The sequence below is a fragment of the Rattus norvegicus genome, chromosome 3 (genome assembly GCF_036323735.1).
Source record: "Rattus norvegicus strain BN/NHsdMcwi chromosome 3, GRCr8, whole genome shotgun sequence".
Classification (NCBI taxonomy): domain Eukaryota; kingdom Metazoa; phylum Chordata; class Mammalia; order Rodentia; family Muridae; genus Rattus; species Rattus norvegicus.
In genome coordinates, this window is record NC_086021.1 from 105,961,070 (window position 1) to 106,033,158 (window position 72,089).

The 72,089-nt window shown below is 36.0% G+C and overlaps 1 long non-coding RNA gene and 1 pseudogene across 1 annotated transcript; one reads left to right on the forward strand and one right to left on the reverse strand.

Annotated features, from left to right (window-relative positions):
* Positions 1-1,656: 1,656 nt before the first annotated feature.
* LOC120101605 (uncharacterized) lies at positions 1,657-35,904 on the reverse strand. The gene is made up of 5 exons (XR_005502298.2): positions 35,399-35,904; positions 27,980-28,061; positions 25,313-25,386; positions 6,618-6,779; positions 1,657-4,148 (listed from the first exon to the last, which is right to left on the reverse strand). It is a non-coding gene; the product is annotated as an uncharacterized LOC120101605 (long non-coding RNA).
* On the forward strand, positions 8,407-8,480 carry LOC120102127 (U4 spliceosomal RNA; annotated as a pseudogene).
* Positions 35,905-72,089: the final 36,185 nt, after the last annotated feature.

Genomic DNA, 72,089 nt, shown 5'->3' on the forward strand with positions numbered 1-72,089 from the left:
TTGTGAGTATAGCAGAATATCATTAGCAATAATTTCATTGACTATTTTTTGCCAGTCATGTTTGGATCTATCCTAGTTCTCTCAGCTATTTGTTCTCTGGTTCCTGGCCATCAAGGCTATGCTGGGAATGATCTTTCTCTCACGTTGTGGGACTCATGTTAAACCAGATATTGGTTGTCCAATCCTACTATTACCCATGTACATACTTCAGGCAGGACAGATTATAGGTTGAAAGTTTTGTTTTTGGGTTGGTGTCCAGTTTTCTATTTTTTTTGTTTATTTCTATATTTTTTTATTAACTTGAGTATTTCTTATATACATTTCAAGTGTTATTCCCTTTCCCGGTATCCGGGCAAACATCCCCTCCCCCCTCCCCTTCCGTATGGGTGTTCCCCTCCCCATCCTCCCCCCATTGCCACCCTCCCCCCACCAGTCTAGTTCACTGGGGGTTCAGTCTTAGCAGGACCCAGGGCTTCCCCTTCCACTGGTGCTCTTACTAGGATATGCATTGCTACCTATGAGGTCAGAGTCCAGGGTCAGTCCATGTATAGTCTTTGGGTAGGGGCTTAGTCCCTGGAAGCTCTGGTTGCTTGGCATTGTTGTACATATGGAGTCTCGAGCCCCTTCAAGTTCTTCCAGTTCTTTCTCTGATTCCTTCAACGGGGGTCCTATTCTCAGTTCAGTTTTCTATTTTATTGCCTGCAAAGTACCTTTGTATACCAAAGAGAGTAGAGTATAGGGATGAAGAAAATAAATAAATAAATAAATAAATAAATAAATAAATAAATAAATAAATAAATAGTCAGTAAGGAGAAACTAAAATGTAGACTAGAAAATTTAAAACAAAAGAAAGGCTGGAAATGTGTTTCCATAGGCAGAGTGTTTCTCTAGCATGAATAAAGTTCTAGATTCAATTTCCAGGACTACATACAGCAAGCCTGGTAGTACATTTGTTATAATTACAATTTTGAAGGAAGGTGAATTGGGTGTCAGAAAACAGAAAAAGAATTATTATGGCTTAAAATCTTAGTGTTTGAAAAATTAAATGTTGTAATTTTCTCAAATACGAACAATAGAGTACAAAATGCCAAGTTCCATAATGAAGAACTGATCCCTCTACAGAGATGACAGATTTTAGACTTATGTGACAATACTTCAGACAAAAATATGCACAAATTCAAGTGCTCTGATATAATGAATACTTCTTAGAGTAATGAATACCTGATCTTAGTTAAGAAAAAGAAATGATGCAGCTGGAGAGATGGCTCAGCAGTCAGAGCACTCTTTGCTCTTGCAGATGATACAGGTTTATCTTCCGCTGCTTACATATTGGTTCACAGTCATTCAAAAACGTCAGGCTAAGGCTATCTGATGCTCTCCTCTGGCTTACACAGGCACCAGGCATGAACTTGGTGGGTAGATGCATGTGCGCGCGTGCACACACACACACACACACACACACACACAGCAGGGAGAGGAAGAGAATACAGGCCAAATATTCAAGCACATAAGATAAAAAAGTAAAATAAACTTGAGAACATTAAAATTATGTGAAAGAGAACTATCTAGAAGTAAAAGAGAAACTAAAGTTTAGTTAAAGCATCCGTATAAAAGTGAACCATAATTTCTTATAATTGCTTATGGTAGATTCTAGAATAATATTTAAGAAGAAATGAATTGTATGTAAAGTTTTCTTTGGTATAAGAGATAATTTCTCATTTTAATGAAATTACTCCAATGCTAATGGCAAAATAAGATTCAGTCATTATAATAAAATTAAAAATTATATCCCCAGGGACCAATGATGCAATTACCCTAATACAATGTTATTAAGGGGAATATGACAATGTCTAACAATCAACTACAACAAAATTGTGTTTATTTCAGAATACACGAGGAATTCAACATTTGAAAATCATACGGTACACTTGCCATCCCATCAAACTAAACAATAGAAAGCTTATCACCTTAACAGAAATGGGAATATCTTAATAATATCAAAATAAATAAATCACAGCACCTCTTCTAGTACTAAGAATAGACCACAACTAAGTAGCAATGAATTCAAATCCCAAATAATAAAGTAAGAAAAAAATGTAGAAACTTATGAACGTGAAATAAGAAAAACACTTAACAAACATTAGGGGTGGTTTGCATGACAGAGTTTCTCTGTTTAGTCCTGACACTCACTCTGTAGACCAGGCTGTCCTTGAACACACCAAGATCTGACACTGCTTCTTAGGTGATGCAGTTAAATGTGTGTGCCACTACTGCCTAAAAATGCAGCAAATCACTCTTTTCTCCCCCCATGTCTGAACTGGGTCCCCTTTTCCTTTCCTCCCTCCTTCCCAGATCAATCTCTCCCTATACTTTCCAGAGATTATTTTCTTCCCCCTTCTGAGAAACTACTTTTTAATGTGATATGAGGAAAAGAAATAGATGAGGAGGAAGAAGAGGAGGAAAAGAAAGAGGATGGGGAGGAGGATGAAAGGGAGGAGAATGGGGAGGAGAATTCTATTTTTCTTATGTGTATTTTGTCTTATGTTCTTGTGTTTTCTTTTATTTCTGGTTAGCATTGTTGATATCATTCCTTCACAAGAAGACATTTCCTCTTTTTCCCTCTGAGACATGTATGTCACAGGTTAAAGATGAATGTTTGTTAAGTGTTTTTTCCCTTCTTAGGCCCCTATTTGGCACTAATTGTAACCTAAGACATTTACTGATGCCCTTGATTTCAATACAAGTAGACTTTCCCTTCTGCTCTTTCTGGGAATTTTCCATCTAAAGGCCTGAACTGACTGACTGTGCAACCTAATATAGCCCTCTCCTTTCCTTCCCCCTTGAACTCTGCTATCTTACTTAATTATTAAGTAGAACTTCCATCCATTTCCTTCTTGAGCCATAATTCAGACATGTCAGGAACTACTCCAAGCTCTTCAGCAGTTCTTCAAACAGCTTCAAAATTCTCCCTCCTTACCTCTAGAAACCTAATACTATATTTTACAACCTGGACTCAGCCCCTTGGTTATTGTACAAGTAGGCTCAGTTGTCCTCTCTTCTGGCAGATCCAGTACCACCTTCTGGGGACCTGTGTTGAGCACATGTCTGCCTAATGAAAACTGCAACTCCTATCTTCTGGCACTCTAACCTCCAATTCTTAAGAACTGCAGGGACAGAAGTAGACATGCAGGTCAGTAGAATAGAACTGAGGAATAGATGTAAGTCCAAACAACCATCATTACTTGATTTTTGTTATTTAATTTTAAGCATATAAATTTCTCAATCCATAAAACTCTACTTGTTTTAATGTTTTCAGCCTTGAACAACAATATGAGCCAACACCACTCACTACATCTTTTCACACTTGCCTGCAGTTTTCTATGCAGGAATGAAGAATGATGGGCCTTACCCTATATCAGCATGGCCATTGTTTCTGTCCATGTTCGGCTCACATTTGAAGCACTCATTTTAATGAGACCTTATAGGAAAAAATCTGACGTTACTAGTATATTCAAACTCATAGACAATTCCTCGATCCTCCAATTCTAATACTCCTTCTGTTACTTCTTTAAAGGGTTGTCTGATCTGTTAGGTAGTAGAACGCTGTAGATATATCTATTGAAATTTGAATCTACAGGAAAGAGGCAACCAACCATACTATGTGGCTAGAATAAACAATATCAACAGCCAACATAACTCTGAGTATAAAGTCATGGGTTTCATACCTTCACGGTAACCAAGACCTCTCTAACTGTACTTAAAACTCTATTAATAAGAGAGATACCATGCTTAGTACTAGAAATCTGGCTAATTCTCAGTGTTTGGAAAGTTACACATATTGGAGTAGAATTTACTGCTATTACTACATTATTAAAAACAGAATAATTGCGGATAATAATCAAGATATTTGTTCTTCTTTCTATTAACAAGTTATGTCTTCCGGAAACTTCTCCTTGCAGAATAGAGACAACTATGGAAGTCCACAACCATACAAAATACAAAATGGTTTCCTTGGATGGTTTTAATACCACCATTTTTAGGTAGATGAAGCTGCACCTACTGAGAGAGCAATTCACAGTATTAACAAGCAGGCACCTTCAGGAGCTCTTGCCTCTAGTTTTCTTCATTGAATTCCTGGTCTGTTATCCCTGAAAGACAATTAATTCATTTAGAATCAGAAAACATAAGCTGAAGTGAGACCTTCAGTTCCATTTTACATTTGGTCAGGATGTCCATCACAGGAAGAGATATGATATAAATTCTTATGTATAAAGCTTCAGGTATCTCCAGGGTGTCTCAAATCCTATTACTTGAAAGAAGAAATGACTGCATTTCATTGTTTACAACTCAGATTCTATTAATAGTTCTGATTAAATTAGTTTTATTTTCATATGTTAAACACCCAGTAGAAATGTCTCAGAATGTTTTACTTTGTGTTTCCTATGATAAAATACATTTATTTTTTATAAATAACTCTAAAGTAGCATGACTTTTTTCAGTTTCAAAATCAGAATTGTTGCACTGTTTTTCAGCAATTCTCTCTATTTCTGTTTGCTATTCTCATTCTCGTTTTAATTAAAAATTGATTATTATCTCACACATTATATCCTAATTATAGTTTCCGCTCTCTCTACTCCTTCTAGATCCTGCATTCCTCCTTTCCCTTCAGATTCATTTACTTTCCGTCACTCATTTGAACAGATCAGGCTTCTGTAGATAACAAACTATTATGATAAATTAAATATGATTAGAGAAAGCAAAATCCTTCAGGAAGTTGGGCAAGGCAATGGAATGGAAGAAAAAGAGTCCTAGAAGGCACAAAAATCAGAGACCCACTTGTTCTCACACTCATGTATCCCATAAAAAATACAAAAATAAAAGCTTTAATATATACATAGAAGCCATGGATTAGACACATGTAGACCCTTGCTTGCTGCTCTGTGAGTTCATATTGCCTTGCTTAATATTCTTTGGATACATTAAATAATTGTTTTATTATCTTTATTTAAAGCATTTTGATGTAAATATGGTTATCTTTATATAGTTATTTTGATTGTGATATCAGTAGCTTATTGAGCTATTAATCTCTAATGAATTTTGTGAATTCTTTGGCCATTAGATTTTCCAATTACTTTTCTTCATACTTCTGTTCTTTCTGAAACCCCATCCGATTCTCAGAGGATTTGATTCAATATCATTAGCAATAATATATATGAAAATGAAGACTATGTAGAGGATATGGCTCAGAATGTGAAAGTGCCTTCTGAGCAAGCATAAAGACCTGTTTTTTGGATTCGTAGCATCCACATAAGAAAGTGAGCATGCCAGTGTACATACTTAATCTCAGCACTAGTGGGAGGACAGGGATCGACCTAGGGTCTCCAAGGAAAACCAGCTCATTCAAAACTAAAAAGTTCTGGGTTGAGAAATTGCATCTTACAAAATTATATGGGAAAGACATCTTAGGATGATATCCTAAAGTTTACTTTGGGCATTGACCCATGTCCACAAGAGGAATTGTAAGACACATTCACACATGTGCACATACAAAATTTAAAAAAAAAAACCAATAGTGAAAAATTAACTTCTGATAAAATGACTATCACCTACACACAAATGTAATCAATATTGTCAGGAAAAGGCAAAGGCCTCAACACTGGTAGATAGTCAAGTTATCATTATAAAGAAGAATGCAGAGCTGTTTTACAAACTATTCCAGATGATCCAGTTATGTCATGTTTAGACATTTATTAAAGGGAAATGTAATTAGCATATCGGAGTGATTCTAGACTTAATATTTAAGATATGTCAGTGTTGGTATCCATCAATGGACTTCATGAAAAAAAATCCATGCTATATATATATGGCTAGAATTATTACACAAAACTTAATGATAAGTATAGTTATTGTATATAACTATACAAATATATAAATATAACTTGTATGTCCTCATCTCTAACATCATTTTGAAACATAGGTGATAATCATATATCTTATACGGACAGTGTGATGTTAAGACAAAAGATGAAAGAATATCAATAAACACCTACTTAAAAATGTCTTCAAAAGTCTGATTTTGTCCTCAACCTTACTTTTCCTTTTTCCATGATGCTTTGGCAATGTCCACATGTTATGACTGAAGTTTCACCTCTGAACTGTGATTTTTAACTGGCAGTATATCCAGTGGACCCTTGTTGGGAGGCTGCATGATTTGCAGACTAAGCAAATTAATTTGGTTTATATTTAGTTCTTTATTATATCATCTGCCCTCCCAATTTCTCCATAGTCTCCTCTAATCTCTTTAAGCAATTTCTCATTGTTATTTTATAGTCCTTGTTTGCTAAATTCAATTAGAGGTCATTTTAGATTCAGTTTAAACGCTGTTTTGATTAGGGTGGTATTTTCTACATTTCATCACATCAAAGGATTTTTTTCCCTTTTTGTATTTCATACTGGACACTTGAAAAAATTTAAAGTCAAGCTTGAACAGGCAATGATTTCCCTTCAAAAGAAGTCCTTGCTCTTTCCACTACGAGGTATTTTCCATGCATTTTTTACTACTTCTTTGTCATCTGTTGAGGGTCACACTAAACTTATGCTATTAATAGTTTTCTTACCTCTTATAATAATGCAATTATTAAGTGATTACTCTGAAAAATCCCGTTCTATATATTTTTCCTGCCTTCCAGTATACTTGGTGTGACTGGTGTATCAATTTTCTTGGGGAATATATGATCTCCTTTTGTTTCCTACACCACATGTTGTTGCATGATTTTCCCCTGAAAAAGAGTGAAAATGATGCCAAAATTGAAATTTGTTTTTATTTACTAATATGGAAGTAGTTCATCTATAGAACATGGAAGAAGTACTTTGTAATTTCATTCAACTATCTCATAATATGCAACCTCCAAATAAATCACCTTGATTATGAAAATTATTATTTTTACTCTTAGACTAAATGAAATCTCAATTAAAATACTTTCTCCAAAAACTATTTACTTCGTATCACTACCTAATTAACTGGTCAATGAATAGTTTAATACACACACACACACACACACACACACACACACACACACTATTATGTATCTATACACCTATGGGTATAAATGTATAAGTACATGTACATATATATGTAGACATACATATACATATATAAATTTATTTTTCTTATAAAATAATATATATGTATATGTGTGTGTTTGTTTGTGTGTGTGTGTGTTTGTGCATGTGTTTATGTGTGTGTTTTTATACAGAATCTTGTATGTATTTTAACTTGTCTACAATTCTCACAAGAGTCCTACCAGGTCTTGTATAATCCTCCTTTCACAGTCTCTTGAATAAATGACAATACAAACCTTAGGAAAAATATTTCTATTTAAATAACTAAAGTGTAAATTTAAATACACCATGTGCCATTGCTCATGGAAATCACAAAGAATGGAATTAATAAATACAAACTTTGATATTAATTGTTGTTCTTTCCTGAAGTATATGTAATTAGTGAGTGAAATGACAATAGATAAAAGAAATTTTTATACTTCAGAATACAGCAGTGAGTCTAGAAATTGAAATCTCTCTCAATCTTCTTATATGCCTGGAAGGAATATTTCCTAGTAGTTTTGTGTTTATCAATATTTGAATGTTTCACTAATAACTCTGTATCTCCAAGTAGCCCCAGGATTTTACTGACTTGAGGTCTGCTTCTTCTTTTCTTCTTTCTTTCTTTCTTTCCTTCTTTCTTTCTTTCTTTCTTTCTTTCTTTCTTTCTTTCTTTCCTTTCATTCTTCCTTTCTTTCTTTCCTTTCTTTCTTCCTTTCTTTCTTTCTTTTTCTTTTTTCTTTCTTTCTTCTTTCTTTCTTTTTGCTTACAGCCAACTGAAAATAGAATTCTAAGTACCTATTACATTCAGTTTACATACAATTTTATGTCAGTATTGCTTCTTTTATAATGCTGCTTTATTATTTGTTTGTTTCTTGGTTTGTTTGTTTTATATCTGAAATGAAGTTTCCCTTCCTTTTCTCCTTCAGTCCTTCACCCTTGCCCACTCTTCCTCTTCAGAAATGGGAGGTCTCCCATGAATAGCAACAAGTCCTGGCCTATTAAATTGCAGTAGGACTAGGAGCATCCTCTCCTATTGAGGCTAGGTGTGGCAGCCCAAAGAATAATGCTAATTGTTCACATATATTTAGTGAGGGACAAAGAGATAGACAGTTGGAGAGAGGGAGAAAGAGAGATTGAAGTTGTATATATGCCACAACATACTTTTTGGATTTAGAGAACAACGTGGAGGAGTCAGTTTTCTATTTTTACCATGGGAATTCTAGGAGTTGAACTGAAGCTGCCTGAGTTGGAAGCCAAAACAAAACACATTAAACTATCTCCCTGGTCTTGATGCTTCTAGTTCGCTTTGCTCAGTGGCAGTATGGTAGCCAATGAGGTTTATCTGAGGCACTATTACTGCTAATTGAACATTTGATGCTTTTTTTTAAATTATCCAACTGGTAAGCCTCTTAGAAAGCAAAGTCATGTCTACATCCCCAGTTTTTCCAAAGTTAAGTCAGAGTTTCAGACCCTGACCTTTATCTGTGTGCATCAAATCAAATCAAAAGGGTCTCTATCACATTCCTCTCCCAAGAGATGAAAGAATCTTGAGTAAGAGGAGGCACAAAGAGTTCAAGAGACAGAAGGGATGGAAGACACTGAGAAAACAAAGTACTTTCAATAGAGATTAAAGATCTTGTGAACTCACAGAGATGGACACATTATGCACAGGGCCAGCACAGGTCTGCACCTGGTCCTCAGAACTAATATATGGCTTCCAATTTAGTGTTTTTATGGTCCTGTGAAAGTGCAATTAAGTAAGTCTCTGTTTCATGCGCCTTCTCTTGGCCTATTTATCTTCAGTTTGTTTATATTATCTGTCTCTAATGTGATAGATTTGTTCCTTATTATTAATATACCTTAGAATCTTATTCTTTTCTATTGAGAAATAGAAAGGGAGTAGATCTGAATGGGAGGAAGGTGAGGAGGAACTGGAAGGTATACAGGGGGAACCATAATCACAACATGTTATATGAGAAAAGAATCTATCTTCAATAAAGTATATAAATCAGTTTCTGCTTCCGGAAATTATTTTTGACTTTCTGTCTTATCTCAGTCCTTAGTTACTGCTCCATTGCTATAAAAATGCACCATGACCAAGGAAACATACAGAAATATTTAATTGTGGACTTGCTTAGAGTTTCAAATGAGGAGTTCACACACATAATGGTGGGGAAGATGACAGAAGTCAGGAAGAGGCAACACTGAAAAAGTAATTGATAGAGTTAATCTAATCCACAGGCTTGGGACATAGAGAGAAGGGGAATGGAAACATCCTAGACCACCCCCCACAAAGCTCATGACACACAAGAAGACCCTTCTTCTAAATCCTTCCCCCTAAATAGTTGTATCAATTACGGTGAATCAACTCTGTTGGGTTATGATGGTTACTCTCATATAAACACACATTACTATCTCAAAATAATCTCTATTCATAGAAAGATGCGATCTGCTCATAAATATTCTGTTGAAAGATATTCTTTAAAATTTGTAAATATGTTTAATTTGTCATATTTGCTGCTAAAAGTGAAATTATAGCAAAACATTTTGTTTGAAATTTTCTATGAAGTTTTTGCTGAAAAGGTATCCAGAGATGTTTTTATTTCTCTATTGTATATAACCAAGTACCTGAGAACTATTTCTTCTTATTTATTGAGTGAGCAAGTCAAGAAATTAGCAGATTAGTTTCAATACTCTATAATTTTAATTCATATTTTGAGACCTTTGCCACTTCCTAAATTCTAAATCTCTAAAAGTCTTTGATATTAGCCAAAATTTAAAGAATACCTAGAACACAATCTGCAGAACTTCAAAAGGTTAACAAGATGAAGAGCCCAAGTGAGAATGCTTCAGTCCTGCTTGGGAGGGAGAAGAAAGCAATCACAGGAGGTGAGAGGGAATGAGGGAACCAGTGGGAAAGGGGACAGGGAGGGGGAAAGGGGAACATGATCAGGTATTAGTTGGAGGGAAAAGGACTGAAGCCTTGAGGGCCAAAAGAAAGAATGGAAACAGGCAACTTTTGAATGTAGGAGGGGAGGGGACCCTCCAGAATGTACCAGAGATCTGGGAGGTGAGAGACTCTTAGGACTTAAATGGAGGGACCTTAGATGAAATACCACAGAGTGGCGAGAGGGACCTTGTAGTTTCCACCTCCAGCATCAAATGAGGGATGGAGTTGCCATCTCACAGTCAAAAACTCTGCCCCATAATTGTTCCTGTCTGAAAGAACTTAGGGGAAAAATTAGAGAAGAGCCTGAGGAAAAGGAGATCAGCAACAGGATCAAAGTGGGATCGGCTCAAGGGGCAGCTCTAATGCATGACACTACTACTGAAGCTACGGTTTACTCACAAAAAGGAGCCTATCATCACTTCCCTCTGAAAGACCCAACAAGCAGCTGAAGGAGACAAATGCAGATATTTACATCCAACCAATTGAGAAAAGCAGCTGACCCCTGTGGCTGATTAGGTACAAGCCAAAAAAAGCTGAGGAGGCGGGCAACCCTGTAAGAGGACCCAGAGTCTCAACTAACTTGGGCCTATGGTTTTTTCAGACAGTGGACTACTAACCAGGCAGCATAGAGCAGCTGATATGAGGTTCCCAATACATATACAGCACAGGACTACATGGTCTGGATTCAGTCAGAGAAGATGCACCTAACCAGTAACAGACTAGAGACCTCAGAAAATGGAAAAGTCTGGTGGGGTGGGGCCTGGGAGGGTGGGGACAGCCTCATGGAGACAGAGCATGGGGAGAAAGTATGGGATGTTAAGCAGTCAGGGGGTGAACAAGGAAGGGGATAAAATCTAGAATGTACAAAATGACTAAATAAACTTTTAAAAAATGTCAATCTAATAAGTTCCCACAAAAGAACTATAGAAATTACTCATATATTGAAAACTCTGATGCTGCTAACATAAATAACACATGCAGAGATCCCCCTAGTACGACTGTTAGAAGAAAGACACATGAGTAAAGTCAAAGTCGAATTGTTATTATTTTCAGTACCTCCATCAATGCATATAAACCTTTTGTTTGAACTTGCATAAGTTGGATGCTTGGAAGAATATAGAAGGGAATCTTTTATGAAGCTAAATTGTAACAAAATATAGAGTAAAATAAAGCCAATGAAATATTCTAATTAAGAATATGAAAAATGGAGCACATGTTTCTTTCACAGAGATGATAATATTCACACATTTACTTATTGAACAACTTCTGCACTCCAGCCATGCATCTAGGATATAAGAAATATAAAATAATAAACTAATAAGACTTTCTGACCTTTACAACTATCAATTTCTAATATTTTCTTAAAGGATGTATAAAAACAGTTACTTTCTGAGTTCACGGCATTTTTAAATATAGATGAATGTGGTTGGAAGAGAGAAAAAATGGCCATTTGATTCTACTATCCCTATATAAGATTAATAAAATATACATGGAATATTTAATAACATAGAAGTGATCTCAGTTAACTGATGTGATGATTGAATGGTTGAATTATTTTTTTAGCTGCCAATTTTATTTGATTCCATTGAATAAGAGACATGCCTCTTTGTGAATCTATGAGGCCATTTCCTAGGAGGGTTTATTGTAAGAATGATCTTCTCCCAGGGAGGGCAAAATTTCCTGGAAGAGACAGAGAAATGTGTCCAAAGAAAGATGTGCCATTTTACTTATACAACTTCACATTTTGCTGGTAAGTGCATCTACTCTACTGTTGCTGCTAGTGCCACCTACTATTCTCAGAAAAGCGTAGGTCATTTTTTGCTTGGTTGTTTTGTTTTTGTTTGAGGGGGTTCTTTTGCTTTTCTATTTTGGCATTCCACTGTAGACAGAAGACTTGTAATTCTTGACAAATGCTTGAAACCTTCAGCATTAAAATGTGACTATTGAGGCATTCATATTTGTATACTAAGAAATTACTGGATTCTCCGGTTCTGCATCATCAGAAATATGTAGTTCATATAAGGTAATTTCAGGCAAGCTGATCTAATAAATCTATTTTTTTCTTTTTTGTGTCTTGACCCTCTCTCTTTCTGTGTGTCTCCATCTCTCTGTGCATCTCTGTCTGTCTCTCTGTCTCTGTCTCTCCATCTTTCTGTCTTTCTCTCTCTCTCTCTCTCTCTCTCTCTCTCTCTCTCTCTCTCTCTGTGTGTGTGTGTGTGTGTGTGTGTGTGTGTGTGTGTGTGTGTGTGTGTGTGTCTCTTTCTTTGAAACAGATTTGCTCTCTATAGCTTTGGCTGTAGACCTGTAGTTTAGATTGGACTCAAAGTCTAAGATCCATTTTTCTTCACTCCCAAGTACTGGGAACAAAGGCATGTGCCACCACTTATTGGCACATAAATCTTCTTTTGATAAATATTCCTTCCATGAATTCTGTTCCTACAGAAGATACTCACTAATAAGGATTGACAATCTCAAATTAAGTTAGGGAGTACTATTGCTTGTTTATGTAGCAGTTTACCTCTTGGTATATTTCCTTACATATTATCATGTTTGGTCTTCACTTATATTCAAATGAATTGAAAGGAAGTAGAATCAAATCTTCTTATGAAAAACAGTCCTATCAGGAAAGCAAGGAGGAAATATAGAGATTGATATCTTTTTGTTTCATAGCTTTCTTTCTACTGTGAATGATGTGTCACAGGGGCATGTAACATGGATTTGAAAAAGCTACTAACATTACATCAAAGATGTTGGAATAGAAAAGCCACTGATTGTGAAAGTGTGGGAGAAGCTTTGAGTAAAGAATTCTGTATTTATGTTCAGGACGTTTATATGAAATGAGGAAATGTGTGTGTTAGTTACTGCTAGGAAGACATCTGGTAACCAAAGTCATAATATTAAAATGACAAAAGACTATATAGAAGACAGTTTTTTTTGTTGTTTTTTTGTTTTTTTTTTTTATTAACTTGAGTATTTCCTATATACATTTCGAGTGTTATTCCCTTTCCCGGTTTCCGGGCAAACATCCCCCTCCCCCCTCCCCTTTTCTATGGATGTTCCCCTCCCCATCCGCCCCCCCCGGTTGCCCTCCCCCCAACAATCTAGTTCACTGGGGGTTCAGTCTTAGCAGGACCCAGGACTTCCCCTTCCACTGGTGCTCTTACTAGGATATTCATTGCTACCTATGAGGTCAGAGTCCAGGGTCAGTCCATGTATAGTCTTTAGGTAGTGGCTTAGTCCCTGGAAGCTCTGGTTGCTTGGCATGTTGTACATATGGGGTCTCGAGCTCCTTCAAGCTCTTCCAGTTCTTTCTCTGATTCCTTCAACAGGGGTCCTATTCTCAATTCAGTGGTTTGCTGCTGGCATACGCCTCTGTGTTTGCTGTATTCTGGCTGTGTCTCTCAGGAGAGATCTACATCCGGCTCCTGTCGGCCTGCACTTCTTTGCTTCATCCATCTTGTCTAATTGGATGGCTGTATATGCATGGGCCACATGTGGGGCAGGCTCTCAATGGGTGTTCCTTCTGTGTCTGTTTTAATCTTTGCCTCTCTATTCCCTGCCAAGGGTATTCTTGTTCCCCTTTAAAGAAGGAGTGAAGCATTCACATTTTGATTTATACAAAATGATTTGTGTCAGTGATGTGCTTAAGTATCTAGAAGGCAAAATTATAAATATATTTTGAAAAAATGATTTGAGTATGTGAAAAGTGTTCTATGAAAGCAAATGGCAAAGCACCCTAATTATGAAGTACCATTCACCCTGATATATTAGAAAATATCACTGTAAATGAAGTGAAATTTTAACGAATCAAAACTTCAATTTTTAGGTGCAACAAAAGAGGTACTGCTGAAAATAAGCCTCAGCGTTGAGAATGAACATGCCGACCATTACAGGCCTCTTTTTCCTATCGCGAATATTACAAACACAGCAGAATAGAATGCCAAATGATGATTTCTTTCAAAAGCTCCAAAGGCTTAAGGCATGGGATCCTGGTATCAGTAAAGTGTAGGTTCTTCCTAAATATTCTGAGGAGAAAACACTTTCATACATGTTCTTCCAATATGCTTTATGTTGCCAAAAAGATAGCCCATCCATAGCCTGAGAGATATTTCACACTTATCATATCTCCCGTACATGTCTAAGTGTGTTTGTCATTATTGTTAGTTTACACAACACCACACAGATTGGACCAGAAAAAGAAAGTCTCCCTGCAACATAATGATCAAAATACTAAGCATTCAGAAAAAGGTGCAAGTGAAAAAGGTCAAATAACATATAAAGGCAAATATATTAGGATTATGCATGACTTCTCAGCAGAGACATTAAAAGATAAAAGGATCTCACCAGACTTGTTGCAGACCCTAAGTAACTACAGATACCAGCATAACAAAACTTTCAATCACCATCATTGGTGAAAACAAGATATTCCCTGACAAAGTCAAATGTACACAGTATTTATCCATAAAATTCAATACCAAATAAGGTACTAGAAGAAAAACTTTACCTAAGGAAGTAAACTACAACCATGAATATATGAGAAATCAGTAATCTCACACCAGAAAAAGAAATAGAAGGAAAGTAAATCACAAACACACACACAAACACACACACACGCGCACACACACGCACACACACACACACACACACACACACACACACACACGTACCTTAACACCATCATCACCAACAATAACTGAGATTAGCAGTCATTGGTTATTAATGTCTTTAAATATTAATGGATTCAGTTTCCCAATTAAAAACACACAGACTAACAGAATAGATCATCTGTTTGCTGTATGCAACAAAAAAAAGGACATATCCTTTTGCTGCATGAAAAAAATACACCTCAATAACAAAGGTAGATATTGGCCAATAGTAAAGAGATAGAAAAACATTTTTCAGCAAATGTCCCCAAGAAATAAGCTGGTGTAGCAATCCTAATAACCAATGAAATAGACTTCCAATCAAAATTAATCAAAAATATGGAGGATGGCACTTCAACTCAACAAATGAGTCTTAATTCTGAATACCAATGTTCCAAAATCAAAAGTTCCCACATTTATAAAGGAAACAGTCCTAAAACTTAAATCATTCAACAAACCCCAAGCAATAATAGTATGAGGCTTCAATATTTCATTCTCGCCAAATGGATAGGCCATCCAGACAAAAACGAAACCTTGACATAGTGAAGCTAAGAGACATTATGGCTTTAACAGAACTAATAGATGACCACAGAATATTTCACCTAAACTTAAAAGATTATACCTTCTTCCTAGAACCTCATGAAACTTTCTCTAAAATTGATTACAGACTCAGTCACAAGGCAAGTCTCAACAGATACAAGAAAATTGAAATAACCCCCAGTATTTTAACCACCATGGATTAAAGCTAGATTTCAACAGTTGAAACGATAGCCTACAAACTCATGGAAACTGAACAATTAGCTACTGATTGACCAATTGTTCAAGACAAAAATTTAAAAAAAACCTAAAGGTTTCCTAGAATTAAATAAAAATAAATATACAAAAAAAGTTATGGAACACAATGAAAACAGTGCTAAGAGGAAAGTTCATAGCATTAATTAACTTCATAAAGAAATTAGAGAGATTTATACAACACACTTAGCAGCACATCTGAAAGCTGTAGAACCACAAAAAAAGCAAACATACTAAAGACAGTAGGAAATAGGAAACAATCTAACTCAGGTCTGAATGCAATAAAATTGAAACAAAAAAACAATACAAAGTAGCAATGAAAAAATTGAGTGGGTTCTTTGAGAAAATCATCAGAGTAAACAGAATTTTATCTAAACTAAAAAAAGATGAGGAGAATAACCAAATTAATGAAGTCAGAAACCAAAAGGGAGCTATAACAACAAACAGCAAGGAAATTCAGATCATACTTCAGAAAGAAAGAAAGAAAAAGAAAGGAAGAAAGAAAGAAAGAAAGAAAGAAAGAAAGAAAGAAAGAAAGAAAGGAAGGAAGGAAGGAAGGAAGGAAGGAAGGAAGAAGAAAATCTAAAATAAATGGGGAATTTTCTTGATTGATACCACTTACCAAAGTTAAATATAGATCAGATAAACAATTTCAATTTACCTATAACCCTTAAGAAAGTAGAAACTGTCAAAAATCTCCCAACAAGAGTTGGCCCTGCTCCTCACCAACTGTAGCTCATGAGGGAGCATTCATTACACCTTGATTGGTAGCACTATACAAATGACTCCAGAGAGAGGGGAACATGTGAGTCATCCTAAGGTTGTGAGCCCCCAAGACATGACCCAGCCACTTACTTGTCTGCCATGAAGTAGCACTGGTAGAGTGGAGGTTCCCCCTATTGCTACCTGAAGAAGTTGAGGGAGTTAGCCCTGTGGTCATGAGAGCAGGAAAGCTGACCTACTCTTTGCTAGCAGCAGCACTGAGGAGAGTGACTGGGTTCTACACCTCAACCGGGCAGCACAATAGTGCTGGCCCTGCTGGAGGAGTATAGGGTGAGTCAGCCCTGAGAGTATGAGAGTGGGAGAACTGCTCCTGTCTATTGCTAGCTGAATCATGGTGCAAGCTACCAAGACAGTGCTGGAGAGCCCAGATCCAGTGCTGTAAATTGGTCCACCACAACATATACCTTATCTATGAACTGATGTAGCAAACTAAATGGCCTATCCTGCAAATGTAAAGGTGAAAGATCTCCATGTCACAGAACAACAATATTATATCTTAGAGGAGTTCCTGTGAGGACCCAATATTGATGCTGTGGCAGAAGCCAGATTTCCTGGATCCAGACCAATGACTAATTGCAAGGAACATTTGCAAGCAAATAAAGACATGTGTACAAAAAGGTATACTGTGGGACATACTGGGACATACTACAGCTTCGACAAGGAATAATTTTTATGGTTTTGCTTTATTTTGTTGATTATTTTACTTTTAGTTTTTTATTTTCTTTTTGGGTTAAAGTTGCAAAGACAGGAGTAAGATCAAAAGGGACATGGGGATGAGTGAGTTTGGGATGCATGATGTGAAACTCATAAGGAATCAATAATAAGTAAATAAAATTTTTCAATCCAGAAACATACAGAGCCACACTGTTTTTACATAGAATTCTACCAGATTTTCATAAAAGAGTTAATATCAATATTACAAAATAGAAACAGAAGGAACATTGCCAAATATGTTTTATTAGTGATACAGAAACCACAAAAGTATTCAACAAAAAAAGACAATTATAGACTAATTTCTGGCATGAACATTGATACAAAATTCTTAATATAATCCTTTTAAACGACATGGAAAAAATAATGCATCAGGATCTAGGAGGCTTCATCCCAGAGATTCATGGGATGGTTCACCATACAAAACTCTGTCAATGTAATCTATCATATAAACAAACTGAGAGGAAAAACAAAACACATGGTCTTCCCATTAGAAGCATGAAAAGGTGCTCAGAAAGTCTTGTGGAATCCCCAACTCTTTCACAAGGTACGGAGAGGAAATAGAGACTACATAAGAAGACCAACAGTGTCAACCAACTTGGACCCTTGAGGGTTTCCAGAAACTGAACCATCAACAAAACAGCATACATCGGCTGGACCTAGCCTCCACCCCACCCTACACAGATAGAGCAGTTGCACATCTTGGCCTTCATGCATGTCCCCCAACAACCAGGATGAGGCTTACCATGTCTTTGCCTGTATATGGAACCTGTTCTCTTCATTTGGCTGTATTGTCTGGCCACAGTGGGAGAGAATGCGCCAAGACATGCACTAACTTGAGGTGCCAGACCTTGAGTTGGTACTCAGGGAGGAGAACCTCCATTTTCTCAGAGGTGAAGTGGAGGATAAAGGAAGGGGTTATGCAAGTGTGGCCTGAGATAGAAGCAAACATGACTGGTAAAATAAAATAAAAAAAGGTCAATAAAAATATTTCTAATGTAAATGCTATTGTGCTATTTTGCTATACTTATAGACAAGAGCACAGCATGGGCACAGTGGAAAAGTTCCTGAATAGAACAGCAAAGGCTTATGCTCTAAGATCAACAATCAACAAATGGGATCTCATAAAATTGCAAAGTTTCTCTAAGGTAAAGGACACTATCAATAGGACAAAATGTCAACCAACAGATAGGGAAAATATTTTTACCAATCCTTCCTCTGACAGAGGGCTAATATCCAAAATATACAAAGAACTCAAGAAGTTAGATTGCAGAAAACTAAATAACCCTATTAAAAATGGGCTACAAAGCTAAACAAAGAATTTTCAGCTGAGGAATATCAAATGGCCAGGAAGGACCTAAAGAGATTTTCAACATCCTTAGTTATCAGGGAAATGCAAATCAAAACAACCCTGAGATTCCACCTCACACCAGTCAGAATGGATAAAATCAAAAATTCAGATGGCAGCAGATGCTGGTGAGGATGTGAAAAAAGAGGAACACTACTACATTGTTGCTGAAATTGCAAGCTGTAAAACCACTCTGGAAATCAGTCTGGTGGCTCCTCAGAAAATTGGACCTGAGGACCCATTTATACCATTCCTGGGCATATACCCAAAAGGTGCTCCAACCTGTAACAAGGACACATGCTCCACTATGTTCATAGCAGTCTTCTTTATAACAGCCAGAAGCTGGAAAGAACCCAGATGTCCTTCAACAGATGAATGGATTCAAAAATGTGGTACATCTATACAATGGAGTACTACTCAGCTATCAAAAACAATGACTTCATGAAAATCATAGGCAAATGGAATGAACAAGAAAATATCATCCTGAGTGAGGTAACCGAATCACAGAAAGACACACTTGGTATGCACTTATTGATAAGTGGATATTAGCCCAAAAGCTCAAATTACCCAAGATGCAATCCACAGACCACAGAAAGCTCAAGAAGAAGGATGACCAAACTGTGGATGCTTCGGTACTCCTTAGAAGGGGGAACAAATTACTCATGGGAGGAAATACAGAGACAAAGTATGGAGCAAAGACTGAAGGAAAGGCTATCCAGAGACGGCCCCACCTGGAGATCCATCCCATATACAAACACCAAACCCAAAAGCAATTGTGGATGACAAGTCATACTTTCTGACAGGATCCTGATATAGCTGTCTCCTGAGAGACTTTACAAGAGTCTTACAAATATAGAGGAGCATGCTGGAAGTCAAGTCTTGGACTGAGCACTGGGTCTCCATTGGAGGAGTGTGAGAAAAGACTGAAAGAACTGAAGGGTTTTGCAACCCCAGAGGAAGAACAAGAATATCAACCAACCAGACCCCCTAGGGCTCCTAGGAATTAAATGACCAACCAAAGAATACACATGGTGAGACCCATGTTTCCAGCAGTATATGTAGCAGAGAATGGTCTTGTTGGACATCAATGGGAGGAGAGGATCTTGGTCCTGTGATGGCTCAATGCCCCAGTGTAGGGGAATGCCAGGTTAGAGCGGCATGAGTGGGTGGGTGGAGGAGCACCCTCATAGAAGTAAGGGTGTAGGGGTTGGGATTTCCAGAGGAGAAACTGGGATAACATTTGAAGTATAAATAAATAAAATACCAATAAAAATAACATTGGTTAGTAATTCTATATTCTTTAAGGTTTTACTAGTTTATGTAACAAAGTAGTAAATTTATCTAGAAGGGAATTAGAAGGATTCCCTCTTTGCATCCCGTGAGAATATCATTGTGAGGCTATGATTTTTAAGTCCTACGAACATCCTTCATCTTCTTCTGAGGACTATTTTGGATAAGGTTTGACTATACTATGTCTTTCTTTTCCTTTTTGTTTTCAGATTGCTCTGTTTGCAGTTTCACCTGTGAATTTTTCATTTAAATTAAACTGTTAACAGTAGTTTACACTTTTATTATCTATATCCATCTGAGTCTTCCCTCACCACATGTTAATTTCTTTGGTTTGTGATCAGAACACATGTCTTCATGAATTAGTGCCTTCATTTAAAAAGCTTATCTGGTAGGTATTTAGAAAAATGAAATCTTCCAATCTTCTTAGTCTCCCATACAGATACATAGAGCAACTCTTAATCCAACGAAACAGATCAGCCAAACAAACAACTAACCAAACACAACCTAAATTAAACAAACAACACCATAATACAAATTTTAAAGTGCTCCATGGCTAGTTCTTATACCACTGACCAGTTTTCCTAAGGCTCCTAAGAAAGCGATAGCATCATTTTTTACTTTGTTGCATCTCTTGGCATAAGTGTAATTTAGGTCTTTCCTTGGTAAGGAAGTAGTTCATGTGAGGCATCGTCAACTCCATGGATAGAAATAGCTAAACTCCTGAAACACAATTACCATGGTAAGTTGGGTTCTAGGCTGTCTTTCAAGAGGCACACAGTGCCATGCTGCTTCTGCCTTTTTTATACTCTCCTCTCCAAAAATATCCTGGAGAGGGAACTGCTGCAAACAAATTGGAAGCAATGTTCTTCATAATACAGATTTCCTTGCACACCCTCGTACATGGTGAAAGAAAATACATAGGCAAACTCTTCTGTTTTGCTTATAGAAACCCAGTCCTTGAAGTGAGCAGTAAGTATCATATAGGAAATTGCTTCACAACTGTGAGGCAGATGAAGCAGAGTAAATAAAATTCAAAAGTGAAGATTTTCACGAAGTAGCAAGGTTTGATTAATAAAATCAACACCTAAGCTTGTGAAAATTAGCTCTACCTCTTCAGTCATCAAGTGTGCTAGTTGACGGATACTCTCGGGATTCCTTAAACAAAATCATTAAAGTCAAAACCCTCAGGAGATGGAAAGAAACTAAAGCTGTTATGTAGCCCAGTTGTCTTACAAAGCTGAACACAGAGTATGTTTGTGGTGTTATGAATATCACATTGTTGTGCAAAATTACCAGACAAATGTGATTCTAACAGTAAAGGCTCTTAGGCTAGATGCCACTAATGGTCATAGCAATGAAATATATCACAAATGCTAAATGATCACCTTAGTTGAGGAGACACAGGTAAAAAACTAGAAAATTTTAAAATGTTACTGAGAGTATATAAGACACACATATGCATAAAATGGAACCTATGTAAAAATCAGATAAATAAGCTTAATTAGAGTCTGGTGTCTATGTATCAAATAACTTCTAATAATGATAATTAATAATAATTAACAATAATTATTAATAACTAATAATTGATAGTGATAATTAATAATAAAACTTACATGACACTCCTTAAATTTACAAAGCATTTCGCTTTCAATCACTGCTTAGTTGCCAACTTGTGTGTGTGTGTGTGTGTATGTGTGTGTGTGTGTATGTGTGTTCATGTGTGTCTTACAGAGATAGAAAGCCTATAGTGTGTCATGCCATGATGATTGTGGATAAATAGTTTAAAGTTCAATTTTTATATAATGCAGTTAGCTTTTTAAGACATGGGTTCTAAGTATTAGATTCACATTTTCAGACCTACAAGGGTAAGGGCTTAAAATTTTGAGTCTTTCAATAAAAAAAAATTAATTAATTACTTAATTAATTTAAAAAGAAAGAAACAAAAAAGCTGCCGCCAAAGTCAAGGACTGAATATTTTCCAAGGCTATACCACATTCCTTGTCATTTATTACTTAAATACTCTAGAAAATTACATGCTTAGTGTGAAAAATTAATTTCAGGTTCTTTTGCATTTTATTTTACTATTTTTTTACCTTGTCTGTAATTTTACTTCTGTGACTATTTCTTTTCTCACAGATTACATCTCAACTGCAATTACCCTCCCTCCCCTTTGCCCAGTATATCCTCCACCCACCTTCCACTTTTCTATGATCCACACCCCCACTTAACCTCTCCTTGAAGAGATCAGGTCTTCAGGGGACATATGGTATGCCACATATCCAAATAAACCGTAACAAGCTACAATAAGACCAGGGTCATTTTCTCACACAAAGGCTGAAGAGGCAACTTAATGCAGGAAAGGGGACAGAAAGGCAGGCAAAAGAGAGACAGCCCTGCTCTCACTATTAGGACTTAAAAAAGAACACTGAGCCTTACAAACATAGCATATATGCAGAAGACATTAATTCAGATCTGTAGCGTCCCCCTGAGCTTCCTGAGCCCTTGTGTCCTGGTTAGCTGATTTTATGGGCAGTTTTTGTGGTTCCTCCACCCCTTCATCCTCCTCCTCTATAATACTCCCTGAACTCCACCTAATATGTGGTGGTGGGACTTTGCATTTACTCTTACTAGTTCCTGGAAGAAGACTTTCTGGATTATGGTCTCTCTGATGATGAATGTGTTAGGCTCCAGTCCTAGCACATCATTCAGAAAGGACAAACTATAAGTTGTGGGTGAGTATGTGTTTCAATTTCTTTCATTGAAACCTTCCATGAATAAAGAGAATGGATGGTTTTTCACTCCCTGTACCCCATTACTAATATTCTCCATCGCCTACCTCATTCCTCCTTTTCCAATTCCCATACCTCCTACTCCACCCTTGATGTCGATCCTATTTCCACTTTCCAAGAAGATTCTTTCATTCCCCTTTAAGCTTTGCTTTTTTTCTTAATCTCCCTGGGTCTAAGAATTATAGCATGATTCCTTTTTCACCAGTGTCCACTTAGAAGTGAGTACACGCTATGATGCTACTATTTTTTGGTCTTTTTGGGTCTGTATTACCTCACTGGAGACAATTTTTGCTATTTCCATTCAATTGTCAGCAAATTTCATGACATATGATTTCTTTTAAAAATTTTATTCTATTTTATTTTTACAAATCATTTTATTTGTTTACATTTCAAATGGTATCTCTCTGCCTGGTTACCCCTCCACAACAATCCCCCAGTCCCATTCCACACCCCCCCGTGCTTTGTGTCTATGAGGGCATTTTCCACCCATTCACTCATTCCTGCCTGACTGCTCTAGAATCCCCCCTATGCTGGGGCATCAAGCGTCCACAGGACTAAGGATCTCCCCTCCCACTAACACCAGATGAGGCTATCCTCTGCTACATATGTATCTGGAGCCATGGATCCTTCTATGTATACTGTTTAGTTGGTGGTTTAGACTCTTGGAGCTCTGGCTGTTCCAATTACTTGATATTGTTCTTCCTAAAAGGTTGCAATCCCCTTCAGATCTTTCAGTCCTTTCTCTAGCTCTTCCGTTGGGGACCCCTGGCAAGGAGATGGTTGGCTTTGAGATATACATCTGTATTGTTCAGGTGCTGGTATAATCTCTCAGGAAATCTTAGAATACCCATAATAAAACCCACAAGCCATATGGAGCTCAAGAAGAAGAAAGTCCAAAGTGTTTATGCTTCGATTCTACGTAGAAGGGGGAAAAATAATCACAGAAGGTAGATGGAAGTAGAGACATGGGTGAGCAGAGGGGAAGTGGAAAAAAGGAGTGCAGGAAAAGTACTGGAAAGGACAGGAAAGAAGTACAGAGAGTTCAAGAAATTTAACAGAAATATGTAGCAGTGGGTGATGGGGAACTGGAGGTAGCCACTGGAAAGTCCCAAAAGCCAGGGAAGTGAGAGGTTTCCAGGACCAACGGAGATGACTTTAGTTGCAATACCCAACAAAGGGGAGAGATGACCTGTAGAGTTTATCTCTAGTAAATATGCATGACCTGCAGTTGAGGGATGGGACCACCTACCTGTCTCAACATTTTTTAACACAGAAATGTTCCTGTCCAAAGGAAAAACTGGGACAAAAATAATGGAGCAGAGACTGAAGGTTAGGCCTTCTAGAGACAGCCCCACTTAGGGATCCATCCGATTTGAGGACATCAAACATCTACACTATTACTGATGCCAAGAAGCACTTGAAGACATATTTTTTAAAAGCTAAGTAATAATTCCATCATATAAATATACATAATAAAAATAGTCATCTTTCCAAAAGCAACCTAAAGATTTAACACAATCTCCATCAAAATTTCAATATAATATTTTACACACAATGAAAGAACAACACCTAACTTCATATGTAAAAACAAAAGAAAAGCTCATGATTGCATGACTTTCTTTCGTAGCAAATAAACAGAAGTTTATGAGGTAATCTCACTTATTTCAACAGATTTCACTTTAGAAGTGGTTATTTTCCCATGATGTACAATTTTATTTGACTTAAAACTACCTAAAACCATAATATGCGGTCAGATCTGTGAATTCTTTCCAGAAAGGTTTAATTGTGGAGAGAACCTAACCCATATGCATGACGGTAAGCAAGCACTATACAATTTTATGATGATCTAGATTGAACACACAGGAAAGGCAAAACATAAAAAATATCCACATTCAGCAATTTCTGACTAAGGACAAGATGTTACCCACTTCCCTTTGTGCTGCCAACATGTTTTACCACCTAGGTAAACTGTATCCCATCTTAAAACGAGCTAAATTGATTCTTCCTTTAATTTGGCTGGGTCAGGTGTCATAGTAGTTAGGCAAGTAATCAATATAAATCCATTGCTTGTGAACTCATATATTTCAGATTCAGATAAGCCTGGCAAATTATGCGTTGAAATATTAACTAAAAATAAAATCAAATTTTATATTATAAATAAACCTTAATAAACATGATAAAATCAAATACTGAAAACTTAGAGTCAGAATCTTTTCTTAGACAAAAGAATCTGGCTATATTTACTACTTAGTAGTTTCATTCATCAGTATATTGTCAGAATATTATATTATATTGTATAGACTCAAACAATCTTTGTTTTATTTTAAAAAATGTTGGGAGCAATGCCCTTAAAACCCTCCATTATTTGCTGTATTCTGGCTGTATCTCAACCCCCAGTGAGCATGATTGTTGGGGGGAGGGCGGTAACGGGGGGGGGGGGAGGATGGGAAGGGGAACACCCATAGAGAAGGGGAAGGGGAGGGGCTAGGGGGATGTTGGCCCGGAAACCGGGAAGGGGAATAACAATTGAAATGTAAATAAGAAATACTCAAGTTAATAAAGAGAAAAACCCTCCATTATTGTTATCAATATTATAGTTAGAGTTAAGTATGACTGGATTCATGGAAAATCCCCAGCCAGCTGCAGAAGACTAATACAAATCTGGTGGTCAGGATGCCTACTGATACGTCAAGTTTGTGACCTTTATGAAAAATACATCTGGTGGTCAGGATGCCTAATTATATGACAAACTCGTGACCTTTCTTACATCCTGTTGACATCAGCCAATTGCCTGATCACAGGAGCAGTGGTCTTGGCTGTGTTAATGTTTCCCACTTCCCCCCTCCCTCGATTACCCCTGCTATGGTATAAAATCAGCCTTGGGAAAAAATAAATTTGTCACCTTGATCAGACTCTTGTCTTGTCCTCCATTTTCTTCCAGGTACCCTCTGGGCCCTCGTTGACTGTCCTGCAGGACTGGACAAGAAAGGGCATAAAATAAAGTTCTGCACTATAAGCAATCCAGACAAACCTTCTAAAAACAAGTAAAACAAACAAAAATCAAAACAAACAACAAAAACAACAAATGCAATTAGAAAATTTCTTTTATGTTAACAGATTAACTATCTTGATTTAATATAAAATGAAATGTTTTTGCTATATATGAAGTAATAATGATTTTTCAATAAGTGAACAATTACACACATATAAGCATGCGCCGCACGCACACACAGACACATACACAATATCAAATTTATGGACACAGAGCATCAAAAGTGCTTAGTGAAAATGTAAACAGCATCAACTTTCTGGAGAATCTTAGTCTTGATTTTATTATGTACCTATTAGGTAAGTGAAATACATTGTATCTGTCATAGAAAAGATGATCATCATCAGTTTATTTTATATTCCTTTATTAATAATCCAGAATTCTTATACATGTATGTATTTTACTCATTTCCATACCCATTGCATTGCTCATTCCCGTCCAACTCTCTCTGACAAGTTCCCACTCACATTTTCAAATTCTTCATTATTTCCTTTTTTGTGACCACCATTATAATATAATTGGGGATATTTGTATGGGAATGGGGTAGGTTTTTAAAATTAGAATATGAATAACTTAGACAGGCCTATTTACTTCAGAACAATCTCACCCTTTCTGAACTCTGACTGGCTGGTTCAACTCAGCTCGGAAAGTTATAACCTTCCCCCATAATACATTAACTGTAAATATCTCTTCAGGAATGTGTTGAGCATCATGAATCTCTTGCCAATTTGTGAAGTTGAAATTTCCTACCTTGTAGAAGAATTTAAGTCCAGCAATAAAAATGTCTGCTCTGGTAAGAAATCACATCTAAAGAACTTCTGTGTCTGTTCTATGTAGCTGGAAGGACATACATTTAATCTTTCTGGCTAGAGTATAGATATGCCCTTGGTACATACCTTTAATCCTTAACAGTGAATGTAAAGTTACAGAAGAAAGCAGCCATGTTCGAGAGTGCCATCTACTTGGTAGGGAGAGTGGCATACAAAATAAATTGGAGAAAGATTTGCAGAATGAATCAGAGATACGATATGCCCACTTCTCAGGAGAACATGATAAAAGAGAGAGACTGATAAGTTGGTGCAGGTCTTATTTTTCCTACAAGTAACTTTAAATACATAATTCAAACAATGATAAGAATTCGTTCAGAGATCAGAGAAATTTGCTGCACAGAGATACCAGATTAGTATTCAAAAACATGATTTCACTTGGTAAATGAGGTTATTCTTCTCAAAAATATGAAATAGTTCCCCAATCTATGAATCATAAAATACCAAATTTCCCTGTGCATGATTACAAAGTAGATTATTATACTGGCCATTGTTTTCTGTACCTTCTGAAATAAAAATGCTTATTGGTTGAAAAAAAAGAAAGATTAGCAGAGGGAGAAAGGAAAGTGGTTTTTTTTTTTTTTTTTTGACACAGCAGTTTTACAAAACAGGTTGCAGAGAGAACCATCTAGATGAAGCTGAAGACAGAATGAGGAGGAGCCAGGAGATTAGACCAGATTGCCAAAGTTAATATGAGGCCAACTGCATTAAGTCAGTGAGATGCCAAGAGAAACTGGTTTGAATCAGTCAGCTTGAAGAGGAGTTTGGTTCAAAAGAGCTGAGTTGAACCAGCCAGTCAGAGTTCAGAAAGGGTGAGATTGTTCTGAAGTAAGCCACTGAGATGGCAATTACATCCTGGGTTACTACTGTTATGCTTGATCAGGTGATTCTACACCACATAACTCAGGACATTTAACAAAAAAGTTGCTGCTCCAAGTGATTGGTGGCAGGGCTACACTAGCAACTTGGCATTAATTTCTTATAGAAGAAAGAAGTATAAAATGTTCCAAATTACAACTAGATGACTGGTTACTTTTGAGTTTTCTTATACAAGTAGAAATGTAGTTGTTTTCATTCCTCAATGTTTTCACATACATGAACTGTGTTTTAACTCTTCTAAGTAAAAGCGAACACATTATAAAAAAGAATTACCAAGCTTTCTATACTTAGATTACACAAGTTTAACTCCAGGGTTTATGGAATAGAAAGGTAGGACCAAGGTCGTTGAGTAATTTTCTCCTTATTTCACTGTAGTCCTCTGAATATGCTTGGCCCACAAGTTCAGAAAAGTCAGTCTCTACTGGCTGCAGTTAGGTCAAGATATAGAACTTTCACTTCAGTTTCTAGCACCATATTTTCCTGCTTCCTGCGTGATGATAGTGGACTGAATATCTGATACTATAAATCAGCCCCAAATAAATTTGACCTTTATAAAAGTTGTCGTGGTCATAGTATGTTTTGACATTAATGAAACCCTTAAATATTCACATAGAAATTCTACAAAATACTACTCTAGTTTTGAATGGAAGAACTGTAACACATTTTTAAAGTATTGATATTTTATTAATCTTATCCTCTCTCTAACTGTGCAAAGGAACAAAGCTTTATTTTTGTTATTATTGATATCCAAACTGTTAGTTAAATGGGTTATCTTGATATCTATAATTTTCTCATAATTTTGAAATATTATTACCTATTTCTATGATAAAATTGGTGTCCAAAACATCTTTATACATGGAGTAAATAGCACTGGAGGTTTGGTTTGGTTTTCTTTGCTGTGAGAAAAAGAAGATAAGACAAATAATAATTACCCACAGATTTTATTATAGACTCTGATCCCTGAGCTAAACATGATTTAAACTATGTCCTCCATTCCTTTTATTCCACAGAGACATCACTGTATGTAGACAAAGGAAACTTTATGACCTAGGTTTTCAAGAAATGTACCTGATTGATGAATTGTATTTTCTATATCTTTATATGGCAGCTTTCTTTTGAGTACATCTAAGAAAATTTAGATGATTTGAGTTTTAAGACATATTTTTAAATAGTGAATGACCAAATACAGTGTCGAATTTTGTGATTTATTCATATTGTATCTTATTTATTTATAATTGTATAAAATAAATACAATGAAAAACTACTTTATGCATAGTAAAATGGAATACATCCATTAGATTTTAATTATTTATGTATTATGTTTATTGACATTAAAATACATTGTGAAAAATTCAACAGAAACAGGAGAATAAGAAGAAAAAAGACATTGTATGACAGTTTTCCTAACTAAATTAATTTTTGAGACGATAGTAATCATTGTTGTGGAACTCTCTGAAGAAAAAAAGCTTTAGTTGAAAAATGCTAATTTCATTGTGATTTCATATGCCGTGTATCATAATATTTTGTGAGACAAAAGAAAAATTTCCAGAAACCTGAAGAAATTGAGTTTATTAACAAAACATAAAATTATTTAAATGCTACTCCAGTGAGGACAGGACAGGGAGACCAGATGAATACAGAATTTTCTTTCTGAGAGCATGTTCTGCTAATTGCCTATGGGAGGTTAACAAATCAAAGTGAGATCAAATGGCCTTCAGTGTTCACCAATAAAAGTATAAATGTACCGCCTCATGATATGGCCCACTGGTGTATTTTCTGTATTAAAACTTATGCGTTAGGTTATTTGTCAATGGGATGTTAAATTTAGCACAAAGCTGTGAACAAGCAATAACATTCCTAAATCACTGCTCAATGAATTTATGGAACATTGTTCATATTGAAATAATTGTTAGCAGAATACTTCTGGCTAGTGAAGTGTGCCTATTCTGAGCTTCAAAAATCCTCCTTTGCTCTGAAGAGATGTTAAGTTCAAATTTGAATGAAGGACTAATGTGGTTTTCCAATAAACTCAAAGAGGTCTTTGAGGAACAAGAAGCAATCTAAAGAGCCTTGTAGTATGGTATAGAAAACCTATATTTCTTTGATTGGTAATAGCCTTTTTTCTTGTGGGGGAAGCCAAAAACAGAAAAACACTAACATTTTATAGCACAGTTTGGGGATTTTATCATTTCAGTGAACCCAAATTTCTGGGTGATAAAATTTTTAGTCTACCTATTTATATAAAGAATAAAAGTGACAATGGTAACATAGCAAAGACTCTTAAAGAAGAAAATTGAGGACAACATAGAAAACCAAATAAATGAAGCACTTGAAAACAGTGCTAGGGAGACAAATATAAATGATATCTGTCCTCTAACAAATAAAAATAGTTGCATTTTTCCCAACATATAACCTACTTTTATACCAAATTTTATTAAATTATATTAAATTGTATCTGTACTTGAGACCTTATGGAGCAAAATGCAACCTACAATATACAAAGAAACAAGGTCTAATCTACGTGTGCTTCCTCATAAGCCTTAGCATTTCAGAGAACTAGAGGCAAGCTGTCACTGTGGCCTAAATAAAGATGCTATCTGTAACTAAGAAGGTCTTTGTGGTTTTATGTGAACATTGAGTTTATGGCTCACAGATAATACTAGCATATTCAGATCACTATCTCGGGATTTTTAACCTTCATCGATCATCCATTTTTCAAATTTTAATTTGTTTAAAGATTTTCCTTAACAGTATCCTTTTTTTTATTTTACTTAATCTTTTTCTATGGTCCATATTTTATCCCAGTACCCTTTGTTAAACATACTTTTATTATATACATTATCTATAATTTAAATATTTATACAAACTTGTAAGATAAACAAGGATTTGCTGATTTTATTTAACAAAATATACTTTAATAAGCAGTTGATATAATTGATTGATACTTTGAATATTATAAAACCATAAATATTAACCTTAATTTATTGTTAATATAAAGAAATATAACAATATTAATATATAAAGGCTCTATTAATATTACAGTATAAGGACAATTTTGCAATAGTATTTGCAACATTGGTTATTCTAATTTGTAAGTTACATTAGAGTTGTTTCTAATGAATATATTATTATATCAAAATCTACAATACTCTTAGTAACAGCAACAGTGTTGGAGTTTGGTATCTTCAAACAGGATGGATACCCAGGTGGGGAGGTCCTCAAATGGCCTTTCTTTCAGTCTCTGATCTGTTTTCGTCCCTCTCCTTTCTTTGGAAAGGAACATTTCTGGGATAAAACTTTAAGATCTCTCGACTAGGGGCTGTGCCTATCTACTGGAGATGGTCTCTACAGGTTCTATCCTCCATTCACTGCACATTTCCTCTAAGTCATGCACATTGGATCCTGGGAGCATTTCACTTCCCTGGTGCCTTAGACTCTCCAGTGGTTATCACCAGTTCCTCATCTCCCTCTGCTACATACTTTTATTCGAATTCTTGACCCTCTGTACCTCTCTTCTCTTCCCTCCAGTTCCTGATCCTGAGTGAACTTTTGCACTAATATCCACTTATCAGTGACTATATACCATGTATGTTCATTTGTGTCTGGGTTAATTCACTCACGATAATATTTTCTAGTTCCATCCATTTGCCTGCAAATTACAGGAGGTCATTGTGTTTAAAAGCTGAGTAGTACTCCATTGTGTAAATGGACCACATTTCCTGTATTCATTCTTCTGTTGAAGGACATGCGGATAGTTTCCAGCTTCTGGCTATTATAAATAAGGTTGCAATAAATGTAGTGGAGCATGTGTCCTTGTTATATGTTGTAGCATCTTTTTGGTATATGACCAGTAGTGACATAGCTGGGTCTTCATAGAAACTATTTCCAATTTTCTGAGGAGTAGCCAGATTGATTTCCAAAGTGGTTTTACCAGCTTGCAATCCCACATACTCACTAGTACCTGCTGTTACCTGTAGTTTTGATCTTAGCTATTCTGACTGGTATGAGGTAGCATCTCAGGGTGGTTTTGATTTGCATTTTCTTGATTACTAATGATCTTGAACATTTCTCTTTTTTATTGAATAATTTTTATTTCTATCTCAAATGTTATTCCCTTTCTCATTTTCCCATTCATAAGCCCGATTTCTCCCAACCCCTGCCTTCTTCTATAAGGGTGTCCCCATTCCCCAACCACTCACCTTCCCGCCTCCCTGCCCTGACATTCCCTTACACTGGGGGGGTCCAGCCTTTGCAGAAACAAAGACTTCTTCACCCATTGATGCCCAACAAAGCCATCTTCTGCTACATATGCAGCTGGAGCCATGGGTCTGTCCATGTGTACCCTTTAGGTAGTTGTTTAGTCCCTGGGAGGTATGATTGGTTAGCATTGTTGTTCTTATGTGGTTGCAAGCCCCTTTATCTCCTTCAATCCTTTCTCTAAATCCTCCAACAGCGAAAACATTCTCAGTTTATTGGTTTACTGCTAGCATTCACCTCTGTATTTGCCATGCTCTGGCAGAACCTCTCAGAAGCTACATCAGGCTCCTGTCAGTACACACTTCTTGGCTTCATCAATATTTCTAGTTTTGGTATACATACATACATAAATATATATGTTATATATTACATATCTTGAGTAATTTGAGCTGTAAGCTAATATCCACTTATCAATGAGTGCATGCCATGTGTGATTTTTTTTTGTGATTGGGTTATCTCACTCAGGACGATATTTTCTAGTTCCATCCATTTGCCCATGAATTTCATGAAGTCATTTTTTTTGATACCTGAGTAATTCCATTGTGTTTGTACTAAATTTTCGGTAACCATCCCTCTGTTGAAGGGTGTCTTGGTTCTTTCCAGCTTCTGGCTATCATAAATAAGGCTGCTGTGAACATAATGGAGCATATGTCTTTGTTGTATCTTGGAGCAACTTTTGGGTATATGCTCAGGAGTGGTAAAACTGGGTCCTCAGGTAGTACAATGTCCAGTTTTTTGATGAACCTCTAGATTGATTTCCAGAGTGATTGTACCAGCTTGCAATCACACCAAAAATGGAGGAGTGTTCCTCTTTCTCCACATCCTCGACAGCATTTGCTGTCACCTGAGTGTTTTATCTTAGCCATTCTGACTGGTGTGAGGTGGAATCTGAGGATTTTATTTGGTTTGCATTTCCCTGATGACTAAGGATGGTCAACATTTCTTTAGGAAATTCTCAGTCATTTGATATTCCTCAGCTGGGATTTCTTTGTTTAGCTCTGTAACCCATTTTTAATAAGATTATTTTTTCTCTTTCAAGTCTAACTTCTTGAGTTTTTTGTATAGTTTGGATATTACCCCTCTATCAGATGTAGGATTGATAAAGATTTCCCTCTATCTGTTGGTTGCCATTTTGTCCTAATAATACTGTCCTTTGCCTTATAGAAGCTTTGGAGTATTAGGAGATCCTATTTTTCGATTCTTGATCTTAGAGCATAAGGCATTGGTGTTTTGTTCAGGAAATGTCCCCCAGTGTTCATGTGATCGAGGCTCTTCCCCAATTTTTGTCAACTAGTTTGAGTGTATCTGGTTTGAAGTGGAGGTCCTTGATCTTTGGACTTAAGCTTTGCGAATGGTTTGATTTCCTGCCCCACATGTGGCCCCTATATATAAAGCCACCAAAACTAGATAAGATTGATGAAGCTAAAAACTGCATGTGGAAAGGTACTGGATACAGATATCTCCTGAGGGACAAATCCAGAGCATGTCCAATACAGAGGTTAGTGGTATCAGCAAACCACCGAACTGAGAACAGGACCACCTTGAAGGGAAGTAGAGGAAGTATTGAAAAAGTTGAAGGAGCTTGCAACCCCATAAAAACAATAATGCCAACCAACCAGAGCTTCCAGGGACTGAACCACTACCAAAAGAATATACATGGACTGACCCAGGGCTCCAACTGCATTTGTAGCAGAGAATAGCCTTATTGGGGCACCAGTGGAAGGGGAAGCCCTTGGTCCTGACAAAGTTGGACCATCAGCTCAGGGGAATATGGGGAGGGGGGCAGTAAGTGGGATTTATAGGGGTATTACCCGTATGGGGGAGGGGGAGGGGAGCGAATGGGAGCTTATGGACAGGAAGCTGGGAAGGGGAATAACATTTGAATGGTAAGTAAAGAAATATATCTAATAAAATAATTTTAAAAAGAATGTCTCAATTTGCACTCTTCTACATGCTGACCTCCAGTTGAACCAGCATCTTTTCTTCAAAATGATTTTTTGCATTGGATGGTTTTAGCTCCTTTGTCAAAGATCAAGTTACCATAGGCATATGTGTTCATTTCTGGGTTTTCAATTCTGTTCCACTGATGTACTTGCCTGTCTCTGTAGCAATACCATTTCTTTAAGTGCTTCTTAGTTTCAAGATTCCTCAGCTGATAATTCTCTTTTTAGATCTGTACTCCATTTTTTAAATAGGGTTATTTGTTTTTCTGGAGTCTTGGTTATTAAGTTCTTTATATATTTTGGATATTATTCCTCTATCAAATGTAGGGGTGGTAAAGATCTTTTCCCAATCTGTGTTCTGCTGTTTTGTCATATACAGTGTCCTTTGCCTTACAGAAGCTTTTCCATTTTATGAGGTCCCATTTATCTTTAATCAATCTTAGAGGTAGAGCTATTGATGTGTTTAGGAAATTTTCCCCTGTGCCAATGTTTTTGAGGCTCTGACAACCTGATTTGCCTGTTCCCAGGAGCTTATGCCAGCACATGACCAGTGCAGATGCAAATGAAGATACTTATTTCCAACTATCAGAAAGAGTTCAGGGACCCTGGTAGAGAAGCTGGCAGAAGAACTCATAAAAGGGGAGGGGAAATGCAACCCCATAGGAAAAACAGAATTAACTAACTGGACCACCACGTGTTCCCAGGTACTAGACCACAAATCAAGGAGAATAAATGGAGATCCCCAGAGCTCCAGATACATATGTAGCAAAGGATAGCCTTGTCTGTCATCAATGGGAGGGGAGGCCATTGTTCTGTGGAGGTTTTAAGGGGATGCTGGAGCAGAGGGGTAGGAGTGAATGAGGGAGCACCCTTATAGAGGTAAAAGGGAGTGGGAGAGGTCAGATGAGGGATGGGAGTGTTGTGGAAGGATAACTGGGATGGGATATCATTTGATATGTAAATGATTGAATTGATTAATTAAATAATAAAATGAAATACTGTAATGGAAAAATTCTTCTACATTTCAATGTATACATTAGGAAACTGAGGTGTATGAGGATTTTATAATTCCTGTAATATTTTTTCTGAGTATAAGAAACCAGTGTATTTTTTTCCTGTAGTAATCTACAGAACATGGTAGGTTATTTAGTACCTTAAGTTTGAAGCACATAGAAGACTTCTACTCAATCTGTGAATGAGAATGCTAATTTTTTCAGGGTCCCTGTTGTAACATGAGAATAGAAATGATCATATTAAACTCAGAGTACATATTTAGAGCATGATAAAAGGAACCTATTTTCTTTAATTTGTAAGTAATTTTGCTTATGGAAAAAAACTTGGAAAAAATAGTAACTGTTTTCTGAAATTGTAATATTTTCTCTTAATAAAGAATCAGGCCAACCAGAGCCTGTCTGTGGATGTTAGGGACACTTTGAGGCATTCCCACTTTGGCTTACTCTTTCATTCATTCATGCAATGTTTCTTCAGCTATTTAGAGAGCATTTTGTGTGTCAGAATGCTATTGGCAGTGTGATGTGGACAGTAAAGGCCCTGTCCTCAGATGACATTGTTTAGGCTGTATATAGTCTGGCCTAGAGTTTTGATCCAATCTGAGCATTTATTCCATCTGTCTTATGCAATTTCCTCCCCTCTCATTTCACATGAACTGGATAAATCCTATCTTTGCAAGGCTGCCATGTGGGTAATATATTAAGGATGTAAGAGAGTGCAAATATGGAAACAAAAGTCAAAATCTGATCATTTGTAAAAAGGGACAACTAATCAGCATCACCTTGCTAACCTATCCAAAACTTAATTCTAAATATTTTCATGGAAATATTTAAGCATACTCAATCATATCTCCTAGTTTTTCCTAACTTTTTAAAATTTATTTTTATTTTTTATTCTTTAATCTTTTATTACATTCCAGATTTCATCCTCCTCCTGGTCTCTACCCTGACTGTTCCCTCATCCCATACCTCCTAAACCCCTGTCTTCAAGAGGATGGTCCCACCTCTCCATCCCCATCCTACCAGGTCTTCCCCCTCCATGGGGTCTCAAGTCTCCAGAGGGTTAAGTTCATTTTCTCTTACAGAGGCTGAACCAGGCAGTCTTCTGCTGTATATGTGTCTAGGCCTCATATCAGCTGGTGTAAGCTGCTTGTTTGTGGCTCAGTGTCTGAGAGATCTTGGGATTCCAGGTCAGTTGAGACTGTTGATAGGGCCATCCTCCTCCTCACTTTCTTCCAGCTTTTCTGCATTTCAACCACAGGGGTCCCGGCTTCCTTCCATTGGTTGGGTGCTAGTATCTGCATCTTTCTCTTTCAGCTGCTTATTGATCCTCTCAAAGGGAAGCTATGCTAGGCTCCTATCTGCAATCACACCACAGTATCAGTAACAGTGTCAGGGTGCTGGACCTCCCCTTGAGGTGGATCACAATTTGGGTCTGTCACTAGACCTCCTTTCTCTTATGCTCTTCTCTATTTTTGTCCCTGCAGTTTGGCAGTCAAGAACAAGTCTGGGTCATAGCTTTTGGCTGTGGGGTGGCAACCCACCCCTCCATTTGATGGTTTGTCCCTCTGCTGGGGGGTTCTACAGGTTCCCCTCCCCATTGTAGAGCACTTCATCCAAGGTCCCTCCCTTTGAGTCCTGAAAGTCTCTCACCTTCCAGGTTTATGGTACATTCTAGAGAGTTCCTAAACGTCCTACCTCTGGAAGTTGCCTGTTTCCATTGTTTCCGTTGGTCCTCAGTGCTTCACTCCTCCTCAATATCTGATTATGTTTCCCGCTTCCCCTCCCTGTCCCCTGACCCATCCAGGTCCCTCACTCCCTCTGCCCCTTTGACTGCTATTTGTTAATTGAAAACAATTTTATTTTTGTTGTTTTCACACAAGGTATTATGATTACAGTTTCTCCTTCAACTTCTCCCAGATTCCTCTCATCACTATTAGGAGATCTCAGTAGGAACATAGGAGTTCTTTTACTATTATTAAAATTTATTAATATAAATTTTATACATAGTTTACTAATATAAATAATAAATGTAGAAACTCAAAAATTACTCGTATGGGATACTGTAATTTATACAGAGGAATTCCATAGCTTCCTAGTAAGATTATAAAGTAAACTGTTCTTGAGAACTTGTTTACATAGAAGAACTTGTTTACCTGAAGCCACATTCTACATTACTTTTTTTCAGAAATCTTCCAAAGCTTCCAAACAAGATAGTACTCCAATGCCTGTCATTGAGGAAATTGATATTCACTCTATGCAATGGCATTCAACAACATAGAAGAATTATTTACAGCACACAATAATATCAGTGTCTCTCAGAAATGTAATAGTCACAGAGTGAAGAGTGATTTAAATGAAGATGTAGCCTATCATGCTAGAGCGTGTCTGAATATGTGACACCAATAAACACCACCTTTGCACAAATATCCTTGGAAGGAAATGCAAATTAATAAATAAACAAATATCAGTGCAATGTGTGTTCTTGCAGTTCTTCTTATTTGTAAAAGATGAAACCTTATGTGGAGGTTAGTCCTATGTGGGGGATAATGGCAAAAAGCAGGACAAAACGTTTTGCCTATCATGAAAAACATGAAACCAAATCTAGAAAGATCAGTATAAGCAAATCTTGTTAAATGCACCCATATCTTTCTCGTTACCTCATTCGATTAACTATTGCAGTCAGGCTCCTTGGCATTGCCACGTGTTCCCAATTTACTATTGTTTGTCCAATTCAGTATGTAACTATTTGACTTTAATTGCCTTATTGAATTCTCATTTCCTTCTGAGAGCCCCTGTGTTATGTGAAACTCATATTAAATAAATTTGTATGCTTTTTTCCTGCTAATCTCTTTGATGTCTATTTAATTCTCAGGCCTGGCTGGAAATCCTGAGGATATAGGAGAAACATTGTTTTTCTAACAATGCTGTTAATATAAACCTAAACTTAAAAAAATTGAACCAATGTAACAAGCAAACCAACATTAATAATTTGCAACATTAGAAATCAGAAAAGTACAAAAAATTGAAGAGAGATTTGGAGTCTTCTTGATTGGATCACTAGTTTAAATATATATGTATGCTTATGAAACTTTATAATTATCAGCTTATTTCTGAAGCTGTATTTCATTTTAATAAAATTCATAAAATGAAACTTTATAATTGGCTGGCTAAGTTTGTACATGCCTTTAATTCTAGCTCTGCAAAGTAACACCAGACATATTGCAGTGAATTCGAGGCATGTTTAGCCTATATCATAAGTTCCAGGCCAGTCAGAGTGTAATAGTGAGATCCTTACTTAAAAAAAAACAAAGAAAATTAAAACTAAGGAATATCAAACAAAAAGAACTTATAAATGGCAGAGTTTTCTTTAACATTAAGAGCATAGAACTACTTGCTTACTTGTGTTTTCCTGAATTTCTTTTTTTTTTTTTATTAACTTGAGTATTTCTTATATACATTTTGAGTGTTATTCCCTTTCCCGGTTTCCAGGCAAACATCCTCCTCCCCCCTCCCCTTTTTTATGGGTGTTCCCCTCCCCATCCTCCCCCCATTGCCGCCCTCCCCCCAACAGTCTAGTTCACTGGGGGTTCAGTCTTAGCAGGACCCAGGGCTTTCCCTTCCACTGGTGCTCTTACTAGGATATTCATTGCTACCCATTAGGTCAGAGTCCAGGGTCAGTCCATGTATAGTCTTTAGGTGGTGGCTTAATCCCTGGAAGCTCTGATTGCTTGGCATTGTTGTACATATGGGGTCTCAAGCCCCTTCAAGCTCTTCCAGTTCTTTCTCTGATTCCTTCAACGGGGGTCCTATTCTCAGTTCAGTGGTTTGCTGCTGGCATACGCCTCTGTGTTTGCTGTATTCTGGCTGTGTCTCTCGGGAGAGATCTACATCCGGCTCCTGTCGGCCTGCACTTCTTTGCTGAATTTCTTTAAGGGAGTTCTTTATGTCTTTTTTAAAGTCCTCGATCATTATCAAAAAATGTATTTTCAAATCTAAATCTTGCTTTTTTTTTTGGTGTGGTTGGATATCTAGTATTTTCTTTGGTGGGAGAACTGGGCTCTGATGATGCCAAGTACACTCGGTTTCTGTTGCTTAGGTTCCTGTGCTTGTCTCTAGCCATTGGGTTGTCTCTGGTGTTTGCTTTTCTTGCTATGTCTGAGAGTGACCACCCTGCTGTAGGCTTCTGTGTCAGCACTCCTGTAGAACTGTTTTCCTGTTTTCTTTAAGCCTTTTCTGAGAAAAGGTGCTCTGATTTCAGGTGTGTCAGCGCTCCTGAAGACTGTCTTTCAGGTCTAGGAGAGGGCAGGATTCAAAGGGTCCTGCCCCTGATTGCTTCTAGTTCCTTGTACTCAGAGGGCACAGTTGGCCCTATGCGATTCCCTCTTGGGTCTGGACTGTGGGCAGAGGGTATTCTCCTCTGACTTCTCAGGAATATCCATACTTCTGAAGGTCCAGCTCTCCCCCGAACTGGATTTGGGTGCAGGGAGCTCTTTGGCCTGTACCGTTCGGTCCTGGGCGCAGACCAGAACCATGGTTACCTGTGGCTGTCTGTTCCTATATCTCTTTGTTCAGAGATACTGGGAAGGTTCCCCTTGGACCAGGGATTTCCTGGGATATTTTTAATATATAAAATATACATTTTAATTAAAATATAATTGTTATTTTACACTATCCTTTTCTCCCTCCTACCTCTCCCAATTTTCCCTAATTTTCTTTGATTATTATTGTTATAAATAGATATTTACAAAGATAGACAAATTTATAGATAAGTAGATAGATGTAAAAATGCATAAATAAAGTTTATTGAATCTCTGTGTAGCTCTTGTGTGTATACGATTTCAGGTATGCATACCTTGTAATAGGTAAACAATTAGGGAATGGTACTGACCACCATTAGTATGAGTCTTCCAAAGTCACCAAATAAAATCATGGTGATTCTTCACTGGCATACCAAAGAACCCATCTCCAGGTGTTTTTAGATGTTGTCAAGTTGCCAAAGAGTATTAAAGATCAGAAGTACAAAGAGAGACATGTCTAAACGAGGATGATATTTTAACCCAAAACTGACACAAGTAATTTTCTAAAATAAAGATAATTATTTTCTCCTCTGTCAATTATCATTAACTAAGCAAACAACAATGCACACAATTTGGGCATCTATTTTTAGAAGGATGATTATCAATATAAAATGTGTTTAATTTATTAAGATTGTATGGACTAGACAGATAGCCAAAATGGCAAAGCAAAGGGTAGTCAATAGCCAAATTTTAACTAAATATGTGATTAATTTTGTATAAAAATACCTCATAATAATATAAGTAACTCTTTTCTAAAAGCATCACATTCTTCTCTTAAAATATGAGGGATAATTGCCCTGTAGATGTACCTAGTTATAAACATCTTTTTAAATTAATTTGTACATTCCTTATTGCCTGTATATGAGGCTCTTTTATTTTTCTTTGAACACATAATCACACCTTACTGGATCTCATTTTAATTAAAGGAATAAATCAAATCATGACACATGCCCATTTAATATTTGTATGAAAATCATAATTTAAATTTTTAGATTAAATTATCTTTTAACTCTGAATTAATTTACTGATTAACTGCTAATCTATGACCTACTCGATTAAAATTTCATTCCCCTATTTATGTGTATTGCATACAAAAATTTTTCGTACATGGAAATATCTTTCAGTTTACATGTGTTTGTTACATAAAGTATTCAGCAAAGTGCCGTCTTCCTACCTTGAATGTTAGATTTTTTTATATTGAAAATTATTAAGTTTCTTGGGATGTAAAAGATACTATATACAAATATATGCTAATTACTAGTAGAAAATGTAATTTTAATGTAAATATATGTATGTCAGCTGAGAGGAATAGAGAATTTTGAATAGATTAAAAATTATACTAATTTTTAAGCAATAGGGCAATCAATGTATTAAATGTTTTCTGTACTTTTTCCACTAAGTTTTCTGTTTTAGAATATTAAACTTTCTCATCAAGAATAAAATTAACTTTAGTGTTTAACTTACATTTAAATACCCCCCCTCTTTCTTTACATATTCTGGGGATTAAATAGCAGTGTATAAGGGAGGAGAACAGCAGAAAAAAAGAATGGGTGAAATATCAAAAAAGTGCAGAAAAATCCATGAGAAAGAGGTGATCCAAGTAGAGATTTAAGAATGGAAATATTAAAATTTGAAACTTTCCTTCATTTTAATTTTAATTATTTTTTATCTGTAAGGGTGTTTTGCCAGCATGTATGTCTGTGCAACATACACACGGCTCATGTCAGTGGAATCTAGAGGAAGTCAGTTGACTATCCTGAAATTGGAGTAAGACCAATTGTGAACACTCAAAGATATGCTGAGATTCTAACACTGGCACTGGAAGAGCATCCTGTGCTCCTAACTACTAAGTCATGTGTCACTTCCTTTGTTCTTTTTAATTGTTTTTATTATTTTATTTGTTTTTAATTTTTAATTGCATATTATTTACACTTTACATGTTATCCATTTCCCTGTTTCCCCTCCAGAAACAGAGGATTAATACAATGAAAATGACCACTTTGCTGAATCTACAAATTCAATGCAATCTCTATCAAAATCCAGTTCAGTTCTTAACAAAGTTTGAAAGAGTAAATTGCAGATTCATTTGGAATAACAAACCCAGGATAGCCAAAAGTATCCTCAATAATGAAAGAACTTCTTGGGGAAATACCATCTGTAACCTCCAGCTGTAATATAGAGCAATAGTGATAAGAACTGTATGGTATTGGTACAGAAACTGGCAGGGAGATAATGGGAGAGCATTGATAACCCAGAAATGAGCCCACACACCTATGGTCACTTGATCAGAGGAGCTAAAACCATCCAGTAGAAAAAAAGACAGCATTTTCCATAAATGGTGCTGGGTCAACTGGAGGTCAGCATGTTGAAGAATGCAAATCACTCCATTCTTATTGCCTTGTAAAAGATCACGTCAAAGTATATCTTGTACCTCCAAATAAAAACAGATACACTGACACTAATACAAGATTAAAGTAGGCAAGAATCTCGAATTCATGGACACAGGGGGAAAATGCTTGAATAGAACACCAATGGCTTATGCTATATGATGAGAAAAGACAAATTGGACCTCATCAAATCTTTCTCGGTATTAGAATGATTACTCCAGCTTGTTTCTTCGGATCATTTGTTTGAAAACTTTTTTCCAAGCCTTTTACTCTGATGAGGTATCTCTCTTTGTCACTCAGGTGCATTTTTTGTATGCATCTAAATGCTGGGTCCTATTTAAGTATCCAATCTGTTAGTCTGTGTCTTTTTACTGGGGAATTGAGTCCATTTTATATATAGTAACTTGTATGTACATGTGATATTTTCATATATACACATAATGGATTTCAATTGAATTTGCTTCTCTTTCCTTCCTTCTATTCCTATTAATCCCTTTCTTTTCTATTCTTTTCCTCTTTTGATGTGTTTTTTCTTATGGTTGTTTAAAGGAAAAAATAGTTTATATGAAGGTTGTCTGAAAAGCATGAATGCCATGTTTATATCTGATAGTGCAGTATGTAGTGTATCTTCAATATATTCAGAGATCACTGGCACTTTAACACAACACTTTTCAATACTTACAACCTATAAACATGTAGCAGAATGTTTATGGATATTTCAGTAATTGTAGGATAATCTTATCCTAATACCACATCAAAATTCATTTTACGACAGTCAATTATGCAACTCAAACACCAATTTTCATGTCAAACTTTCTTCTTCAATACAACCCATGTTAAATTAAGCAGATTTTTAGATGTTGAGGAATAAGGACAGGGAATACTAATTTCCTATGATTAAGACATTATATTTCTAGAAGAGCAGAAATACTTTTATGAACACTAGTACATAATCTTATCAAATCAGAGCTAAAGTATTTCGAGTAACTTTTGTTTTTGTTACTTTATAGGAAGATACACAAAGCACAGTGAGTTCAGGTATATGCTGAGAAAGAGCTACAGTGAAACTGTATAATGCAATGCAAGTTAGCACTCATACTTTTGAGTTATTTCATTTTAATTTAACTTAGCTTAATGTGCATTTGAAACCCTTTGTTGAAAGAATATTTGTGAATATTTAAAGCACATGGTTTTATTAGGATCAGACTCCAGTGTTTAAGAAGCTAAGAACTACATGGATAATTATTTTTCATAATTCAAACTGTAGTGAAAATAATTATTGTCAAATATTTTGAGTAAAGTTTTACTTATTAAATATGTAAGACAAAATTTTTCTAATGAGAAAGGAAACAAATTATAAACAAAAAGACAAAAAAAGCACAATATTTGATAATTTTCTTAATTTGAAAAGATGGGAACATGATCAGTTATTGGGAGGAGAAATAGGACTGAAGCCCTGAGGGCCAGCAGAAAAAAATGCCTCAGGAGGTAGAAGGTGGAGGAACCATCTAGAATGTACCACAGAACTGGGAGGTCAGAGAATCTCAGGACTCAAAAGGAGGGACCTTAGATGAAATGCCCTACAGGGGGAAGAGGAAACTTGTAGAGCTCACCTACAGTAGAAAGGCAGGTGATCAAGCAAAAGATGGGGTTGCCATCCCACAGTCAAATATTCTGACCCAGAATTGTTCCTGTTTGAAAGAACTTCAGGGACAAAAAGGGAGACGAGTCTGAGGAAAAGGAGGTCCAGTGACAGGCTCAAATTGGTATCCAGCTCAGGGGGAGGCCCTAAGACCTGACACTGTTACTGATGCTATGGTGTGCTTACAGAGGCCTATCATGACTGCACTCCAAAAGATCCAAGAGGCAGCTGAGTCAGACACAGATATTTACATCCAACCCATGGACAGAAACTGGTGACACCACTGGTTGAATTAAGGGAAGATTGGAAGACTTGGAGGAGGAGGGCAACCCTATAAGAAGATCATCAGTCACAACTAAACTGGAACCCTGGGATCTATCAGAAAATAAACCACTACCCAAACAGCATAAACCAGATGATATGAGGACACCAGCACACATACAGCAAAGACTGCAGGATGTGGACTCAGTCAGAGAAGATGTATCTAACCCTCCAGAGATTTGGGGCCCCAGGGAGTGGGGAGGTCTGGGGTTTGGGTGGGAAACATCATCTTAGAGACAGAGGTAGTAGGTGTCAGATGTGTAACAGTCAGAGGGTGAATTGTGAGGGGGATAAAGTCTAGACTACAAAAAGATTAAATAATAAATAAATAAATAAATGAATAGGGAAAATTAAAAAGAAAAGGAAAGGAATTGAGGTGGATATACAGAATTCCTATGTATTTCTTGTCCTCAACACAGACAGTGATTCCTGCTCTGAACATCTTACACCAAATTAGTAGATCAGTTACAATCAATAAATCTACACCAGTACAAGAAGTGCACCAGCGTATGTAGTACATAAGCATCGTACAGGTCTTCCCAAAACCTCCATAGGGCAGATGAGAGTTCATTCTTTTTGAACTCCTCAACTTTTCACAAATGCATGACAGGCACCGTCTTTATGCAAAATAATTAAATTGTCTCCAATATTGTGTGTTTTCTGTATATCCATTTTCCCTGTCCCTTAAGCTATGGGAAGCACTAATTAATCATTTTATGATCTCTATTTTTCTCTTTCCTAGAATACCACATCTGGAATGAAAACACCAGGTCATTCCTGATTGATTGGCTTATTTAATATACTCATGCATTTACTTTTTCTGCATAGCTCTTCATAACTTCATAAATGATTGGGTATCTGTCACAATGACAGTATTCCCAAATTCTGCATCCATTGAAGTGTTGTTGCTCATATATTTGGCATGGTGTGTTGTGTGTTTTCTCACTACTGAGCTTCAAGTTTTCTTCTCTTTTCTTTCTTTTCTTTTCTTTTTTTTGTAGTTTGAGCTCTTTATCTCCTTTGTTCTTTGTAGCTGCTTGTATTATGAATGCTAATACTCCCACAAAGCTGTTGGTACAAGAGTACCTACATGTAGATACTGGGAAGCTGATCATAGTTTTTTTTAAATAGTAAGTAAAGATGTTGGCACCTTGACAATTTCCTGGACTTGGGAGCTGGGAGAAGGAAGATGGAGATGTGCTGGGAAAAGGAGAATAAGAGGAGAGACACCATGCCTGACAACAGTACAGAGAGGGACAGCTGACATGTGAAGGAACTGGGAGAGTACAGCCCAGGTGAGCAGCCCTCTGGGTGCAGGCCAGTCATAGTAGAAGATAAAGTTTAACAAGTGCTAATTCGGGATTAAACACATGGAGGTTAGGAAGTGGGCCAACTGCTTAAGGCATATCAAAATATAAAGGCTGTCTGTGTAAGTTAGGAATTTTAAGCATTGGGGCAGATAGCAGAAATACGCAGCCAGGATTTATGTGTTAAAAGAATTGCTACAGTTCTTTATTAATATTTCCTCCTGTCTGTTTGCTTTGTTTTCGTATTCTGAAGGTACAATTCTTGGAAGAGCATCTTTATTCCTTTCACTTCCATACAGTAAATTTGATGAATTTCTTTCTCTATATGTTATACAATGGTGAAAAAATATAGCAATAACCAAGGTCATCAAGTATTCTCCCACACAATCACTTGTGACTTCTCTTTGTGTCTATTGTCCACTATGGTTTTACTATTGTGATGGACATAGGTATGTGATCAAATTCAACTTTAAATACAAACACTAAGTGCTCCGATGAAATTTCTTACTAAGGATGATCTTTTCTCCATTTCTTTGTCAAGCAATACATCTAATAAAGAGTAGGGTTTATATAATATATATATATTATGTGTTTACATGTGCCAAAAATATATGTACACACATATGGATTTCAGTGTTGATTTCTTTAGATATGCCCTGCTATATTATGGAACAAATATTCCATATATTATATCAGGTTTTAAGAATTTTCACATTTCTTCCATAGTTAAAATTAATAAAAAACACAGAAGGCATCATTGGTGAAGCATTTTATTAATTTATTTTAGTATTGAGGCATAATGTCATGTGAAGTGTCATTACATGTGCACATTATGTACAGTAAAAGAGGAAAATATCATTACAGATTTTGTTTTATATCAATTATAAAGGATTAAAAATGTAACAAACTTTTATTTAGAAACTGAATTCAAATTAAGTGCTACAGATTTCACAAAAACTGATGTATATTATGTTGAATTATAATTTATAAGAAAATTCCAACTATATATATATATATATATATATATATATATATATATATTTTGAAGCTGGGGACCGAACCCAGGGACTTGCGCTTGTTAGGCAAGCGCTCTACCACTGAGCTAAATCCCCAACCCTATATCTTTATTAGAATATGTACCAAATAGAAAGTGTGACCATGTATCTGAAGCATTGTTTATCTAAATTCTAATTTAATTGAGGTTTTCAAATGCCATTTTATCAACTCTTAGAAACTTTTAAAGAAAAATATCTCATTGAATTTTTCACACTTCATTTAAATGTCTTAATTTTTTCCATATAAATAAACCACTAAATGTGAACACAATATGACAGAATTTAATTGAATCAAGTTTCTATGTTTCATGGTCATAATAGTTGTAATAAAATCAGGTTTATGTTCCTATTTTTAAATACAAGAATATGTAAAAGCATGGAATTAAAAATAGAAATTATGCCCAACTTAACTTTATAGGATTTCACAACTACAATGTTTCACTATCCTTTTATCATATTAAAATGAATCTGTGTGGGATCGTGCATCAGAATATTTGCATCTCGTTTGAAGATTGAAAATGACGTTAAATAATAGTACCTTAATATTTAGTATGCACACATTTTACTGTAACAGTAATCACTATTAAAAAAAAAACAGTACCACCACAGCAATTGCATCTGAAATTATACCAACAAAAGTCATGAACTTTTCATATATTCTGGATTTTTGTCAAATATTAATAATCTTATTTTAGGTTTTCAGTAGACAGCAATATCAAAATTGAAACATCTTTCATATCAAAAGATAAAATTAATTTAGAACTTTTACTGAATTGAACATCATTATGAAAGCAACAGGAAGAACTCTTAACACTGGCTGTCTTAACTGCTGATCCCTTTAATATTCTTTATTGCCTCTTTTTACAGATTAAATGATAAGAGCCAGGCAATATTCGGTATGACAATCCCGTGTAAGCCAATCTGAGACACTTTTGATGTATGCAAATGACCAAAATTGTATGGACAAAGCAATTAAGTAAAATTCAAAACAAAAACAAAATCCCAAGAAGAAAGACAACCTCGCAAGAGTTATATACATTACATATTCCATTACTTTCCTGCATTGTCTCCTCAGACCAGTAAAATCCCATATACCTTTTTAATTTGTGACATGTCACAGGAGGTAAGGGTAAGGCTATCAGAATGTACCTTAAAATCCCCGAAAACAGAAGTTATGGAAATGAGAAATAGTGCCTTTTCCAAAATGTCCAATGCATACATGCTTACAAAATCAGTCAGAATTTCAAATTTCATCTTTGATTTCCGATATGATCAAGTGAGAGTTAGCTCTCAAGTGGCTATCAATATGGTATTTTACAGCTCTAAGCACAACAGATTTGGTCCACTAGAACAAAGCCTCTTCACCTGAAGTGTTTGTAGATGACCTTTGGTTAGAGGCAGATAGAGTTGAATTAATGAAGGGATGAAATAGCATCAGTTTTCCCATGCAGAACTTCCTAGATGTGGCAGTAATGTCTACAACCTCTGCCTTACATTTTATCTCCTATGTTCTTTCCACCTTTAGTCACCCTTTATCCACTTTATGACATTATGGGTTAAGTAGACTTAGAATAGGTCAGTTGCAAATAGAATATGAATAAAGTTATTTTACAGTCACTAAAAGAGTCTAAGAATCTCCTATGTAAATTTATGGCAACCTTGCAAATATTTCTCATTCAGGTTTTGACAAAGGTTTGACTTGTAAAGAGAAAAATTTTAACCCTGCATATTTAGAAGAAAAAATTAAAATATGGAGAGCTGATCTGTAAATATTTTTATTTTTTATTTTTTGAAACTTCAATTAGAATTTTTTCTTCTTTCTGACATATACCTCTATAAATATAAATTTTATTCACCAGATGTAATTTTCATCTTGGAGCTTTATAATCTTTTTTTAAAGATTTATTTATTTATATGTAAGTACACTGTAGCTGTCTTCAGACTCACCAGAAAAGGGCATCAGATCTCATTACAGATGGTCGTGAGCCACCATGTGGAATTGAACTCAGGACCTCTGGAAGAGCAGTCAGTGCTCTTAACCACTGAGCCATCTCTCCAGCCCAAGCTAATGCTTTCTCATTCTTTCTAAACTCTGGCTGGCTGGTTAAACTCAGTTCTAGCTCAAAACTTCTCTCCAAGCTGACTATACCTAGTGGCTTCTCCCAGCTTCTGACTGAATTACACTATCTGGCCTCATATAAATTTTGGCAATATGTTCTAATCTGGCTCCTTTTCATTCTGTCTTCAGAATGTTTGTTTCTACAAGTTTCTGTAAAGCTGTTTTATAAAACTGCCTTCCTTCTCTGTCTCTGCTCTCTAAAGTTGCCTCTATTTTCTTTCTGCTCTTCTGAGAGTTAGGAGTATTCTATCTCTGGTTCCTTCTTTCAAATCTTTCTCTTAGTTCTCACTTTGTCTGCACCTCACATTAAAATATGACTGCCTTCTTCTATAAACCAATTTTACCTTTATCATCAGAGATTAAACATGTGTACTATGGGCAAGTCTACATTGCAGTCAGATCATGCTGTATTCCAAGATGTGTCTACATTCCAGCCAGATCACATAATGAAGAAAGTCTTTGGATGTGATACCTTACCATGTTGCTGCTTTAAAATTCCTCTAGATACCTATAATTGATTCTATAATCATATATGTATACATGGTGTATATACATATAGGTACATATTTAATCCTAAAGACATAAATACAAATTGCTCAGTAGGTATAGGATATTATCAGTATGCATGTTTTCACATTTGCCCATCATTATAGGCTAATAATATGTGAACTTTTCTTGATATAGTTACTTGAGGCTTTTCTGTTCTGAAATGGGTAAAGGCTCATTTGAAAAGATTTTTTTTTTATTTGCTGATGATGCTACAGTCTAAGTATATACTGGAGTGGAATATGGAATGTGTCCCACTATTATGTTATAGAACTCTATTTGGAATTTATAATTCCTCGTTGTGTAACAACATCGATCTTTCCCTTTACAACTTCAATTAGTGTGTTTATATTTGTTCAATGTTGATTTCACTGCATCTTCATTAAGAACGTTCACATTTTTTATTGATTAGAATTCAAAAATGTATTTAGATTGATGTAATCTTTCCATGGAAGTCATGATTTCTAAAACTTCATGGAAATGTGGCATCAAAAGCATTTTAAGTATTATATTCTCTCATTTGTGAAAACAAAGATTTCTATAATTACAGTAATTTTGTTGCTCTTTCATATTCTAAACTACAGAAGACTGTGCATAAAACAGATACTCAAGATCAAGCACTATTATGTCTCAGCTGTTTGGCTGCTGTAAGGAAATATCACACAGGGAAGGTAGTGTTTAAATAACACATTTTTCTCTTAGTTCTGGAGCCTGTGGCATTCAACCTCAGGGGTGTTATATTTTTCAAAACCTACTTTAATAAGTATACTTAAATGATTTAACCTCCCTTGTAAGGCGCTAGTCACCAGAGGTGTGAAAGATGAATAGGAGTAAGGAGTCTGTGAACCTGCTTCGAAATAGTTCTTTGGCGGAAAGCCAATCCTCACTTTCAGGATATCAGCAGTTCAATTCCCATGAATCAGCAGTGGCATTTCCATCCAGAAGAAACCTCAAGTCTCTGCCAATCAGCCTGAATCCACTGAGCTATAACGAAGGCTACCTGAACACTACCTGAAGTGCTCTGGTGTATTTCTCTCTACATAGTCATGACAAACAATGATCAACAAAGAGTGGCTAGGAGAAGCATTAACACACACAACATTGTAAAAAAGACGAGGTTAGCAAAACCCAAGAATGACCAGCAAAGAGTGTCAAGGCAAAACAATACCAACCAGAATCATCCACTGTCTGCTAGGTTATGTTTATCCCCTTTCCAAACATGTTCTCTCAGGTCAGCTCTAAGAAAATATCACACTCTCCTTTTCCAGGCTACTTCTAGAAAAACACCATGTGTCTATTCTCAGCAAAACATTCTCTGCATGTATGCTTAGCACAAACATCCACTAAGAAGACAGTTTCTAAAAAATACCACTTGACACAACACAGTCTCCAAAGAAACCAGAAATTTCAAATTGATAGTAGACTACCATATTTGATATTGAGAAATGGCATAACAGCTTTTACCTGCTTCAAAGATGGGTCTTAATTATTGTATCCTCACATGATAGAATAGCAGGGAGAGGTGGAATATACCGCACCAACAGTTCTTCATGTTTGAGGACTCCACCCTATGACCTAATCAGCTCTCAAAATCCCATCTCCATACGCTATACCATTGGGTCCTAAGTTCTAAAGCACTAAAATTTTACATGACATAATCTTACAAGCCATAGTAACTTATATAGGGATTGCAAATAGAGAAAGAAAGAGATGCAGTAAATACATCTAAATTGGACTTGTCAGGAAGAAAATGAAGGTAGGTTGAACTGAAACAATGCCTCTTTTGAGTTAGCTATGATATCGTAGCTAGGTTTTTTTCTCTAATGGATTCTTAGAAGGGAAGACAAAACTATATCAATACCACCAACTGTCAAAATCTTAGCTGGTTGATTCAGCACTATCTTAGGATAATTCACCATGCTTGTTTGGGCTTTGTTTATTGCTAAAGTTTTCATGAATTTGGGATCAGACCTTTATTTTCATAAAGGACTGTGAATTCTTTCTTCATACGTAGTACCATAGTTTTATTTTTCTTTTACATATCAAAGAGCTTAGACCAAAAAGTACAAAACTGAAGTAAAACCAAAAGTACCATATTATATATTTGTTTTATTTGCTTGGAACTTGGAGATTTGAATATAAAGGCCAAGCATTCCTGTAGCATATGAAAAATAGGTAATTACCATCATAAACTTTAATTTTTTAGTGCAAACAATCGTATATAATATAATGTCATGTTTCTAACCATCACATACATATATTTGCTATTTTATTCACTTTCTTGCTGTGTTTTCCAAAACAACTACTGTAACCATATTTTGTTGACAGCATCTTAATTGTTTATATTAAAAGCAGCTGTGCATCTACTCAATTACAGGATCCTGTTTGTCATCATTTATCTCCAGAAGTGAATTAAATGTTAACATCAGCTACAAGGAAATATGCTCACATAGGCATTTCTATTCTTTACCTCTTTGCTCCTTAAGTGTATCAAATGGAGACACTCAGGGAAATGACTTTGTTACGTTGCCAGTACTTTTGGCACATAGTGATCAAATGATGCTGGTCTTCGCTGTAACTAAAACAACATAAAAGTGTTTTTATAGGAATGGTACTCAACCTGGGGATTTTTGTGTGCATACTTTGATGTAGCCCTCTTGTCTTCAAGAAATGTATAGGAATAGACATTTTCTGAAGGGTCTTTTTAATTCCCTCATATGCTGAGCAAGGATCATGAGAATAATTGTGAGTACTTTAACAAAATTTTAGACTAAATAAAGAAAAAGAAAGGGAATATGATGGGCTCTTTTGAAAGTCATGAGGAATGTTGATGGTTTACCAAATGGAATACAAAGAGGATTTTAAATATTTCCATTGTATGAGAGAAATATAAGTTCTTCCAATCCAGATTCATGCTTTCTCAAAAAACAAAAAGGAAGGCATAACAAGTCATTATGCAAATACTTTTTAATTTATAACTCCAAGAAATGCATCCATAATGGGAAGCAGCACAGCCATGTGACTGAGGAGAACAGGAAAGGAAGTATGCTGACATCGTGAATTCCTGAAGCCAGGGTTACTTGTAAGTTTCCGTTACTTGAGTGCTTCTTCCCCTGTTGTACCTTATGTCATTAGATTACACCGAGTCTGAGTCAGCCAAAGTCATGTATGGCTACCAAAGCAGAAGTCAGGGTTCTGGGATCAAATTTTTCCTTATACTTGTCTATGGTTATACAGTGCTATGCTTAAATCCTCATATAACCTCATATGTCCTTCCTGGAAATTATTTTGCTCTTAGAGAGACAAAAGCAGATCATTATTTCCACTTTTTAACTGAGCATAAAAATATAAGCAAAAAGTTTAAGCAAAAAATTAAGAGCAAAACAACTGGGAAATAATTTAATTAAAGGATGTAATTACCTTCCATGACCCTTGACTTCCTGCAAAGTAGCCCATTCTGAATGAGACAAAATCATTTTGATCTGTCTGAAGAGTATCAAAGTGTTTATGTCTAATAAGTCAACAGCAAATATTGATACAATATTTGGGTAACAAATTTTAAGAAGCAATCATTGAAAAAATACACTTACATTAATGGAATCATGCAATATAATATACAAATACGTGTTTCCTTTTGTTTTGGAAGACCTATTTTTCACTATAGAAAAGTAACTGAGGTTGGGGATTTGGCTCAGTGGTAGAGCGCTTGCCTAGCAAGCGCAAGGCCCTGGGTTCGGTCCCCAGCTCCAAAAAAAAAAAAAAAAAAAAAAAAAATAGAAAATATTCTAGAATTAGAATAGGTACAGTGTGAGCTTAAATTCTGGCATCACTATAAGGCCTAACTTTTTTTAAAGGAATGGGATATTGTAACCATAATGAACTAAAATCTCCCAGGTCATACCTCAATCTAATAGCATTTGGGGAAAAATCAGGATTGATTTCATATTGGTAAAAGTTGAAATGCCAAATTGATTGAGATAGAAATAATAAATATAAAATAATAGAGACCTAAGTTTTCATATAAATTTTATAAAACAATCATCTTATTTTTGCACCTTATTTAGTATAACCAAATTCTTGTGAGATACATTAACAGTATCCAGCATTATGCTGCATACAAGAAAGATACTCAGTGAGTGACAGAGACAGACACTACCTCTGAATAAAGGGCTGGAAAAAAGTTTGCCAAATAAATAGTCCCAAGAAACAAGCTGGAGTAGCTGTTCTAATATTCCATAAAATAGACTTTCAACCAAAAGTAAACAGAGGAGATGGGGAAGGAAACTCTATACCCATCAAAAGAAAAACCCAGAATGATGAGGTCTTAATTCTGAAGATCTATGCTCCCAAAATAAAGACACCTACATACATAAAAGAAAGTTTATTTAAGCTCAAAAGACACATTGATTCTTACAAAACAATAGTGGAAAAGTTCAAAACTCCATTCTCACTAATGGACTAATTGAAGCAGAAATTAAACAGAAATACAGTGAAACTAACAGAACCTTATGAACCAAATGGTTTTAATGGAGAACTACAGAACATTTCACAACACAGCAAAAGATTATACCTACTTCTCAGAACCTCATGGTACCTTCCCAAAATTGACAAAGTACAACACCCCTTTATGTTTAAAGATGACTTCAAGAGAACAGGAATTCATACCACATACCTAAATATAATAAAAGCAATACATACTAAATCAACATCAACATCAAAGGGAATGGAGAAAAACTAGAAGCAATCCCACTAAAATAAGGACAAAATAAGGCAGCCCACTTTATTCCTATCTATTTGATATAGTAGTTAAAGTTCTAGCTAGAGGAATGATACCACAATAGAGATCATGTGGATATAAATTGAAAAGGAAGATGTCCAAGTATAACTATTTGCAGATGACATAACAGTATAAGTACGCAACCCCCAAGATTTTAACAGAGAGTTCCAACATCCAATAAATATGTTCAGCAATTGGCTGGATATAAAATTAACTTCAACAAATCAGCAACCTTTCCTTATACAAATGATAAACAGTCTGAGAAAGAATTAGAAAAATAAATCCATCAAAATAGCCACAAATAATACAAAGTATCTTGGTGTAACTCTTACGAAGCAAGTGAAGCTCTGTATGACAAGAACTTCAAGTCACTGAAGAAAGAAATCAAAGACCTCAGGAAATGGAAAAGTCTCCCATGTTCAGGGATTAGTAGAATTAAGATAGTGAAAATTGCCATTTTACCAAAAGCAATATACACATTCAATACAAGCCCTATATCAACATTCCAAGACAATTCTTCACAGACATTGAAAGAGAAATCTTAACTTCCTATGGAAAACCAAAAACCCAGAATAGCCAAGACAATTCTCCTCAGTAAAATATATTCTGGGGGAAGCACTATCCCTGACCACAAGCTGAACTACAAAGTAATAGTGTTAAAGACTGCATGGTATTTGGATAGAGACATACAGGTATACCACTGGAATAGAATCAAAAACCTAGATATAAACCCACACACATATGGACATTGACAAAGAAGCAAAAAACATACAGTCAAAAAAATGATGTATCTTTAAAAAATGGTGCTGGTCAAACTGGGGGTCTCTATGTAGAAGAATAAAGATAGGTTCATAATTCTCAAGTTCAAGTGGATCAAGGACCTCAACATAAAACCAGATACACTGATTCTAATTCAAGAGAATGTGGAAAAGAGCCTCAAACTTTATGTCACAGGGCAAAATTTCCTGAACGGAACACCAATGGCTCAGGCTCTAAGATCAACAATTGATAAAGGGGACCTCACGAAACAGAAAATATTCTGTAAGGCAAAGGACACTGTTAAAGACAAAGTGACAACCTACAGATTGGGAAAAGATCTTTACTATCCCCACATCTGATAAAGGATTAACATAAAAAATATAGAAAGAATGTAAGAGGTTACCTCTAAAACACCAAATAACCCTATTAAAAAGGGGATACAGACAAAAGAGACAATTCTCAACCAAGGATTGACAAATGGCTTAGAAGCACTTAAAAGAAATGTTCAAAGTCCTTAGTGATCTGGGAAATGCTATTCAACAACTCAGGTAACAGCAGATGCTAGTGAGGATGTGGAGAAAGGAACACCACTCCATTGCTATTGGAATCACAAATGGGTACAACCACTTTGGAAGTCAATTCTTGTGGTTCCTCAGAAAATTGGAAATAGTTCTACCTAAAGACCTAACTATAGCACTCCTGGGCCTATACCCAAAAGATGCTTCACCAGACTACAAGGACATGTGCTCCACTTTGTTCATAGCAGGCCAGAGCTGGAAACAAACAAGATGTCACTCAAGGAAAGAATGGATACAGAAAATGTGGTATAGTATATTCAGCTATTAAAAATGAGCACATTATGAAATTTGCAGGCAAATAGATGGAACAAGAAAATATTATCCTGCCTGGGATAATCCAGACCCAAAAGGACATGAATATTTGTAGTGACTGATACTAGCTAAAATGTACAGAATACACACGATACAATCCATATACATTAAGAAATTTAACAAAAAAAATGGTGCAAGTGTGGATGCTTCAATCCTGCTTAGAAAGGGGAAAAACCTAATCAAGGGAGGCAAAGGGAGTGGGGAACCTGGATGGGGGAGCAGAGCGGGGAAAAGAGGAACAGGATTGGGTCTAGAGGTGGGAAACTGAAGAGAAGCCCAGAAGGCCTGGAGAATGAGTAGAAATATGTAGCAGTGCGGGGTGGGGAACAGGAGAACTTAATAAAAAATTCCAGATACCAGTGACATGAGAGACTCACAGGACCCAATGAGGATGACAATAGCTAAAATTCCCAGTGGTGGGAAGAGGGAACCCAAAGAGGTTACTCCAATATTTAGAAAGAGCCCAACTGGAGCAATGTGGTTACTAACCCATTGTCAATATTTCTGACACAGATTTGTTCCTTTCTAAAAGAAATGAAGAGCAAAAATTAGAGCAGAGATTGAAGGAAAGCCTGTCCAGTGACTGGCCCAAACTGGGACTCATCTCGTAGTAGAGCACCAAAGTCTGAGGATTGATGTGCTTACAGACAAAAGCTTAGTATGGCTGTCCTCCGAGAGGCGCTATCAGCCTCTGAGACAAATGAGGTTAATTATGGTCAAGACTGAGCTCAGGACCCCTATGGGAGAAATGGGGAAGGACTGAAGGAGCTATAGTGGGTAACAACTCCATAGGAAGACCAACAGTCTCAACTAACATGGATCCCTGGGAGCTCCCTGAGACTAAGCCACCAACCAAAGAGCATATAGGGACTCGTGGAAGGTTGTCGGCACATGTACAGTCTTGTCTGTCCTCAATAGGAAAAGATGCCCCTAATCCTATAGAGATTTAAGGTCCAGGGAAGGGAGATGCCCTGGGTGTACGTGAGGGAAAGCATCCTATCAGAGGCAAAGGAGAGGAGATTGTGATGAAGAACTGTGTGTGTGGGGGTGGAATATAAAATAAAACATTTAATTCAAAACAAAACAAAAACAGAAGCTAACTTAAACATTAAATATATTTTAGCAGCCATTATTTTAAAACAACTTATCTTTAAATTTTGAAAGGTGATGTAATCTCCAAAATAAAAGAAAAACATTCTTACCTTAAAAAAATAATCATTAAAAACCATTTTTACTTTGGGACTATAAAGTTAGTTGAGCAGTGAGGATAACTTGCTTCTCTTGCATAGGCACTAGCTTCCGTTTCCAGCACCCATTAATAGTAGACCATGACTTTCTGTCCCTCCAGTTCCAGAGGATTCAACACCATTTTCTGTTCTCTATAGGTACCTTCTCATTCTACAAAGGTAGAAACATTTATACACATAAATATCTTATTAAAATATCAATTATTGAGTAAGATTCAATGATCTAGATTTCAAATCTTAGTAAATTACTCCATATCTCAGAAAGTTTCACAATATTATTTCTACATTGAAATTTTGAAAGCATTATTATAAAGCAGGAGAGATTTTAACTCAAATTACCTTTGCTCAAGATAATGACCATGTAGTGATGCCAGATTTCTGAGTTCATTTCAACCCATACATTTCATCATTTTTTTACTAATATACATTTCTAATTCAGTTTTAGTCATTTTTTATTTATATATTTAATCAATGGATACTTAACATAGGCTTGTAAATGTCACCTGAAGTTATATGAGTATCTTATAACCTTGTAAGCTTGAATAATTGATATTTAGAAGATATAAACACTAAAATTAAATTGTATTTATTGTTTAAACTTCATATACTTTGCTATTTAGGATTTAAAATACTATATGTTTAGTATCTCATCCCCCAGAGCCCAAATTTTTAACAGCTTTAGGAATAATTGTATGTGAAGCCTAAAGGGTATCATACTCTTGTAGACAAGTATAGGAGATAGAAATTAGGAAGGCTATTTTATGATAGAAAGTGAGCGATATTGAATCCTTTCTGTGACTTCCTGAAAATATCATTGGTACCATGGGTTCTTTTGTCCTTTTTCAGAGGAGATACAAGAGGGCAATTCTGCTTCCTAGTTGCTTTTGTCTCTACCCATAAATAATAAAACCACCTGGGGAAAAGTGAAGCGAAATTTTACTCCAGTAATATGGCTGCTCTAGCAAGGGAAAACATCCAAACACCTGCGTCTGTTTGATACTTCTGGAATACAAACAGGCATACACCTTTAAGATAAAATTAGTTGGTAGAGGGAAACAACCGTGTCTGAGAGTGAATTCTAATTGAGAGACAAAGTGATAAATCAGAGAAAGATTTGACAGAATGAGACAGAGATAGGATATGCCCTATCGTCTCATGAGAATATCACAAGAAGGAGGAGCTATATGAGAACAGTGCAGGGACAGTGACTGAGTTAAATGGGAGCGAGTGCAATGAGTGCAGTGGAGTGGATTGGACTTTGTTAGTTCACGTGGTTCTGTATGGGTCAGCATGACAGGTGGAGCCACAGACTAAGAAGGAGCTAGAAGATTATAATAAATTGCCAGAGTTAGGTTGAGGCCAATAAGAGCAATTCAGTGAGAAGCTCTGAGAAGCCAGATGAAGCAGGGAGCTTGGAGAAGTCTGAGCCAGAAGAGCTGAGTTGATTCACCCAATTCAGAAAAAAAAAAAAAAAAAACTAGAAATGGTGACATATTCAGCAGCACGCTTGTGAGATGGGAATTATGTCTCTGTAAAGTTACATTTACAGAGCAGGAATGAAAAAACTGAAAGACTCTTGGACATGTGCCAAATTGGATGACCAGTTTATCTCTCTCCCCAGTGCCTCAACTTAGTTTCTACTACAAGGTCCATAAAAAGACCCTGAAATAAGTCTCATACACTTTGCTTATTCCAACTATAAATGTACCTTTTCTTTCTCTGAATCTCCCACCTATAATACTATACACTATAAAGAAGTTTTCTAAATTTACTCTGCCTTTATCTATGAGTTTTACTTTTATTATTACTAGAGAAAGTTCCTGTATTGGTTTGGTGGCCATTGATTTGTCTTGGATTCATGCACCTCCAGTTACACTCAATTGAGGTAAGACTAAAATCTTAAATTTTTCTCTGAGACCCTTCTCTTCCCATATCACCATGGAAAAGTTAGGTCTACAAGTAACAGGAATATATATATATATATATATATATATATATATATGTATATATATATATATATATGTGTGTGTGTGTGTGTGTGTGTGTGTGTGTGTGTGTGTGTGTGTATGTATGTATATGTATCATAGCTTTTGGTAGGAAGCTGCTCATAATCTAATGTGTTCTAAATTTCATGAAAAGTAATGCTTAGCATTCTCTGAAAAAAGATTCAAAAAATTAAACTTCACACATGCAACATGCATCTTTTATAAGACCTTCTAATGCCCTCAGCAAACACACACACACACACACACACACACACACACACACACACACACACAGAGAGAGAGAGAGAGAGAGAGAGAGAGAGAGAGAGAAGAGAGAGAGAGAGAGAGAGAGAGAGAGAGAGAGAGAGAGAGAAATTTTGCTTTCCGTACACTATTTTATCAGCTGGGTATTCATTACATGAGTTTATATACCATGCCCAATACAGCCGTTTGAAACATAATGGTCTATTGCCACCCTTGGTAGTTTACAGTTAGCTTGGGATACAGCCTTAGGCCTCCAAAAGAAAAGGCTCCCATTTAATTTTGGTATCATTCCCTCATAACTACAGATTTCTGTGTATGCTATCTGCTATCTGAATCCAGGTCAAAGTATAGCAAAACTTTATATATATATATATATATATATATATATATATATATATATATATATATATGTATATATATATATATAAAATGTTCAATCAAATACTTATCATATCATTTAAATATGTCTATGTACAAATGAACCAAATATAAAAACTGGAGAAAGGAAAGAAGGACATAAATAAAGAAAATTAAGTAAATAGACAGGGAATTGGAAAAATAGGAATACAAAAAGAAGTGAAGAAATGACTAGGTATATAGATATAATAACTTAGTTATTCTATTCAAGATATCCTTTCTCCTCCTAAAATAAATAGCAGCTTCCTTTATCAAATAGCAATTTGAAGGAAAAATTTCTTCTCAGAAATGATGTGAATGAGATGTTCAGTAATTGAGCAGCATTTCCACAATAATTCATAGCTGGAGTCCTTTATTCCTTCATCAAATTCAAGTTTCTGTCATTTTTTAATGAATACAAATAAATCATCACAAGTGGGATACCCTAGGAACCTTTGTTGGAACACAAATGTTTCAGTCACTTCAGCACCGTGTGTTAACACAGTTCGCACTAACAGCATGGCTACAATCTTATTTTGGAAATGAATAAAAAGATGAAAAGATAAAATGTCTACTTTGTTGTTTGATGTTTTCAATAACATATTAATGTCTAATATAGAAAAATGTCAGAAAGTGTTCATGATAAGGAAAACAGAACACAATCCAGACATTGTTATTCTTTTCTACTGATAAATTTTATTGAGGCTATACTTATTAAGTAAATCATATAAAGCAGAACTAATATTTGTATGTTAATCAGACAATACAAAACTAGACCTTGATCTCTACCTTCTCAATCCAACACAATTGCATACTGAGATTATTCTCATGACCATATTTATAGTTTTTCCCTCAATTGTGAAACAGCCCATATTTACATGAAATTATGAAAGGGAACCAAGATGAAATTACTAAAACTATAAATGCCAAGTACATCATCTTCAAGCACTAGGCTCAACACTTGCTGTTTTGAGACCTTTATCAATTATATAGTTTCTAGCTTTCACAGAAGAACACATAACTAGAATTTCTCTAAATTATGTGAAACATGCTTACTTATTTTTCTATTATATTTATTTTATATTTAATAAACAATATATGGAGTACAGAAATTAAAGAATTTGTAGCCATAAATATCTTCTTGTATGTTACTGAGTTTGATATCTTTCTTGCTATTACTGATGCATTTAAGATTTCTCATGTAATTTTACTGATAAATATATATAGTGTATATATATGTATGGTTTTTATTCAACAGTATATAATATATCTATAATAGTATATAATATATTATATAATAAAAATAACATATTAGAATAATGTTAGTGATATATATAAATTATAACACATAGAACTTATAAGGTATATATTACATAAATATATTTATAATATAATCTATAACATATATTACATTGTATCATTTATACTATAGTATATATACTAGCATAACTTTTTAGGATTACATTATTGATATTTATATAATATATAAGGTTTATATATAACAGATATTAAAACGTTTTAAATGAAATAAAGTAAAAATATTCAAAATGATAATAATAAAGTTAAAGACACTCACTTCTCTCTTCCAAATTGGAGCATTCTTTATATTATGATGTCCCTTGTGCTAGTTGAACCTGCATTCTGCATGCCCCAAGTGACTGCCAGGTGGTTGTTCTTCCTCATTCTCCTCATCTCACAGTAGTAGTGCTGAGATAGCCATCTGTACTTCACTGATCTTGGAAGTAAAACTTAGGTTTTCATGCTTGCTGTGGATCTACATTTACCTGTTGCATCACTTCTCCAGTCCTCCATTCATGCATAAATCTCCTTTCTTGCACCTTCATCTAGTCAAAACACCCACCCCTATATTGAGTATTAAGAAACAAAGAGTTTCTACTACAGCTAGAATAGGCAGACTGTTTCCTCCAAAACTACTTGTTCTCACCCAGAGCCAATGTAATTGGAAATAGTTGCTCTCATACCTAGAGTTGTGATGGAGTTTAAGCTTCAGAGAATTCCATTCTTGCCTTTGTGAAGACATGCTGAATCTACATACTTTGCAGTGATCAGGGAACCTCTTTTATTTAGTCTAGAAACAGATTTTTGAAAATCTGTCTGTCATCGATAGCCCAGGACCAAGGGGAAAAGCAAATGCTACGGTGTAAGTAAAAAGATGTATCAATAAACAGCCTCCTAATGACACTCTGCTATATTCATAGACTTCCTCACCCATCATCCCCCTGCAGCAGATGGGAAAAATACATAAACCTACAGCCATACAATGTAAGTAAAGTGAGAGACCTTATAATACTCAACTTTAAACCAGATGTCTTCATTAAAGTCCTCCATTCATAGCTCAAGCAACACAATGGCAAAAAAAAAAGAAAAAGAAGAACAGAAAGAATATAAAAGCAAATAGAGATAGAGGACCCAAGTAAACAAGGCCCTCTGAACCAACAGGACAGATACACATATGCACTCCCAGAAACTGTGGCAACCAGCATGTGCTCAGCCTGCACTGCTCTGTAAAAAATGGAGTCCAAGAAATAAACAGAAAAGTGGACATATGCTAACCCAGAAGCAATCTCAAATTAATTTCATTTTCAAATGAAAAAATTGTTTCTTTAAATAGTGTCTCACTGGGGAATCAAACTAATCTTAAGGAGAGAGCAAATGTCCAGCAGTAGATTGTCAAAAGAAGTTGGATTCAGTGGTGTCTTTGGAGGTTCCTCATCTCTTAATGTTGCATCATGAGATTTTCATTTTTTATTTTAATTTACAAATATATTTTTCAATATTTTCCCTACATATTCTTATGGCTCCAAATTAGTGTTTTATGAGAATCTTGAGTGTGTGAACAACTGTGCCTCTCCAACTATATCCATTTCTTGTGCCTTTTCTTGATATCTTTTATCTCGGTTTCCTTATTTTGTCCTTTTCTGATATGTGAGCTTTTGTTTTATGTAATTACATACTATTTTATTAACAATGCTTAAAATACTGTTTGGGCTTTTAATCTTTTTTAAAAGTATTAGATCCATATTGGACGTTAGATAACAATGTCCTGGGAGGTATAGAAGACTGTAATCAAGATCTATTATTTGAGAAAAATCTCTTTTCAATAAAATGAAAAGGAAAAGAAAAGAAACAAACACAAAAACTAGTCTCTCCAACATTAATCTTATTCTTGATCCCCAAGTAACAGGGAAAAAAATCTTACCTCCTTTTTTGAAGTCTTTTATAATTTCTTTTGAATTTCCTCATATCAAATAAATCTACAATGCTCATCTTTCTGGTTAGTTTTATTATGTAACTCCATTTTCCTCTATTTTAATACAGCTGACATGTATCTTCATTGCTATCCATGGTTAGCGGGAGATGCCTAGGTATCCAGTTCATGTTGGAGAAGCCTGTGTTTGCCTTTTAAAACAAGTAATACGGTTTATTCTGACAATCAGACTCCCTGGCATCAATCCTGAGAAATAAAATCATAAATTGCCAAGAGACTGATTATAATGTACTTTAATAAATATTCAAACAATGTTGAATAAATCATGCTTGTAGTTGAAGGAAGATATCAAAGACACAAATAAAAAAACGTAAGATGGAATGTTCAGTGATTTATTTAAAAAAATGGAGCTCTGACAGCAAGTAGGAAGGGTGCCACTTCTCAGAATAATATTTGGTTGGTATTACACTGCCACCGTATATTCCACTCCAGTAATTGTCATCATTTTCTCTTACAGTACTTTTCCTCTTGTTAAATGAAAGCCCTGGGAATTAGTCATGGCCAAAGAGCAGTGGGTGCTGTCCTTGGGAACAAGATACCTACCAATATCAATGTCAGTCAGGAATGATGACCTTGTTCTTTGGGGAAAAGTACAGAAAAAAGAAGACACAACAACCTAAGTTGAGAATAAAAAGAAGCATCTGTCACTCTTTAAAGAAGTATGTCCCTGAGGTGGCAGGTAATGAGACACTATCATTCACTGGATTACCAAGCCTAGAGTAGAAATCAATGTCACCTACAAGAAACATCAGAGCAGAAAACATATATTGAAACAGTATTTGTGTAAAGATTTTTAGAATATAAAATGTCAATTTTAATCTTATTTTCCCTGAGTAAAGAATTTTTCTCTATTCCTTTATAAAAGTAGAAATGTTTTTTTTCCTGTTGTTTTCCTACAAAACTATGATTCTTTAAGACCCAAAATGGCCTCTTTAAAACATGAAGTGGAGAATGTTAGGAAGGCCATTTTGCTACTTTTAACCAGACTAAAATATATTAAATGATTCTAGTTTCTGTTAAAATACAAGAAGTGCTCCAAGCAGCACTATTTGCTTTGTACCTCTTTACTGATCATATTAGAATACTTCTTTGACTGCCTATATACATCACTAGAGTTAATGACCTCTTTGAATTACTCAAACATTGCTCACTACTTGTTTTGTTAAGTTAGATTACATAGGAATTATCACCAATTTAAATACAGTGATCACTTTATACAAAAACAAAAAGGATAATAATAATAATAATAATAATAATAATAATAATAATAATAGGTATTGATGCTGGTTATAAGAAATATATAGAAACGGATATGTATCTGTTTATGCTATGTAATTCATTTGAAGTTTTGTAACATACTGTGTGTGTGTGTGTGAGACAGGCAGACAGACAGACAGACAGACAGACACAGAGAAAGACAGAGATATCTGCTTCAGGGTACTAGTTCAGACCAGAAGGAACCTGTTCCACTTGCTGGACAGGGGTTCCTGTGTCCCTAGATCCTGGAGTGCCAAGTTACCCAAGGTGATGGGGCAGGTATTGGAGGAGGTGTTGTGAGCTCTCCTATGATCCTGGGTGTTTCAGAGCACCTAGGATTTGAGCTCCCTTTCCAAAATTGAAGAGGTCACAAAAGAGGCCTCAACAGATACAAGAAGATAGAAATAATCCCATGAATCCTATCAGATCAACACAGACTAAGACTGTTCTTCAATAAAAACAAAAACAAATGGAAGCCCACATACACATGGAAGATGACCACTGCTCTATGCAATGATAACCTGGTCAAGGAAGAAATAAAGAAAGAAATTAAAAACTTTTTTAGAATTTAATGAAAATGAAGGTACATCATACCCAAAGTGATGGGACACAATGAAAGCAATGCTAAGAGGAAAACTCATAGCTCTTGGGGCCTCCAAAAAGAAACTGGAGAGATCAAACACTATCAGATTGACAATACACTTGAAAGCTCTAGAACAAAAAGAAGCAAATACACCCAAGAGGAGTAGATGGCAGGAAAGAATCAAATTCATGGCTGAAAGCAATCAAGTAGAAACAAATAAGAACTATACAAAGAATCAACAAAACCAAGAGCAGTTTTTTCGAGAAAATCAACAACATACATAAACCCTTAGCCAAACCAAACAGAAGGCACAGAGAGTACCCAAATTAACAAAATCAGAAATGAAAACGGAGACATAATAACAGAATCTGAGGAACTTCAAAAAAAATCATATATCTTACTACAAAAGCCTATACCCAACAAAACTACAAAATCTGAATGAAATGGACAATTTTCTAGAAAGACACTAGGTACTAAAGTTAAATTAGGATCAGATAAGCTCATACCTCCTAAAGAAAAAGAAGTAGTCATTAAAAATCTCACAACAACAACAACAGCAGCAGCAGCAGCAACAAAAAAGCCCAGGACCAGATTGCTTTAGTGCAGAATTCTATCAGATCTTCGAAAATGATCTATTACCAACACTCTTCAAACTGTTCCACAAAATAGAAACAGAGGGAACTCTACCCAATTCATTTTATGGTGTCACAATTATGCTTATACATAAACCACACAAAGACCCAAAAAGGAAAAGAACTTCAGACCAATTTCCCTTATGAATATATGCCAAAATAATAAGATTGTCACAAAACAAATCTTGATCAAAATGATCAAAATTCCAACTCATTTCTTCATAGAATTAGAAAAAGCAATTTGTAAATTCATTGGAATAACAAAAAAACCATGAGAGCAAAACACTATTCTCAACAATAAAAGATCTTCAGGAGGATCAACATCTCTGACCTCAAGCTGTAATACAGAGAAATAGTGATTAAAAACTGCATGGTATTAGTTCAGAGACAGGCAGGTAAATTAGTGGAATAGAGTTGAAGACCCAGGACTGAACCCACACACCTATGTTCACTTGATCTTTGACAAGAAGCTAAAACCATTTGCTGTGGTTTGCCCTGAAGTTATCTGTATTTTGATGCTAATTTTGATGCCCCAAGGACAGCTGCCTAGTCACTACTCAGAACTCAGGTGACTTCACCAGAACCTCCCCATTGAATTTGTAAAGTACAGGTGAGGGGCAGGTACAGGAGTAGAAGGAGGCCTGTCATTGGAGGAGAAGGAAGGTTGGGTGGGAGAGATGTTTGAAGGAAGAGGCGGAGACCAAGAAGAGAGAGGAGAGAGGAGAGGGTGAGAAGCCATGGCAGGTGATGTTAAGATTCTGGTCTGTGTATTTACAAGTTGTTATTAATGTTCCTAAGGGATGGATGGTACCAGGCTTTGTATGTTTAAGTGGGCAATTATATCTTGTCAATTGGATCTAAGATTATTGTGTTGTATGTTCTTTTATGTGAGGATTTGAGTGAAGGAAAGGCTGGGATGTGTTTCCACCAAGATATCTAGCAGATATCATGGGACATTGAGGTGCTGGACCTAGTGGGGTAAAACACAACTATACTCTTTTATTTTTATATTTTTACAACAACAACCATTCAGTGAAAAAAGATAGCATTTTCTACAAATGCTGCTGGTTCAATTAAAGGTCAATTTGTAGAAGAATGCAAATTGATCCATTCTTATTGCCTTGTACAAACCTCAAGTTCAAGTGAATCAAGGACCTCCACATAAAACTAGATACACTGAAACCATTAGAAGAAAAGTAGAGAAGTGCCTCAAACAAATGGACACTGGGGAAATGTTTCTGAACAGAACACTAATGGCTTATGCACTAAGATTTGGAATTGACAAATGGAACCTCGTAAAATTGCCGAGCTTCTGTAAGGCAAAGGATACTGTCAATAGGACAAAGCAGCAACCAACATATTGGGATAAGATTTTTTTTTAGCAATCCTACATCTGATAGAGGGCTGATATTCAATAAATACACAGAATTCAAAATGTTAGACTCCAGAAAACCAAATGACCCTATTAAAATGGGGTACAGAGCTAAACAAAAATTCTCAACTGAGGAATATCAATGCCTGAGAAGCACCTAAAAGTGTTGCACATCTTAGTCATCAGGGAAATGCAAATCAAAACAACCCTGAGAATCCACCTCATACTAGACAGAATGGCTAAGATTCCAAACTCAGGTGACAACAGATCCGGGTAAGGTTGTGGAGAAAGAGGAACACTGTTCCATTTTTGGTGTTTTCGCAAGCTGGTACAACCTCTCTGGGAATCAGTGTGGCAGGTCCCAGAAAATTGGACATAGTGCTACTTGAGGACCCAGATATATCACTTCTGGGTATATACCAAAACGATACTCCAATCTATAACAAGGACACATACTCCACTATGTTCATTGCAGCCTTATTTATTATTGCCAGAAATTGGAAAGAACCCAGATGTCCTTCAACAGAGGAATGGATACAGAAAATGTAGTCCATTTACACAATTGAGTACCACTCAGATATTAAAAACAATGCCTGCATGAAATTCTTAGGCAAATGGAATGAACTAGAAAATATCATCCATAGTGAGGTAACCCAGTCACAGATGAACACACATGATTTGCACTCAGTGATAAATATGTATTATCCCAAAAGCTCAGAATGCCCAAAATACATATTACAGACCAGATGAAGCTCAAGAAGAAGAAAGGACAAAGTGTGGATGCTTCAGTCCTTCTTAGAAGGGGGAACAAAATACTTACAGGCAGAATTATGGAAACAAGATGTGGAACAAAAACTGAAGGAACAGCCATTCAGAAACTGACCTACCTGGGGATCCATCCCACATATAGTCACCAAACCCTGATACTATTGTTGATGCCAAAAAGTGCATGCTGATAGGAGCCTGATATATAGCTGTCTCCTGAGAGGATTTTTCCAGATCCTGACAGATACAGATATGGATGCTAGCAATCAACCATCAGACTGAGTATGTGGTCCCTGATGGAGAAAATAGAGAAAGGACTGAAGGAGCTGAAGGGTTCTGCAACCCCATAGGAAAAACAATATCAACTAACCAGACAGCCCAGAGCTCCCAGCGACTAAAACACCAACCAGAGTATACATGCAGTGAATGATGGCTTCAGTCTCATATGTAGCAGTGGGTGGCCTTGTTGGGCATCAGTAGCAGAATTGGCCCTTGGTCATGTGAATGCTTGATGTCCCAGTGTAGGATTATGCCAGGGCAAAAAGAGGGAGGTAGTGTGGCTGGGAGAGCACCCTCATAGTAGCAGAGGGAGGGGGTATGAAATGGCGTTTTGCATAAGGAGAAACTGGATAAGGAGATAAGATTTGAAATAAAGAAAGTATTTAATAAAAGAAAAAAAACAATTAGAAACAGTTTTTTTCCAATTTTAATTGAAGAAAAAGAATTATATTTTTCCTTTGCATTAAATCAACATGAAAATGGAAACTTTTGAGTTGAACAAATAAACGAGCCCTAGAAAATGAATCCTATATAGTATTAAAAGCAAATATATCAATAGATCATGAGTGACCTTTGTAGAATCTATTTTAATAATGAGTTGGATGAGCCTCTGAGACTGTAAATGACAAATTATACTAAGAGCAAGTTTTTTCCCACAATTCAAATCTTCTTGCCCTTGACTTTTGACATGTTTTTTAAGAACCTATTGAACAGTGTTTTGCAAACATTGCTGCAGTTGCCTAGCTATATCCCCAAACAATACCATTTTCTATGCATCGGTTGGTAGCTGAGTATGGTGCTAGCTTTCAGATATAGATAGTCTATTGACTCAGGTGGAGAGAACATTATATTTTTTCCAACAGATTATAAAAATGTTTATTTATTCCATAGTCTGAAAATGCCATGACACATTACTTTCCTCAAACTATTTGACTTGAACAACTATGACAATATCCAATTTATATTTAGACTTTACTAAGTTGAACAGTGGACTTGAGCTAAATTCAGCACATTGTTCTGTCTCCTGCCATCTAAAAAGAACATATGGTTTCTATAAGTGCACTTTTGGACACAGAGGTTTTCACTCTTAAACTTGATAAGATATTGTAAGTTTTTTTTAAAAAAACTTCCTTTTGGATATTCTCTTTAGAATATAGTAATTATATTTAGTAATAGATTTCACTATGATGTTTTCATTCATGCCCATAATATATTTTAATCATATTTAACCTCATTTACTTGCTCTATTCTTCCTGCCATTCACACTATTCTTCCTCCTCTTCCCAATTATTTCCTCATGGAAGGAAATACTAATTTTGTCTTTCTGCATAGTCAAAGTTGTTTGAACATTGACACCTAAACATTCACATATTTATATTAGACTTAGTTTTACACATGATGGCAGAGAAGTTGTAGATAAAAAAAAAATAGAATACCCAAGAAGGTCTTCAGAAAAACTGGGAACATGCCCCCCCTTTTTTTACTTTTGTTTTAATCTTTATTAACTTGAGTATTTCTTATTTACACTTCGATTATTATTCCCCTTCCCGGTTTCCGGGCCAACATCCCTCTAGCCCATGCCCCTCCCCTTCTATATCGGTATTCCCCTCCCCATCCCCCCATTACCACCCTTCCCCTAACAATCACGTTCACTGGGGGGTTCAGATTTGGCAGGACCAAGGGCTTCCCCTTCCACTGGTGCCCTTATAAGGCTATTCATTGCTACCTATGTGGTTGGAGCCCAGGGTCAGTCCATGTATAGTCTTTGGGTAGTGGCTTAGTCCCTGGAAGCTCTGGTTGCTTGGTATTGTTGTTTATACGAGATCTCGAGCCCCTTCAAACTCTTCCAGACCTTTCTCTGATTCCTTGAACAGGGGTCCCGATCTCAGTTCAGTAGATTGCTGCTGGCATTCACCTATGTATTTGCTATATTCTGGCTGTATCTCTCAGGAGAGATCTACATCTGGTTTCTGTCATCCTGCACTTCTTTGCTTAATCCATCTTTTTTAATTGGGTCGCTGTATATGTATGGGCCACATGTGGGGCAGGCTCCAAATGGGTGTTCCTTCTGCCTCTGTTCTAAACTTTGCCTCCTTATTCTTTCCCAAGTGTTTTCTTGTTCCCCCTTTAAAGAAGGAATGAAGCATTTGCATTTTGGTCATCGTTCTTGAGTTTCATGTATTCTGTGCATCTAGGGTAATTCAAGCATTTGGGCTATTAGCCACTTATCAACGAGTGCATACCATGTGTATTTTTCTGTGATCGGGTTACCTATCTCAGGATGATATTTTCCAGTTCCAACCATTTGTCTATGAATTTCATAGAGTCATTGTTTTTCATAGCTCAGTAATATTCCATTGTGTAGATGTACCACATTTTCTGTATCCATTCCTCTGTTGAAGGGCATCTGGGTTCTTTCCAGCTTCTGGCTATTATAAATAAGGCGGCTATGAACATTAGTGGAGCATGTGTCTTTGTTACATGTTGGGGCATCTTTTGGGTATATGCCCAAGACAGGTATAGCTGGGTCCTCAGGTAGTTCAATGTTCAATTTTCTGAGGAACCTCCAGACTGATTTCCAGAATGGTTGTACCAGTTTGCAGTCCCACCAGAAATGGAGGAGTGTTCCTCTTTTTTCACATTCTTGGCAGCATTTGCTGTCACCTGAGTTTTTGATCTTAGCCATTCTCACTGGTATGAGGTGAAATCTCAGCGTTGTTTTGATTTGCATTTCCCTTATGACTAAAGATGTTGAACATTTCTTTAGGCGTTTCTCAGCCATATGGCATTCCTCAGCTGTGAATTTTTTGTTTAGCTCTGAACCCCTTTTTTTAATAGGGTTATTTGTCTCCATGCGGTCTAACTTCTTGAGTTCTTTGTATATTTTGGATATAAGGCCTCTATCTGTTGTAGGATTGGTAAAAATCTTTTCTCAATCTGTTGGTTGCCGTTTTGTCCTAACAATAGTGTCCTTTGCCTTACAGAAGCTTTGCAGTTTTATGAGATCCCATTTGTCGATTCTTGATCTTAGAGCATAAGCCATTGGTGTTTTGTTCAGGAAATTTTCTCCAGTGCCCATGTGTTCAAGATGCTTCCCCGCCTTTTCTTCTATTAGTTTGAGTGTGTCTGGTTTGATGTGGAGGTACTTGATCCACTTGGACTTAAGCTTTGTACAGGGTGATAAGCATGGATCGATCTGCATTCTTCTACATGTTGCCCTCCAGTTGAACCAGCACCATTTGCTGAAAATGCTATCTTTTTTCCATTGGATGGTTTTGGCTCCTTTGTCAAAAATCAAGTGACCATAGGTGTGTGGGTTCATTTCTGGGTCTTCAATTCTATTCCACTGGTCTATCTGTCTGTCTCTGCACCAATACCATGCAGTTTTTATCACTATTGCTCTATAATACTGCTTGAGTTCAGGGATAGTGATTCCCCCAGAAGTCCTTTTATTGTTGAGGATAATTTTAACTATCCTGGGTTTTTTGTTATTACAGATGAATTTGCAAATTGTTCTGTCTAACTCTCTGAAGAATTGGATTGGTATTTTGATGGGGATTGCATTGAATCTGTAGATTGCTTTTGGTAAAATGGCCATTTTTACTATCTTAATCCTGCCAATCCATGAGCATGGGAGATTTTTCCATCTTCTGAGGTCTTCTTCAATTTCTTTCTTCAGGGGCTTGAAGTTCTTGTCATACAGATCTTTTACTTGCTTGGTTAAAGTCACACCGAGGTATTTTATATTATTTGGAACTATTAAGGGTGTTGTTTCCCTAATTTCTTTCTCGGCTTGTTTCTCTTTTGTGTAGAGGAAGGCTATTGATTTATTTTAGTTAATTTTATACCCAGCCACTTTGCTGATGGTGTTAATCAGGTTTACTTGTTCTCTGGTGGAACTTTTGGGATCACTTAATTATACTATCATATCATCTGCAAATAGTGATATTTTGACTTCTTCTTTTCCAATCTGTTTCCCTTTGATCTCCTTTTGTTGTCTGATTGCTCTGGCTAGAACTTCAAGAACTACATTGAATAAGTAGGGAGAGAGTGGGCAGCCTTGTGTAGTCCCTGATTTTAGTGGGATTGCTTCAAGTTTCTCTTCATTTAGTTTAATGTTAGCTACTGGTTTGCTGTATATGGCTTTTATTATGTTTAGGTATGGGCCTTGGATTCCTATTCTTTCCAGGACTTTTATCAGCAACATGCCCCTTTAAAGATCTATGAAACCACTAGTCTCTGCCTTCCTGTCCAGATAAAACTAGTTATTCTTTTGCTATTACTCTTGAGCTCTTGCAATCTACAAAGGATGAAATAGCCATGAAAAATTACTCAACAAAACTTTACACATATCATTCGAAATTTATGCTTTTGATATTTTTAAATTAAGTACACCCATTTTCTGCCTAATGTAGGCAGTCTCAGGCTTTTAATGTCTACTTATTTATACCATTTTATACTTAGGCAGTGGCAACCATTCATGCAGGTACTACTCTCTATGCACTCAATTCTCTCTACATGCAAGGCATATGTTGAACAAAAATTGACATTTCCTTCATATATCAGGTTTCTTTATGTAGCCTCATTGTAAATTATAGACCATGAAAACAGAAGAACCTGCAATGTCCAGTATTGACAGGGCCAACCCATATCAGGGCGCAACCATTTTACCCTAACTAAACAACTTTTCTTAAAATTTTTGTTGGTTTTTTTTGTTTTGCTTTTTACATATTCTTAATCTACATGTTGTTTAAAAAACTTACCAACTCAAATGAATGTGAAGAATTCTAAAGACAATAAGAAGACATTTAAATTTTCTTCGCGACAATCACTTATGCAGACCTTTCCCTCCCCCTCCTTCACCCTTATCGTGCTTCTTCCTGTTACACACAAGTACCATAACTCCAGCAACAGCAGTACTCTATTTCAGAAGGGTGAAGAGGCCAGACACCAATCCTTTCTGGTATATATGAGCTCAAATTGTGAAAGAAAATGGGAAGACAGGGGAATAAATGAAGGACAGAGGAAGGTAAGAAAGGAGAGCTATCTCAAGGGTTCATTTTGGAAGTTTTTTTGTTCAGTGTGGTTTTTTTTTTTTGGTTCTTTTTTTCGGAGCTGGGGACCGAACCCAGGGCCTTGTGCTTTGTTCAGTGTGTTTTTAAATAGTATTGCAAACAAAGAACTTTTAGTCACAAAAACTTATATTCCTCTTTTATAATAAATGATTAAGACTTCATGACAGGGCATTATTAGAATTGAAGA